The sequence below is a fragment of the Mustela erminea genome, chromosome 7 (genome assembly GCF_009829155.1).
Source record: "Mustela erminea isolate mMusErm1 chromosome 7, mMusErm1.Pri, whole genome shotgun sequence".
NCBI classification, from domain to species: domain Eukaryota; kingdom Metazoa; phylum Chordata; class Mammalia; order Carnivora; family Mustelidae; genus Mustela; species Mustela erminea.
In genome coordinates, this window is record NC_045620.1 from 117,747,495 (window position 1) to 117,816,482 (window position 68,988).

The 68,988-nt window shown below is 45.9% G+C and overlaps 3 protein-coding genes across 3 annotated transcripts in view; 2 read left to right on the forward strand and 1 right to left on the reverse strand.

The window, feature by feature from the left end:
• Nucleotides 1–5,813, forward strand: part of LOC116596410 (glucokinase regulatory protein-like) — a 14,435-nt gene extending 8,622 nt beyond the window's left edge. Inside the window, 4 exon segments of the mRNA XM_032353711.1 lie at nt 2,509–2,658; nt 4,923–5,005; nt 5,007–5,067; nt 5,532–5,813. Coding sequence (XP_032209602.1) covers nt 2,509–2,658; nt 4,923–5,005; nt 5,007–5,067; nt 5,532–5,702 — 465 coding nt within the window. The 3' untranslated portion in view covers nt 5,703–5,813.
• A 19,751-nt stretch (nt 5,814–25,564) lies between these two features.
• Nucleotides 25,565–48,176, reverse strand: LOC116596411 (intraflagellar transport protein 172 homolog). The gene is given in 35 exon segments (XM_032353712.1): nt 25,565–27,272; nt 28,145–28,287; nt 28,605–28,721; nt 28,806–28,941; nt 29,069–29,166; nt 29,754–29,843; nt 30,386–30,442; nt 30,445–30,493; nt 30,495–30,521; nt 30,696–30,816; nt 31,011–31,089; nt 31,270–31,518; nt 31,741–31,818; nt 32,052–32,235; nt 33,621–33,728; nt 33,895–34,004; nt 34,007–34,039; nt 36,877–37,044; nt 37,878–37,909; nt 37,912–37,989; nt 41,076–41,161; nt 41,337–41,440; nt 41,657–41,711; nt 42,077–42,237; nt 43,560–43,653; nt 44,049–44,114; nt 45,007–45,221; nt 46,278–46,365; nt 46,567–46,646; nt 46,858–46,926; nt 47,224–47,263; nt 47,699–47,769; nt 47,771–47,812; nt 48,034–48,083; nt 48,086–48,176. Coding segments are annotated over 35 exon segments (3,402 nt in total). The 5' UTR covers nt 48,153–48,176; the 3' UTR covers nt 25,565–27,115.
• A 2,455-nt stretch (nt 48,177–50,631) lies between these two features.
• Nucleotides 50,632–60,376, forward strand: LOC116596412 (glucokinase regulatory protein-like). Its single transcript, XM_032353713.1, is given in 18 exon segments — nt 50,632–50,697; nt 50,918–51,211; nt 52,923–53,078; nt 53,246–53,314; nt 54,143–54,211; nt 54,583–54,623; nt 54,625–54,654; nt 55,008–55,074; nt 55,258–55,311; nt 56,270–56,364; nt 57,369–57,399; nt 58,130–58,344; nt 58,581–58,678; nt 59,230–59,306; nt 59,692–59,788; nt 59,971–60,068; nt 60,166–60,187; nt 60,190–60,376. Coding segments are annotated over 18 exon segments (1,671 nt in total). The 3' UTR covers nt 60,282–60,376.
• The last annotated feature ends 8,612 nt before the right edge of the window (nt 60,377–68,988 follow it).

Below are 68,988 nucleotides of genomic sequence, written 5' to 3' on the forward strand. Positions count from 1 at the left end.
GTGCAGCCTCTATCAGATACTTAGTTCGCATGTGCACTGGTTTATTTCTGGACTTTCTGTTCTGTTCTACCAGTCTGTCTCTTGATGTGATGATGCCACTCAGTTTAAATACAGAGGCTTATTGTGGGCTTAATATTTGAAAGGTTAATGCTTCTCTCACTCTTCTTTTTAAGGATTTTTCTAAGTACAGTTGCTGCCTTTTTTCTATGTGGACTTTAAAATGAATGTGTCTGGATTCAGATTATGTACACTTGAAAATATTTTTGTGTTAATGATAGTTGATGGTACAAATGGTTATTTGATGGTCAGTGACATAAATGATAAAACCCAGATTTGACTGATCTCTTTCCCACAGGGCAGTCTGTGTACTGCATACTAGCTAGCTTCATTCCGATTGGTCAGATTTCTGCGTGCACTCCTTTTTTTTTTTTTTGGACAAATGAGCCTCAATATATTTTTCTTGTTTTTTTTTTTTCTGTTTTTATCTAAATTCCTGTGTAATTTAATTCCATACAGTAATGTATGGAATTAAATCCAATGTAATGTAATTCCATACAGTGTAATGTTAGTTTCAGGTGTATAGTATCATGATTCAACACTTTCATACAACACCCGGTGCCCATCACAAGCGCACTCCCACTCCTTAATCCCCATCACCTGCTTCACCCACCCCCGCCCCCACCTGCCTCCCCTCTGATAACCGTTGCTCTGTAGCTAACAGTCTGTTTCCTGGTTTGCCTCTCTCTCTCTCTCTCTCATTTCCCCCTTTGTTTTGTTTCTTAAATTCCACACACGAGTGAAATCCTACGGTGTGCATCTTCCTCAGACTGACTTAGTTCACTTATCCTCATAGTCTCTAGCTCCAGCCACATCCTTGCAAATGTTCCTATTCAGTACTCATGTCCTTGTTAATCGCTTGTTAAGTATTTTCAATATACTCTCTGCAAGGGATGTGTATGACCTGCTCCTTCTAGAATGCCAGAATAAGGAGGCAGAAGTAGTGGTAGCTTGTTCCCTAGCCTAGCAAGGACCCAGTAATGAATCCCCTCAGTTTGTTTTCTGGACTCTTGTTACAGTAATAGATGCAAAGTGCAGTAATAGAAAGTTATATAAGGGCAAGAGATGAGAGCCAAGGACAGGTGGGCTTTCACTCACAGTACTGTGTGTTTGCACAGTGTCTTAGTATTCAGTGTGCTTTCATATACATTATCTTACTCCCCCCCAAGGAGATGATTGTGGCCAAGTAGGGAATGCCTTCATCACAGATCAGAAGACCTGGATTTAGGTCCTGATTCTACATGTCACTATCATATAAACTTATTCAAGTGGCTTCTTTTTTTTTTTTTTAAAAGATTTTATTTATTTGTTAGACAGAGAGAGACATAGCGAGAGAGGGAACACAAGCAGGGGAGTGGGAGAAGGAGAAGCAGACTCCCCACCGAGCAGGGAGCAGGGTGCAGGGCTTGATCCCAGGACCCTGGGATCATGACCTGAGCTGAAATGAAGGCAGACGCTTAACGAATGAGCCACCACGGGCCCCTCAAGTTACTTCTTTTTATTTTTTAAGATTTATTTATTTATTTGAGAGAGAAAGAGAGAGTACAAGCGGTGGGAGGGGCAGAGGGAGAAGGAGAGAAAGAATCTCCCGTGGGATCCCAAAGCAGGGCTCCATCTCCTGACCCTGAGATCGTGATCTGAGCCAAACTCAAGAGTTGACTTAACTGACTGAGCCACCCAGGTGCCCCTCAAGTTACTTTACTTTTGACCTCTAGTTTCCACAGATGTAGAAATGGGGATAAAAAAGCCTAGTTCAGGGGCGCCTGGGTGGCTCAGTGGGTTAAGCCGCTGCCTTCGGCTCAGGTCATGATCTCAGGGTCCTGGGATCAAGTCCCGCATCGGGCTCTCTGCTCGGCAGGGAGCCTGCTTCCCTCTGTCTCTCTCTGTCTGCCTCTCCATCTACTTGTGATTTCTCTCTGTCAAATAAATAAATAAAATCTTTAAAAAAAAAAAAGCCTAGTTCATTGGGTTGTTATAGGGGTTAAATTAAACTAATTTTCAACAAATGTGTATTGATCAATAACCATGTATCAGCCATTATCAAAAAGATTGGGGCTCTGGAACAGAGTAAGACACCACCTCTGCTCCAGGAGCCTTTGGTTTAGTGGAATGAGTCCCAGGACCTTCACTCCTCCCCTGTCGGGCTCCTGGGGGGCAAAAGGAACGTTCTGATAAGTGCAAAACCCTTCTGTACAAGAACTCAGAGAAGAGATGTGTGTCCTGGGGGGTCAAAACCACAAATGTGTGACAGCAGCAGTTTTGCCAGGGACAGTCCTGGTTTACAACTACCGTCCTAACATATAAACTCGGGGCTGGTCAAACAAATTCCATCTGTATTGAGGTCCCTGGTTTTTGATCCCTGGGTTCCTGTCTGACAATAGGGCCCTCTGCACCCTGTTGCTCTCCCATCCTCTCATTTCCCAGACCCCCGTGTGTGTGCGCCCTGTTCAGAAGTTCCAGCATGAGCTAAGCACCAAGTGGGTGCTGAATACCGTGAGTACGGGGACCCACGTGCTTCTTGGGAAGATCCTCCAAAACCACATGTTAGACCTGCGCATTCGCAACTCCAAGCTCTTCTGGAGGGCGCTGGCCATGCTGCAGGTAGGCGGCGATGGGACGTGGCTGGCTGGGGCCTGGCCTCCTGCCTGGGCTGCCGCAGAGCTATGGACATGGGTGGGGCTAAGGGCAAACTTTCCTCCTGCTGTTGTCTTATTGGGCTCATCCTCCCCTCTAGGGAACGCATGTGCATGCTTGGGGCATGCCTGTGAGATTATAACTATCAGACAGTTCTTTCAGTTACAAGTATGGGACAGACACCTAGTTCATTCTGGTTTAAGCTAAACAAGGCACATGACTAGTTCACGTAACTGGGGTCCCAGGATAGCCAGATCCCAGTACTCTAAACAATGTACTCCAGAATGTCAGCCTTGAACTTTCTTCTATGTTGCTCTCCTTCTCAGGCAGCTTTTCTCCAACAGGTGGCAAACGGGGCCCCAGCAGTGCCGGCCCTGCATCCTACCAATGTAGCAACCCGGATGGACGGAGAGTTTATCTGTGCCCGTGATTCCCATGCATGCCTGGGAGGAAGGTGGCTTGTCTTGGGTCACATGCCATCCCTGAGCTGGTCACCGTTCTCCAGGGGAAAGCCGCCCTCTGCCCAGGCCTGGCTCATGTGCTCTCCCTGTGGGATGGCCCTGGAGCAAAGAGTGGGAAGTGAGTCTCAGTCAAACAGCCTGGCCTGAGGACGGAGGGACGATAGTTTTCTGAGGAAGGTCAAGGCGCTGGTACTAGGAGGAGGAGGAGTTGCTGCTGAGCACATAGCGCAACCGCTGGTCATGAAAGGAGGGGTGCTAGGTTTAGGAAATAGAAATACAGGACACATTTGAATTTCAGATACATAAAGGTTTGGGGGGGTATAAGTGTATTTCATACAATATTTGAGGCATACTTATAGTATTCTTTTCATTATTCACTTGAAATTCCTATTCCTGGGTATCCTGTATTTTTATTTGCTAAATCTGACAACCCTGTGGAAAGGGAATCAATCAAAGAGCTTTAGTGAGGACACACCAGGTCCCTAAAACCTTCTCAAATCAATAGAAACAACCAACCAGAAAAAGAAAAGTGCATTATGCTCTTTAAGATCCTGGGGTTGGGCTGGGTAGGGGGAATCAGAGATCTGTCTGATCCAGGCCTCGCCATAGCAGAGTGGCCCATCTGAGGATTACGTGGAAGACTGAAAGCCAGACCAGAATTCGAGCTTGCCAAATCTAGCTAGACCCAAGTCATCCAGAATGGCAGCAACCACCCATATGTGGCTGCTGAGCCCTTGAAATGTGGCTAGTGTGTCCGAGGAGCTGAACTTGAAGTTTTGCTTAAAAACTGAATCAGGGTAGGGGCGCCTGGATGGCTCAGTGGGTTAAGCCTCTGCCTTCAGCTCAGATCATGATCCCAGGGTCCTGGGATCGAGCTCCGCATCGGGCTCTCTGCTCAGGAGGAAGCCTGCTTCCTCCTCTCTGCCTGCCTCTCTGCCTACTTGTGATCTCTCTCTCTCTCTGTTAAATAAACAAATAAAATCTTAAAAAAAAAAAAAACTGAAGCAGGTAATTTTCTTCGTTAAATGCAACTTTATTGTTTTGGTAGAACTACATTTTACTTTTACATAGAAATTCAGTACCTGAACTGAGATGAGCTTGGATTATAAACTAGACACTGGATTTCAAAGACATGATACAAAAATATTGTAGAATATCCTACCGATAATTTTTAATATTATTTACATGTTGAAATAATATTTTAGATATATTGGATGAGATAAAACATATTTAAAATTAATTTTCTGTTTCTTTTGCATTAATTTTTGCATTAATTTTTCTGTTTCTTTTTTAATGGAGTACTAGGAAATCCTAAATTACATTTGTGGCTCGCATTATATTACTCTTGGGCAGTGCTGAGCTAGCGGAGGGGAGGGGAGGGTGACAAAAAGGAACAGCTTTGCCAATGAGCCACCTTGGCAGGGTATAAAAGAAGGATAGGGTTAAGGAGGAAACCGGAAGAGTGAGTTGAGTTTAAGATACCAGCCTATGGGGTTGGAGGCACACGGCTGAAAGTGTGACCAGTTTGCCATTAATCCTCCAGTTTAACCCAGCCAATCAAAGCCCACCACTAACCCTTTTTCTTCACACCTGGGGATTGTGAGTTTGGGACTACCTATGGGGACCACTTCTCTGCAGCCTCTGTGGCCAGCCTTCAGGATCTCAGGCGCCTGCCTGCAACTCTCCCACTTCTTTCTCCTCCTCCAGCCCCCACCCCCCGCCCCTGCCTTTGCCTTCTAGCGGACACTGACCTTACTGCTTCTTCCACAGCGGTTCTCTGGACAGCTCAAGGCTCGATGCCCCAAGGCTCCATGCATCGAGACCCTCCTGCAGGTGATCCACTTCCCCCAGCCTGTCGGATGACATTCGGGCTGCTCCCATCTTCCACATCCAGCTCGCACACGAGAAGGAGCAGGTATCCTGCCGGCAGCGAGTCAGTCAGCAAACATTTACTGAGTCCTCAGGACTCAGTGTATCAGGAATCTTGCTTGGTACTGGGTTTACAAAGTTAGAGATGTTCTGCCAATGAGCTCCCTGTTCCTCGGGGCGTTGCGATCCTGACAAGGAGGCACAGAGGTGCAGAAAGGCTGCTGCAGGGGTGCAGAAAAGGGGTCTGTTGAGGAGGGGAGCCAGAAAAGAGGGGGAAGAGCCTTTGAACTGGGTCTTAAAGGATGAATGAGAGTTTTCTGGGCCTGGGGGAAGGCGTCTTTCTGTTCTTAACACACCTGACTACAATTTCTGGTCTTGATAACTTCCTTCTGTGCTTGCATCTAATCTAGTGGCTTCTGACTCCCACACCAAATGCTCTGGCTCTTCCGGGGCTCTTCGCAGATGGCCTCACTCTCTCTGGCTTTAGTTCTCCCTGCCTCTTCCCCACAGGTGATCCCAGCAGCCCTGCAGAACCTCCTATGTCGGTGCTCCATCCCTGAGGCGCAGGCGCGGCTGGCTGCCGCTCCGTCCGTCTGTGAGGCTGTCCGGAGCGCCCTCTCTGCGCCAGGTCGGAAGCGCAGCGCGGACCCCCTGGAAGCCCCAGAGCCTACCCCGCTGTGAACTGGTATTTCTAGGCGGGTGAAGCCCTTAGAGGCATGGTGGGCTCACAGCACGGGAGTAAGAGGAGAGGCCCAGTTCCCGGGGCCACCCGCAGCGGAGGGTGGGGGGGGAAAGAGGCTCGGTACTTTGGTGGTGGTGGTGGTGGTCGTGGTGGTGGTGGTGGTGGTCGTGGTGGTGGTGGTGGTGGTGGTGGTGGTGTGGGTGGTTCTTGCCCATGACCCACTGGCATATTCTAATTTCAGAAATAAAATGAAATGCCTTGTTTTGAAAAGTTAACCTTCCGATCTCATAGATCAGAGTCAATAAATTAAAGGTGGGACAAGACGGGTGGCATGGGTTGGTCCCAACAACCGGTTTATTTCTTTACATCCGCCCTGCCCCTCAAACCCATTTCGTTGTCCACTGATCCAGACCTTATCCCAGCACCTCTGTATCCCTCAGCTCCAACATGTGGATTTGTGTGTGCACGCACCTGCACATACCTTTGGCTCCTGCACGGACTCACACACACGCAGGGAGAAGCGGGAACCTAGGTGATTCCAGAGGAAGGGGAAAAGTTGTATCCCCAACATAAGACTCCCAGAGAAAGGATCCCAATTAGGCAGGACAGCAGGCTCCTCATCCCTAGAATTGAAAGCTGCATCCACAGAGTAGACCCTGAAGTGAGAGCTGCTTCCCCTGCCCTAGTTTGTAAGGGGGACATCCAGAACTCTGGGGGTGTTGAACAGCCTCTGGTGGTGGGGTGCGGCGAACACTAGAACCCGGGTCCGTCCATTTTAGACCTCAGCTTCGACTGTTTGGACATGGGGAAGGCAAAGCAGACCCATTCCAGACCTCCAGTGCCTAGGGCGTAGGACTCTGATAAAAGAGCGCTGGCTCCCCCTTGTGCCCGAGAAGTACACAGGGAAAAGCTCTGGAGCTCCCTGGAACCTTCAGGCAGTAGGGTGAGCGCTAAGGAGCCAAAGAGATTTTGGTTTTATGAGGTAGAGTCACCAGCCTTGTAAAGTCAGTCGTAAGTGCCCCTAAAATGCCTGGGGGCCTCCAGCCTCGATCGGAGCACTCCTTCCCTGTCATATATTGGCACTGACGTCATACATTGGCACTGACCTGAGATCCTTTACCAGGGCCAGTTTCTCCAACCACCACTCCCCTGACTTTTCAGTTTCATCCCTTTGGTTTTCATCCTCCACAAATGCATTCCCTAACTCCATAGCTCAAGATGGGTAAAGTGAGGAAAGGGTCCTGCAAAAGATTTCTGCTTCTCTTTACCTAGAACTCTCCTGCTTGTTTTCATTGGGTCAGTTCCTCTTTCTTCTAGGCATCGTGAGCAGGGTCGTCAGAAGAGGTACCCAGCTCTCTAGCAAGGGAGAGGGCAGAGTACCCCGTTGATGCTGTTGATGATGCCGGCCTGCAGTAGCCTCGCTCCCAGATGTGGGATGGATATGGTTCAGGGTCCGATTTCCCCAGTGCTGGATGCAGGAGGACTCTAGAAGTCCAGAGGGTGTTTTGTTGTGTTCTGTTGCCAAGTACTTGGATGGTGTAGTAGTACCAAGTCAGTTCAAGTCTGGTTCAGTTGTGTGTGATGTTCAGGTATAATGAACTTGATGGAGTCGCAGCTGGAGGAGACAAAGATGGCTAAGGTCTGATCCCCACCCCCTAGGAATTCACAAGCACAAAAGAACAATTCCAATACATGACAGAGAGAGTTGAGATAGATTTAAAAAGCAGGCTTATTTGGGGAGATTACGGGGAAGACCAAGATTCAAGGAAAATTTTGGAAGAGAGGAGGTTGGGGGTGCCTGGGTGGCTCAGTTGGTTAAGCGACTGCCTTCAGCTCAGGACTTGATCCTGGATTCCCAGGATCGAGTCCCACATTGGGCTCTTTGCTCAGTGGGGAGTCTGCTTCTCCCCCTGACTCTATTCCCTCTCATGCTCTCTCTCATTTTCTCTCCCAAATAGATAAATAAAATCTTAAAAAAAAAAAAAAAAAAGAAAAGAAAACAAAGAAAGGAGGTTGGGTGGGGTGAGGGAACATCCAAAGAAAACCTGGGAATGTTTGGACACTTGTACTGATGTGTGGTTCTAATATCAGAGAGTCAGGTCATTGTCAATGGAACCTGTCCTCTGGGCAGAGCTAAAGAGGTTCAAAGACTTTTTAGAATTATCCAGAGACAAATGGTAGGGTGACAAGATTTACCATTATTTTGAATAAAGCAAACTTCTGAGGTTGAGAAAGCTGTAATCTATTATCAACACAAGGCAGTAATTCTGCGGGAGCGGTGAAAGGCTTTATCCCAGAAGATTGGGTTGGATTGTGGAAAATGAAGGAAACAATTTCCTGCTCTATTCATTTGCTCAATCAAAAGTAAGAGGTGAGGGTAGGAGATATTTAGATACTGCATATACTTCAAACTTAATATATTAAAAACTGGAGCCCAGGATCTGTCCTCTCAATCAGTCATTCTTTTCATAACATGGGTGGTCTTGAATATTAGGCTAGGGTCAGGCACATGGGACAGTAAGGCTGAAAGAAGACATTGGGACCAGGTAGGAGATCATGGGGCCTCGATACGATTCCAGTGATGGACCCTAAAGCACAGCAAAATGTCTAAGATCCAATCCAAATTCAGCTACGGTTTGGACAGGGAGGGGGTCAAATCCTAGGCACTGAATCTAGGAGGTGTGAAATGCTTCCATCCTGGAGGAGAGAAGATTTGGGCTCACCTATAAACTAGAGGCTGGTGTGCTCTGTCATGGGAGGAAGAGACAGAAAGGGGAGCCAGGAGCATCTTGTAATGCCAGAAAGTAAAGAAGCGCCCATAAAAACAAAAGAATCAGATCATATCAAAGGGACATAGGAATCAACCTGAGAGAGCTCCCAGTGGCCAACGTTGGAACAATTTGAGCAACAAACAAAATAATGTTGGACTGGACTATAACACAGAGTTCAAAATAAGTATGCATAAGTTCATACTGATATAACAAAATAATTGAATGAATAAATTAGAGGAGGAAATAAATCTTCCCTACACAAGAATTCCAAATAATATAGGTAGATATACCCCACTGCAAGAGATGGAGCTTAACAACCCCTTTCTCCTTCCAACGTAGGCTATACATAGGGGCTCGCTTCCAAAGAACAGAGTACGGAAAGAGAAAAATGATAGCTTCACTGGGGAGAAACCTGGCAGGCACTCACTACCTTGGCCAAGTAATGAAGATTCAAAACACCAGCTGCTATCAGGTACTCCCTGAGATGATGTAATGAGAAGGTCATGTCGCCTCTGTGGTATTTTTCCCAAAGTGCATAACCTCGGTCTAAGCCTCTAGAAAACAGAGAAACCCAAATGTAAGAACCTGCCTGCCAGTACTCCTATAAACTGTCAAGGTCAGAGAAACTGTCACAGACCAGAGGTGACTAGAGAAGCATGACAGCTACATCCAGTGTGGGCCCTAGGTTGGATACTGGACAGGAAAAGGACTTTAGTGGAAAACCTGGTGAAATCGGAATGAAGTTTGGCACTCAGTTAAAAGTAAATGTGCCAGTGTTAATCACGTGTACCAAAGTCTATAAGAGGTTACCATTGGGTGAAACTGGGTGAAGGGCGTATGGGAACTCACTGGGCTCCCTCTGCAACTTTTCTGTAAATCTGAAATTATTCCAAAATAGAGTTTATTAAGAAAATAAAATTCCTGATCATAGTAACCTATATGTGGAAAGGGGTAAATATAATTAAAATATTCAGAGGGCCTTGACAGAGGTTTTAATTTAAGAATTTGAAACGTTAAATGTGTATATTGCATTTTAAAGGGGTTGCATTAAAAAAATAGGGTTGGCGGGGCACCTGGGTGGCTCAGTGGGTTAAAGCCTCTGCCTTCGACTCAGGTCATGATCCCAGGGTCCTGGGATCGAGCCCCACATTGGGTTCTCTGCTCAGAGGGGAGTCTGCTTTCCCCTCTCTCTCTGCCTGCCTCTCTGCCTACTTGTGATCTCTGTCAAATAAATAAACAAAATCTTTTTAAAAATGGGGTTGGCTAGATAGTAAAGATTTTAGTCATTGCAGACCCCCTATGGTTGTCATTGTAACTGCTTGCTGTTGTAGCAGAGCAGAGACAGTAAGTAAAATGAGTGTGGCTGGGTCCCAGTAAATCTTTATTTACAAAAACAGGCATCAGGCTAGCCTTGACCCACAGAACAGTTTGTCAACCCTTGTACCGAAAGAACAAAAACAGAATTGAACTTCCACATAGTAAAGGAACAAATTGAGTAATTAATTAAAAATACTTTGTTATCCAACTAAAAGGCAAGAAATGAGAGAAAAAGAAATACAAAACAGGATGAAATAGAAAGTGCCTCGTAAAAGGGTAGTTTTGATCCTAAAGTTTTAGTAACTGCGTTAAATAGAATGGGATGTGTAACGGAACTGGAAATGGAGGGCGTGCCGTTTGGGGTGGGACAGTCTGTGCTGTGTGAGGGGAGGTCTTGGCTCTTGGATTCCCCACGAAAGATTTCCGTGCGGATCCGTGCTCTCATAAAGACAGCTGGGGTTGGGGCGGGGGGATGGGCATTAAGGAGGACAGTGATATAATGAGCGCTGGGTGTTATATGGGACTGATGATTCACTAAACTCTACCCTGAAATTAATAATACAGTGTATGTTAACTAACTTGAATTTAAATAAGGAGAGAAGAAAGCAGCAAGCACAAAGCAGTTTATTGAGGACGGTACACTCTCAAGGTGGGGAGAAAGGGGAAGGCTCAGAGAAGGCAACTGCCCTGAGGCTTCAGGAGTCTTGTGTGTGTGTGTGTGTGTGTGTGTGTGTGTGTGTTGGGTGGGGGGTGGAGGGGGTCTTGCGTCATACATTGGTCAGCCTCTAATGGAGGCTGCGTCCAATCCTTTGAGCGAGTCTTCCCACAGGTTGAGAGAGGTTAGGTTTTTGTTTGTTTGTTTGTTTTTTAAGATTTTTATTTATTGATTTGACAGAGAGAAAGAGCACAAGTAGGCAGAGAGGCAGGCAGAGAGAGAGAGGGGGAAGCAGGCTCCCTGCTGAGCAGAGAGATGTGGGGCTTCATCCCAGGACCCTGGGATCATGACCTGAGCTGAAGGCAGAGGCTTTAACCCACGGAGTCACCCAGGCTCCCCGGGAGGTTAGTTTTTGATCCTACAAAGTTTATCCCTGAACCATCAGGGCAGGTTTCCCCCATGAGGAGTGGGGGGCTAAAACCCCATCACAAATATATTGTAATGAGTCTAGGGGTTACCCTGGGGCAGAGCTGGAAGAGGAGAGTGGCTTGTTCTGCATCTGTGGCTCTTGGTCTGTTAGGCCAGGGGACTTGGAAGCCACAAAGTCAGGGTGTCGTGCCCCCAGGCTTCTAATGTGTAACCTACTTACCACCATCCCTGCCTCCAGCCCCTGTCCAGCTCATTGCCTACTCTTGTCAGTGCTCCAATAAAATCTGTTTGTTTTAGACGTGTCTCTTGCCAATAGCATATATTTAGATTTTTTAATTTATCCAATATTAAAAAGGTATAGAAAGGTTGAAAGAATGGGAAAAGATACACTATACAAGTACCAATCAAAAGAAAATCGCTATAGCAATACTAGTATCAGACAAAAGAACTAAAGGCCAGAAGTATTGTTAGAGATAAAGAGGGTCTTCATAGTGGTACCAGACTTAATTCACCAGGAATAAATAAAACTTACAAATACATAAAGCAAATATTCTCGCTATTCAAAGGAGAAATAAGCAAATCCACAATCATGATGAGAAATTTTACATACTTGTCTTAGTAATTGGTGGACAAAAAGCAGACAAAAGTTTAGGAATAGTATAGATTTGAACATGGAGATGAACAGAATTGACCAAATGGTCATAGAGACATCCCCCCAACCCCAGGCAGAAGGGGAAACTCTGAACAGACTTTTTTTTTTTTTTAAGTTTTATTTCCTTGAGAGAGGAGAGAGAGAGAGAGAGAGAGAGAGAGAGAGCGTGCACGCACACACACGCATGTGCAGGGGGAGGGGCAGAAGCAAAGGGAGAGACTCCCAAGCGGACTCCCCACCCAGGACCCTGAGATCCTGACCTGAGCCAAAATCGGAGTCCAGCGCTTAACCGACTGATCCACCAGCTGCCCCCTGATACCTGCAGAATTTTTAAGCACATAGAGAATTTTTTTTAACTGACCATAAATGGGGAATAAAGTCTTAGAACAACTTAAAGGAGTGAAATTAAAGTATATATTCTGGCCACAGCCCAACTTTGTTAGATAACTGAAAAATCCCCATATGTCTAGAAACTTAAAATGAATTACTGAATAATGCATGGATCAAAGAAATCACCATAGAAATTAGAAAATAGTTGGAACAGAATGATAAAAATTCTATGTGTCTTAACTTACAGAACAAAACTAAAGTAGTATTTAGGAGAAAATTTATACTCCCAAATGCCTATATTAGGGAAAAAGGATTAAAAGTGAATGATCTCGGCATTAATCTCAAGAAGTTAGGAAAAAAAACCCAGCCAAATAAATCCAAAGAAAGTAGAATTGTCGATTATATCTCAATAAAACGGGGGCAAAAGAGAAAGGAGAAGTGAGGAAATAATAAAGACGAAGGGAGAAATGGTTGAAATTGAAAGCAAACATACAGAAAGTTGGCTTTTTGAAATTATTAATTAAAATCGACAAAACATGGGGCGCCTGGGTGGTTCCGTTGATTAAACACATGCCTCAGGCTCAGGTCCTGATCCTGGGGTCCAGGGGTGGAGCCCCACAGCGGGGAATCTCTGCTCAGCAGGGAGTCTGCTTCTTTCTCTCCCTAAGCCCCTCTCCCGCCATACTCACTCTTTCTCTCAAATAAATACAATCCTTAAAAAAATAAAATCAAATCAACAAATCTCTAACAAGATCAAAGATAACAGAAAAAAGAAGACTCAAATAACCAATCTCATAAAAACAAGAAGACAGTACTGCATTTGAATAATTCTATGTTAATATATTTGCAAATGTAGATTAAACAGAAAAAATTACTAGGAAATATAACTCACCAAAGAAGATTCAAAACAATTTACAAACTCTTGGGATGCCTGAGTGGCTCAGCTGGTTAAGCTGCTGTCTTCCGCTCAGGTCATGATCTCAGGGTCCTGGGATCGAGTCCCACATGGGCCTCCTTGCTCAGTGGGGAGCCTGCTTCTCCTTCTGCCTGCAGCTCCCCTGCTTGTGATCACTCTCTCTCTGATTTAAAAATAAATAATAAAGTATTTAAAAATATGTATAAATTCTCGATAACACTATAACCTTCAAATAAATGAAATCTTTGGTCAAAAATCTTCACTCGGGGTGCCTGGGTGATTCAGTGGGTTAAGGCCTCTGCCTTCAGCTGGGGTCATGGTCCCGGGGTCCTGAGATCGAGCCCCGCATCAGGCTCTCTGCTCAGCAGGGAGCCTGCTTCTCCCTTTCTTTCTCTGTCTGCCTCTCTGCCTACTTGTGATCTCTGTCAGTAAATAAATAAAATCTTTTAAAAAAAATTGTCACTCAAAACTCCAAGCTTTGTTGACAAATTGTACCAAATGTTGAAGAATCAAATAGTTTCAATCTTTTATTTTTTAAAGATTTTATTTATTTATTTGACAGACAGAGATCCCAAGTGGGCAGAGAGGCAGGCAGAGAGAGAGGGGGAGGGAGGCTCCCTGCCAAGCAGAGAGCCTGATGTGGGGCTCGATCCCAGGACCTGAGATCATGACCTGAGCCGAAGGCTTTAACCCACTGAGTCACCTAGGCGCCCCTCAAATAGTTTCAATCTTGTGCAAACTTTTTCAGGCATTAAAAACAAGAGGAAATATTCCCCAACTCAGGAGTCTAGCCTGACCTTGATACCAAAAGCCTGACAAAGACAGAACAAGAGAGAACAATCACAGGATGGCCTCATTCAAGAAAGTAGGGAACAAAAATCCTAAACAAAATATTAGCAGCTGGAATGCAGCAATTAACTCATGAAATGAGTTAATGCCCAATGAGAAAAATGCCCAATTAACTCATGAAAATGTGTTCACAAGTTAGTAATTATTAGTAACCGGAGAGATTTAAGTTAAGCAATGGAATACTGTTACCACATACACCAGATTGGCTAAACGGAAATAGCCTGCCGAAACCACACGTTGGCAGGAAAATGGAGCAGGAAGAACTGCCATTCACCACTGGGGGAGCTCTTGACACGGCCACTCCGGAGAAAGCAGGTCGGCACTGTCTCCTAAAGCTTAAGTTACACATACTCTAGAACCCAACCATTCCACTCCTTGGTTGATACTATAGAGCAGGGGTCCTTAAAGTGTGGTCCTTGGTCCAACAGTACCAGCAACAGCTAGAAACATCTTAGAAATGCCAAATTCCTGCGCTTTACTGCAAACTCAATCCATCAGCAACTCTAGGGGTAGGGTCCAGCAGTCTGTGTTTTTACAAACTGTCCAGGTGATTCTGATGTATGTTAAAGCTTAAGAGCCATGGCCATAGAGAAACAAGAATATATATCCATGAAGATACAAGGACATGGATGTTTTTAATATCATTGTTTATAACAGCCAAACATGGAAAACAAATGTCCATCAATATCGTAATAGATAAATGAGTTATGCAATGACTGATAAACACTACATCTGAAACTTTTGATGTACTATATGTTGGCTAATTGAGTTTAAATCGAAAAAGAAAAAAGTGAGTTATGCAATGGTTATACTATGCAATGAAGTAATAAAAATGAATCCCCGAGGTACAGAGTAGCGTGGATAACTCAAACATAATGGTGAGTGAATATTCAAGACACGAAGAATACATTTTTTAAAAGATTTTATTTATTTGGCAGAAATCGCAAGTAGGCAGAGAGGGGTAGGGAAGCAGGCTCCCCAGTGAGCAGAGAGACCAACGTGGGGCTCGATCCACGGACCCTGAGATCATGACCTGAGCTGAAGGCAGAGGCTTAATCCACTGAGCCACCCAGATACCCCCAAAGAATACATTTTTAAACACATAGAGAAAACAGTGGGGCGCCTGGGTGGCTCAGTTGCTTAAGCGTCTGACTTTGGCTCAGGTCACCATCCTGGAATCCTGGGATTAAGCCCTGTCTGGCTCTCTGCTCAGTGGGAAGCCTGCTTTTCCCTCTCCCTTTGCCCCTCCCCCTGCTCAGAGACTCCTCCCTCTCTCACTCTCTCTCAAATAAATAAATAAAATCCTTTTTAAAAAGTGTTTGTCAAATTGTACACACATGTCCTAAGAACCAAAACTGTACCTCCACCCCTAACCTTAGAACTCCAGGCTGGCATATACTAGTAACCTGCCACAGAAGGTGTGCTCAGCCTATCAAGTATCATTCTTTATAATCTTTATAGTGACTGCAAAGTCTTTCATAATATGGACATATCATGTGTTTTTTAACCACTTCCTTGATGATGGGCTTACTGAGAATATTACTTTGGCTGCCCCAGTGGGTTGAAAATTCTGTAAGGTAAGATACCATCATTGTCTTTTTCAAAAACAGTGCCTGCTATTCAATAGTTATTTAACTGAATTGATCTTCCAAATTAACATTCCTACAAGAGAAAAAATACCCTGGCCAGTTTTATTCATCTTTAGTGTAGCATAAGTTGATTCTTTGTAAATGTTGTTTACAGGGAATTAACCATAGAGAATCCAGTTAATTCTGGGTGTAATGACATAATAAATCTTCTAGAAAATGATACTATGGATTTTGGAGTTGAGTGATCCTCTAAGATCATTTAATCTCCCTAAGTGACATCTCTTCTCTGTTTCAATGCTATAGCAACTAAGAAATGTGTCAAACTTTGTGGAGTTAGGAAACCATATATAATCACATTTCCTGAGAGTATCTGTGCTTAAGATAGCCTAGCTTTCCTAAATGTACTTGCCTCAGTATTCTAATTCGTGATTGGGAACATATGACAGCTATGGGAGTGAATGGTTCCAGAGAAGATGCTTATAGGATAAGACAAGCCCTTTGGAGGGGCTGCTCCTTTGAAATCTTGCCTCCATACTCTCTATGCCAACTTGTCCAACCCAATCCTAGTAGAATGCTAAAAGAGGTCTTCCCTGAGCATTGGCTGCCAAGGCAGAGTCCATGGGCAGCGGCAGAAAGGGGCCTCTGATGGACACATCTTCAAGAAGAGACCCAAGCAGCTCGCACAATGGCTGGGCCCTGCCAGGTTGACCTTGCAATGACCATTGTGATGTCATATGGAGTCACAACCCTGAGGGGTAATATTATTTGGCTGAGAGGGACATGGGGTTGAGAAATGGCACCGATTTAGGGGCTGGCCATATCGCCTCCGTCATGTGTCAGCCTTCTACTACTATGTGGTTTCCTCATTTGGAGGCTTTGGCTGCTCTTCTCTGGGAGACAGAGCAGGGAGCAGGTGGCAGCCAAGAGAGCCTCAGAGGTATGTGATGCAACCTTCCCTGGAAATCCACTGCTCCCCGTCCCTGCCTCTGAAGCACTGGAAACGCCTACCTCTTGGGCCAGGGGAGGAACTGGGTGGGGGAAGAGGGGAGTTGAGACAGCGCCTATGGATGTCTTCCTAGAAGTGTCAATCATGCTCAGTCCTGTTCCTTTCAGTTTATTTCAGCAAACCTTGAGCTCCTATTATGTATGGTGGCGCACTAGACATTGAGGAAAAATAAAACCCCAACCCCACCCTCTAGGAGCTCTAGGTGAACCTGGGGAGAGAGATGGATATATATATATAATGAAAGAGAAATTGATAAGAGTTAGTAGAAGTACAAATATTGCTGAAGAGGTTGGAGGCAGTCTTTTGGAGCAGGGGGATCTAGAAAATGTCTCCGGGGGAGCTCAGGATTGACTTGTGCTTCAGAAGAAGGGAAGGGCTTTGGACATGGATAGGGTGGATGGAAGACAGTAGGGACGACTTTCCAGTTGGAAGGAATGGACTGGGGAAAAGCAGGGGAAACTGAAGAGTGTTGGATATGTTTGAAGGGAGGACACCTATGTGGTTGGAATGTAGAAGTATAGGGAGGTCAGTGAGAGAAAAATCTGGAAAATTGACAGAGGTGACATTGTAGAGGACTTTCAATGCCAGGCGAAGAGTTCATATCTATACATATATATATACACACATATGTGTGTATATATATCCATTCTATATGCAATGGAAAGATGTCAAGGGGCGCCTGGGTGGCTCAGTTGTCTGTGACTCTTGATTTAGGCTCAGGTCATAATCTCAGGATTGTGAGATCAAGCCCTGTGTCCTGCCTTGCGCTCAGCAGGGAGTCTGGCTCTCTCCCTTCCTCCTTTCTCCCTCCCCTCCCCCTGCTCCACGCTCTCTCTCTCTCTCAAATAAATAAGTAAATCTTAAAAAAAAAAAAAAAAAAGATGTCTAAGGTCTTTTTTTTTTTTTAAGATTTTATTTATTTTTTTGACAGAGATCACAAGCAGGCAAAGAGGCAGGCAGAGATAGAGGGGGAAGCAGGTTCCCTGCTGAGCAGAGAGCCCAATGTGGGGCTCTATCCCACGACCCTGAGATCATGACTTGAGCTGAAGGCAGAGGTTTTAACCCACTGAGCCACACAGGTGCCCCGTCACATTTTTTTTTTTAATGGAAGGAAATTTTTATATTATTTTATTATTTTAAAATGTTAATTGCAGTAGAGTTAACATACAGTGTTATATTAGTTGCAGGTGTACAATATAGTAATTCAACAATTCTATACATCACTCAGTGCTTATGAAAGTAAGTGTACTCTTAATCCCGTTCACCCATCCCCCACCCCCCACCTCTGGTAACCATGTTTGTTCTCTGTAGTTAAGAGTCTATCTTTTGGTTTCTGTCTTTATTTTTCCTTTCTTCATTTGTTTTGCTTCTTAAATTCCACATGTGAGTGAAATCACGAGGAATTTGTCTTCCTCTGACCAGCTTATTTCACCTCGCGTTATATTCTCTAGATCCATGCAAGTTGTTGCAAATGACAAGGTTTCATTCATTTTTTTCAAGATTTCATTTATTTTTATGACTGAATAATATTCCATTGTGTGTGTGTATGTATGTGTATATGTTTCTATATATATATATGTACATATATATGTGTATATATATACATGTATATATATATACCACATATTCTTTATTTATTCATCTATCAATGGAGTGCTTCCATAATTTGGCTATTGTAAATAATGCTACTCTAGGGACACCTGGATGGCTTAGTTGGTTAAGTGTCTGCCTTCAGCTCAGGTTATGAATCTGGGGTCCTGGATCAAGCCTGGCAGGCTCACTGCTCAGGGGGAGCCTGCTTCTCTCTCTCCCTCTGTCCCTCCGCCTCACTCATGCATGCTCTCTCCCTCAAGTGAATAAATAAAATCTTTTAAAAAAAATAATGCTGCTATATATATAGTGGTACATATATCCTTTTAAATTGGTGTTTTCTAAGTTTCTGGGTAAATACCTAATAATGCAACTACTGGATAATATAATTCTATTTTAAATTTTTAAGAAGATTTTATTCATTTGAGAGAGAGAGAGAACATGAGTGTGGCGGAGGGGCAGAAGGAGAGGGAGAGAATCTCAAGCAGACTCAGCCCTGAGTGTGGAGCCCAGCGTGGGGTTTGATCTCATGACTCTGAGATCACAACCTGAGCTAAAATAAAAGAGTTGGGACACTTAGCTGACTGAGCCACCAGGCACCTCTCTTCTGCCCATTTCTAATTGGATTATTTGGTCTTTGGGGTGATGAATTATGTAATTTCTCTGTATATTTTGGATACTAACCCTTTATCGGATATGTCATTTGCAAATATCTTCTCCCATTCAGTAAGTTGCTGTTTAGTTTTGTTGGTTGCTTCCTGTGCTGTGCAGAAGCTTTTTGTTTTGGTGTAGTCCTAACAGTTTATTTCTGCTTTGCTTTCCCTTGCCTCAGGAGACATATCTAGAAAAATGTTGCTGTGGCCAATGTCAGAGATCTTACTCCCTACGCTCTCTTCCAGGATTTTTACGGGTTCATGTCTCCATAAAGGTCCTTTACCCATTTTGTGTTTATTTTTGTGTATGTTGTAAGAAAATGGTCCAATCTCATCCTTTTGCATGTAGCTATTCAGTTTTCTCAACACCATTTGTTGAAGAGACTTTTCCCCATCACATATTCTTTCCTCCTTTGTCAAAGATTAACTGACCATATCATCATGGGTTTATTTCTGAACTTTCTATTCTGTTCCATTGACCTGTGTGCCTGTTTTTGTGCCAGTACCATACTCTTTTGATTGTTATAGCTTTGTAGTAGTATACCTTGAAATCTGGGATTGTGACACCTCCAGATGTGTTTTTTTCCTCCCCCAAGATTGTTTCAGCAGTTTGGGGTCTTTTGTGGTTCTGTACAAATTTTATGATTGTTCTACTTCTGTGAAAAATGCCGATGATTTTTTTGGAAGGGATCACATTAAATCTGTAGATTGCTTTGGGTAACATGAGTATTTTAACAATATTTGTTGTTCCAAGCCAGGAGCAAGGACTATCTTTCCATTTGTGCCATCTTCAGTTTTTTTCATCAGTCTTTTCTAGTTTTCTGAGTACAGGTCTTCTACCTCCTTGTTTACTCCTAGGTTAAGTTTATTTCTAGGTCTTTTATTATATTTGACGAAGTTGTAAATGGAATTGTTTTCTTAATTTCTCTTTCTATGGCTTCATTATTAGTGTATAGAAATGCAATGAGTTTCTGTATATTGATTTTATATACTGTTACCTTACTGACCCAGGACCACAGTTTGAAAGTGAAACTTTAAAATCACTCCAGTACGTGTCTGTGGCAGTTGTCTGGGTAGCTAAGCCAGTTGGAGACTGTTAACGAGGTAGTGGGAAGGAGGGAAAGGGAATTAAAGCAGGATGGTAGGAGAGGCACGGATTCGGATTCGTTCCTCAGATGTTGACCAGCCGCCACCACCACCCTGTACAAGGCACTCCTTTAGGCTCTATGGATACAGCGGTAAATGGAAGGGACAAAAATCTTTGCCCTCAGGGGGCTATTGTGACAAAAGTTTGGATGTGAAAAGTAAAGCAGAAAGAGAGAAGGGACCGAGTCTGGTTTTTTCCCTGATCGAACCTCAAATACAAGAGTTCATTATAAATATTATCACTGTTTTCCTACAAGGACTATATTCATCTTTGTATTCCCTACGCCTAGTATCCTGTCTGGCATTTAGTAAGTGCTCCCTGGGTGTTTGTGAAATGAATAAATGACTTTTCAATTTTAAACCTGGACGACTGAAAAGATGATGGCATTTTGAACAACATAGGAAACATTAGGCAGAAGTTGTGGGGTCGGAGGCTGAAAATTAGCTATGTCATTTGAAGTGCTTGTAAAATCTATGCGGAGATGTTCACCTTGCCGCTCAAATTGTCTAGACCTGTGCTACCCAGTGTGGTATCCACTGGCCAGGTGGGGCCATTCAAATTTAAATTAATTAAAATTACATAAAATTTAAAATTCAGTTCCTTCATCGCATTGTGGACGTTTCAAGTATCACATGTGGCTAGAGGCTATCACACTGGACAGAGCAGATCTTGGATATTTCCATCATCATAGAAAATTCTATTGGACAGCTTTAGCCTATACTCTAGATCTTGGAGGTAGATCTAGTTAGCAATACATTTGGCCACAAAGTTCCTTTCAATGTTTTTTCTTCTCAGAAACATCTCTCAAACACAGCAATCCCACTGGAGTATTACTGTCCTCACTAGGACTTCATCTATTTATGGTATGCTGGCTGGTCTCCTACCAACTTTTTCCAGCCTAGAGTATAGAACACAGCCCTGGCTTTATGGAAGAGAAACCACACGCACAGAGCTTCCCACGGCTGACTGTGTCACTCCGCCAAAACTGACTGAACCAACAAACAAAATCTCTCAGCACCCCACCACCTGCAGCAGCTTTTCCCAGCCTGTTTGGACCCTGAAAACTTTCGTTGTCAAAATTTGTCAACCCCTTGGGAATTTATACATCGCTTTATCTCTTTTTCATAATACATGATAAGTGACATTAGGTATATAATATTTTCATTTTAAAGCAGCATGTTTTTTAAAGTTGCAAAGTTCGTTTTAACATCTTTAAGAGGAAAAGACAAATGCCCACTTTTCCCCATGTAACAGGTGAGGCATGAAAGTTAATTGACTTTAACAGGTGTGAATTGTTCCAGAACACTTAGGTATAAGAAAGGGCAAATATAGTTCCTTGTCTACATCGAGTATGATCTGCTTTAGGTTGTCTAAAAAGCCCAGGGTCAGTTTTTCCTCCCCCAACCTTTGTATTGTATGTGAATTCTGGAGCTTTTGAAGTTTATCCCAAATGGTGGAAGCTCAGGTCCTTTTTTTAAAAACAAAGATTTTATTTTTATTTATTTAGAGAGAGCGTGTGCACAAGCAGGGGGGAGGGGCAGTGAGGGGGAGAGAGAGAGAGAAACCTCAAGTCGGTTTCCCACTGAGCATGGAGCCCAATGTGGGGCTTGGTCCCATGACTCTCAGATCAGGACATGAGCCCAAGTCAAGAGACACTCAACCAACTGACCCACCCAGGTGCCCAGAGGGTTAGGTCCTTAAAACCATAGGAGTAACTGTTGCTTTTCATCTTTGCCATCTGAAGGCAAAAACTGTGGCTCAGGTCCAATGTGCCAAGCTTGGTCACAGAGACCTTTGTCAAGACTCCCAGTCTACTATCTCTGAGGTCCTAGGACCAGGAGGACCTAAATCCCACCAGGCTCAGGGTCTCATTATTCCAGTGTAGCTGCAGCTGCAGCACTGTTTCCGTACCAGGAAGCCGGCTGCCTGCTCTTCTCCACCCTGGAAACACCGAATACTAGGCCTCCGGCACAACTCAGCTTAAAATCCTCCACAGGTTTAGTCTTATATGAGGGGTGTCTTTTAGGCTCTTGCCAATTTTTTCAGCAGGCGAAATTTAACTCCTTGCTGTGGATTGGGAAAACTAAGTCCTTAAGAACAAAGACCTGGCTCCCCTCTTTGGGGAGGGCAAACGTTCGTTGCTTTCCCGGAAGGATATATAGTGTAAATTCCTCAATGTCACCTTGCTACATAATAAAATTTCTTAGTACATATATATGTAAAAATAGCTTTTTTGTCAAATACACTTTTCATTCAGGCATAACTATAAACAGCAAAATGCATAGATCTTAAATGTAAAGTTTGATGAGTTTTGATAAATTTATACACCTATTAACTAGCACCCCCAGTCAAGCTTATAATACTGCCATAGTCCTAGAGAGTTCCTTCATGATCCTTTCCAGTCTGTTCTCCTCCCGCCCAGAGGCAATCTCTATTCTGATGTCTACAGTCATGGATTAATTTTGCCTCGTTTGAGAGGAGAATTATAGAATTCTCCTGTATAATAGAATTATACATCCATTGGGAGATGAATGGGAAAAAAAATGATGTGATATACATCTCCAATGGAATATTATTCGGCCATAAAAAAGATTGAAATCTTGCCATTTGCAACAGCACAGGTGGATCAGGAGAGTATAATGCTAAGCAAAATAAGCCAGTCAGAGAATGACAAATTCCATTCGATTTCACTCATATGTGCCATTTAAGAAACAAAACTAAGGAACAAAAGAAAAAAATGAGAAAGACAAACCAAAATACAGACTCTTAGCTAGAGAAAACAGATGGTTACCAGAGGGGAGGAGGGTGGGAGGATGAATGAAATAGGTGAAGGAGATTAAGAGTATACTATTATCGCCCTCGCCCCGCAAGGACGACAAGAACCCTGGTTTGGATGCATCTTCTCTCTCTTTATTTCCGCAAGTCTACACACTTATATACGCTTACATGACCAATCAGTGAGCAGGGTACAGGAGGGAGCGAATCAGGCTGTGCACCTTAATGAACAACTTCGCTAGCAACCAATGCTGTTTACTTCCTCTTTGGGCGTTCCGCTTAGTCTCACGAGGCAATCCTAACCTGGCAACTAGCCAGGCGCCATCTTTTAATGGCGGAGGCCACCCTGGCCAGGGGCCTGCCTCCAACATACTATCTTTATTCTTTTAAAGATTATTTTTTTTTAAGATTTTATTTATTTATTTGACAGAGAGAGATCACAAGTAGGCAGAGAAGCAGGAAGAGAGAGAGGAGGAAGCTGGCTCTCTGCTGAGCAAAGAGCCCGATGCGGGGCTTGATCCCAGGACCCTGGGATCACGACCTGAGCCGAAGGCAGAGGCTTCAACCCACTGAGCCACCCAGGCGCCCCTGAAGATTATTTTTTTAAAGTAATCTTTATAGCCAACACGGCGGTCAAACCTATAATCCCAAGATCAAGTGTGGCACACTCTACCAACTGAGCCAGCCAGGCACCATAAGAGTATCTTGATGAGCTCCGAGTAATCTATAGAACTGTTGAGTCACTGTATTATATACCTGAAACTGAACATAACACTGTATGTTAACTATGCAGGAGTTAAAATTTAAGAAATTAAAAAAAATTTCCTTTTTGCATATTGCATTTCAAAAAGTCAGTTATTTTTTATAGTTAAAATGTATATAAAGTGTCTATAGAATGTAAGATAAAGTTTCAAGATGTTAATTGTAAATGATACATTGTTGATGTGGAACCCTGTTTCCATTGGAAATATGCCTGGCCATGTGCTACGTATGTTTAATTTTAGTAGATGATACCAAACATACTCTAAAGTAATTCTACCAATTCATACTTCCATTAGTAGAGTATGAGAATTCTAGTTTCTCCACATTCTTCTTAACACTTGACAATGACCATCTTTTTAATTTTAGCTACTCTAGGTAGTATGTTTGGCATTGCGTTGTGGTTTTTAATGTGCATTTCCATGTTTACTAATGATATTGAGAAACTTCTTATGTTTCTTGGTCATTTGAAAATCCTCTTTTGTGACCTTCCTGTTCAATGTTTGGGCCTATTTTTAACGGTTGCATTGTCAATCTTTTACTTACTAATTTGTAGGAACTCTTTGTGTGTGTGTGTGTGTGTGTGTGTGTAGGCACTCTTTAAATATTATGGACATGAATTGTGTGTCAGATATAGGTACTAAAAATAAATTTTCCCACTGTGGCTTATCTTTTCACTCACAGTGGTGTGCTAATGAACAGAAGTTCTTAATTTTAATGAAATCCAATGTATCAGTTTTTTCTTTTATGCTCAGGGCTTTTTTTGTCGTTTCTAATGTAAGAAAATTTTTCCTGCCCCCAGGCTGTGATAATAGTCTTCTATGTTTCTTCTAGAAGCCCACCCACCACCTTTTTTTTCGTTTACATTAAAGCCTTTGATCCATCTCAAATTACTTTTTTCTGTATGGTATAAGGTAGGGATCAAAGTTCTTTTTTCCTCCCATAGAATTATCCAATCCCTCCAGGAAGGCAGGGATTGGGTAAAATTAGAGAGCCATTCAACTTGGACACAAAATTTAAGGGGCATCAAAAAGCTTAGTAAACAAGGTAATATTTAATACAATATTATTTAAAATAAAATTAATGTGGAAAATATACGATGAAAAAAATACCAAAATCTTAAAGGAATTTTGAATTTTTGAGATGGCTCATCTCAAAGGGACTGTGATGGCTCTTTATGGAAGGACTTTGAAGGCTCCTCTCAGAAAGACGGTGATGGGTTTTAGGGAAGGACTTTGATGGCTCCTCTCAATGGGGCATTGATGGCTCTTTAGAGACGGACTTCAATGGCTCCCGTCAGAGGGACTGTGATGCCTCTTCTGAAGAAGGCTTTGGTGGCTCTTATCAGAGGACTCTGATGTCTCTTTGGAGGAAGACTTTGATGGCTCCTCTCAGAGTAACTGTGATGGTTCGTCTGAGAAAGACTTTGGTGGGTCCTCTCAGAGGGACCATGATGGCTCTTTAGAGAAGGACTTTGAAAGCTCCTCTCACAGTGACTGTGACGGCTCTTTAAGGAAGGAATTTGATGGCTCCTCTCAGAGGGACTGTGATGGATCTTTAGAGAAGGACTTTGATTGCTCCTTTCAGAGGGACTCTGATGGCTTTTTAGGGAAGGACTTCGAAGGGTCCTTTCAGAGAGACGGTAATGGCTTTTTAGGGAAGGACTTCAGTGGCTCCTCTCAGAGGGACTGTGAAGGCTCTTTAGGTAAGGATTTTGAAGGCTCCTCTCAGAGAGATGGTGATGGGTTTTTAGTGAAGGCCTTCAATGGCTCCACTGAGAGGGACTGTGATGGCTCTTTGGAGAAGGACTTTGATGGCTCCTCTCAGAGGGCCTGTCCTGTCTTCCCTCAAAAGGGCTATGTCCTCTCACCTCGAAAGGACTGTGATGAGTTTTCTGAAAGAGACTGCGACTGCTCCTCTCAAGGGGACTGCGACATCTCCTCTTAAAGGGACTGCGAAATATCCTATCAGAGGGAATGTGACTTCTCCTCTCACAGGGACTCTGACAGCTCCTTTCAGAGGGACTGTGATGGCTCCTCTGAGAAGCACTTCGATGGCTCCTCTCAGAGGGACTGTGATGTCTCTTCTGAAGAAGGGTTCAGTGGCTCTGCTTAGAGGGACTATGTTGTCTCTTCCAAGAAAGACTTTGATGGCTCCTCTCACAGGGACTCTGATGGCTCTTTGGAGAAGGACTTCATGGCTACTCTCAGATAGACTGTGATGGCTCTTCTGAGGAAGATTTTGGTGACACCTCTCAGAAGAACTGTAAGGGCTTTTCGGAAGAAGGCTTCGGTGGCTCCCCTTAGAGGGTCTGTGATGTCTCATCCGAGGAAGACTTCGATGGCTCCTCTCAGAAGGACTGTGATGGCTCTTGTGAAAAAGGCTTTGGTGGTTCCCCTTAAAGGGACTGTGATGTGTCTTCTGAAGTAGGCTTCGGTGGCTCCTCTTCAAGGGACTGTGATGTCTCTTCCGAGGAAGACTTCAATGACTCCTCTCAGAGGGACTGTTATGTCTTCTCTGAAGAAGGCTTCAGTGGCTCCTCTTCTAGGGACTGTGATATCTCCTCCGAGGAAGATTTCCATTGCTCCTCTCAGAGGGACTGTGATGGATCTTCTGAGAAAGACTTTGGTGGCTCCTCTCAGAGGGACTGTGATGTCTCTTCTGAAGAAGGCTTCGGTGGCTCTTCTTAGAGCAACTGTGAGGAAGACTTCAGTGGCTCCTCTCACAGAAACTCTGAAGGCTCTTTAAAGGACTTCGATGGCTCCTCTCAGAGGGATTGCGATGGCTCTTCTGAGGAACACTTCGGTGGCTCCGCTCAGAGAGACTGTGATGTCTCTTCTGAGAACGACGTCAGGGGCTCCTCTCAGAGGGACTCGGAGGACTCTTTAGAGAAGGACTTCGATGGCTACTCTCAGAGAGGCTGTGATGGCTCTTCTGTGAAAGGTTTTGGTGGCTCCTCTCAGAGGGACGGTGATGTCTCCTCTGAGGAAGGCTTCAATAGCTCCCCTTAGAGGGACTGTGATGTTTCTTCCAAGGAAGACTTCAATGGCTTCTCTCAGAGGGCCTGTGCTGTCTTCCCTCAAAAGGGCTATATCCTCTCACCTCGAAAGGACTGTGATGAGTTTCCTGAAAGAGACTGCGACTGCTCCTTTCAAGGGGACTGTGACATCTGCTCTCACAGGGCGTGTGACATCTCCTCTCACAAGGACTGCAACATCTCCTTTCACAGGGACTCTGACGGCTCCTTTCAGAGGGACTGTGATGGCTCCTCTAAGAAGCACTTTGATGGCTCCTCTCAGAGGGACTGTGGTGGCTCTTCTGAAGAAGGCTTCAGTGGCTCCTCTTAGAACGACTGTGATGTCTCTGCCGCAGAAGACTTCGATGGCTCCTCTCAGAGGGACTGTGATGGCTCTTCCGAGGAAGACTTCGATGGCTACACTCAGAGTTACTGTATGGCTCTTCCAAGGAAGACTTCGATGGCTCCTATCAGAGGGACTGTGATGGCTCTTCTGAAGAAGGCTTCATTGGTTCCGCTTAGAGGGCCTGAGATGTGTCATCCTAGGAAAAATTTAGTAGCTCCTCTCAGAGGGAAAGTGACGGCTCTCTGAAGGCAGCTTCGGTGGCTCTGCTTAGACAGACTGTGATGGCTCTTTAGAGATCAACTTCTAAGGCTCCTCTCAGAGGGACTGTGGTGGCTCCTTTCAGAGGAATTACAGGGGTTTCTCTCCCTTATGAAGTTATGGTGGTTTTGCTTCTGGGTGTGAGTTTCTCTTTAATGTGACTGTGTGAGGTTCTCTTAAGCAACCATTTAGATTTCCCCCTTGGCTTGAACTCTGGTTCCTATTTTGGAGCTCTTGGACTCCTGGCTAGAGATGTTTTTCTGTAGGAGTTTCTCTTACCTGCTATTGTCTTTTTGAACAATAACACAGGCTGTCTGACTGAAGTGGTTATGACAATAGCACTGCTTTAGGAAACTATGGGCTTGAGTAGTTGGGAATGTCTAAGTTGGAAAAAGCTAACTCTTTTGGGTTGTTGAGCTGATCTGTATTGCTGTATTTATATCGGAGATGAATCTTAGGGGTTTTGTGCTTGAGGGCCAGCCGGGAGAGTTCAAAAGCAAATTCAAATGAGCTGAAATGGAAGGTGTAGGTAAGGTCTGCCTACTCAGTACTTTCATTTTATAAGAGGGGGAACGGGGCAAGAGAAAACCAAAGGGTAGAGACAGGGCCAGGGGATGGAAAGGACAGATTGAGAAGACAATCCATGTGAAGTGATGCAGAAGCACACAGACATGTAAAGGAGGACGTGGGTCAGGGGACACTTGGAATAGCCTGTGCTTCCTGCGACCAGTGGGTATAAAGGAATGGGATGGGCGCGAGGCAGGGGACCGCAGTGAGCCTCACAGCACTACTCTGCCTCAGGAGTGAGGGCTCCTGGTTCTCCACCACTTCATCCTGAGCCACATTTATACTAGCAGAAAAACTGTCCCTCTAAAACAGTAAGACTATCCTCAGCCATCTGAGTCAATGCAGGATTACTACTGGTCTTTACAACATTTGCTTAAGAAAAGCTCTTTTTGCATTTAACAGAAGCCCACTTCCCTTACTCAGAAGTCAATTACTGGCTTAGTGCACCTTAGCTTTAAAAGCTCTTCTCTCTGGGACACCTGCCTGGCTCAGTCTGTAGAATGAATGACCCTTGATCTTGGGTTGAATTCAAGTCGCACACTGGGTATAGTAATTACTTAAAAGGTCTTTTTAAAAAAGAAGAAAAAAAGCTGATCACTTTCCATCTTCTTAGAACAGCTAAACACTGTTCTGAGCCCCCGGGGAACAGGGGCAGAGCTACTGATTCATTCCTTGCCTCTCCATCACGTTCTTCCAAGGATTTCTTCACTCCTGCCTCCGTTTTCAGAAACACTTCTCAGCTATACAGCCATTTTCCTTGTCTATGTAGAGTCTCTGTCTCGAAAGGGGCAGTGGAGAGAAGCTGTGGGGCCTCACCAGTTGTCGGCGGCGTGGTCCACGGCAGCTGCCTGGAGTCCGAGCTTAGTGAGCAGTCTCACTGCGGACGCTCCTCCCAGGCTCTTTGCCCACAGATAGGCCATGTGCTTGTGGGCATCAGCTCCTCCGTGAGCCTGGGCCACCTGTGAAGCAAAGCCATTTGGCAATCCTCCCACGCAGGGCCACAGGGCTGCTCCCTTCCCCCGCTGACCGGACTGCAGCTTTGACAAGGGTCAGGCCTTTCTACTAGAACAAGGAGAGGGCTCAGTTTTGGGGTCTGTTAGCCTGCTCAGGGTCCAAGGATGGACTTCAGGTAGTCCACAGACCCCTCCTACCGCATGTGAAATTTTGCCTGTTGGTATGGACATTTTTCAAAGAGACCCACGACCAGTTCAGAATGTGTCACTTGAGAGTGGGGAAGAGGCACGGGCATATCCCCAGAGTGACCTGGACTCCTTACCCGGTAGGCTTCCTCCCAAAGCCCATTGGACCGGTCCATGTTCACTGTTGCCTTCCACTCCTGAGCCTCGAGGTAGTGATACTCGGCCTCCTGCAGTCGGCCTTCAGCCTCCAGCTCCTGGGGAAAGGAGGGTCAGGATGGGGTGAGGGGGACGTGGGGCCTGTTCGGGGAAGAGATGGCCGAGACCGGAGAAGGGCTCACCTTGCCCAGGTGTAGGTGTGTGTCACTGAGGAGATCTGGGTGGTGCTTCCCTACCAGGCGGATCATATCATCATCCAGCTTGTGCTTTTTGAACATGGTGATGGCAAGATCAGGCTCTTCTACTGTCACGTAGAGCCTGGGGAGGGGAGAGACACCGGGGGTCTCCTCGACACAGATTCCAGCATCACTGCACTCTAGGCAGACGGCGCGCATCCTCAGACGTACCCCTCTCCCTGCACGCCTCCTCTGGGGTCATGGCTCACCTTTCCGCCTCCCGGTACTTGCCCTGCTTCTTCGTCTCCTGAGCCTGGCTGATGTACAGCACCGACATGTCTTCCGGCCTCATGCACTTCTTCGCCAGCTGTGCAGACACACAGAGCCCCAGTAGCCTCGGGCGCGCCTCCGAGGGAAGCAGGGGGGCTGCGGAGTGGCCAGGGAAGCGCGACTCGGGGGTGACCTGTGTTCCCAGCAACTCTGAACCTGCCCAACAACCACAGGGGTTTGTGTACGGATGCTTTCCTGGTCAGTCCCTGGAATTCCAAGACCATAAGGAGCAGAGTCAGGACTATATTCTGCTCAGGCAGAAAGGCCAGAGACGCCCTGTGCTGGGGCACGTGTTCCCACTCCCGTGCTCCCGCCGTACCCACCGGGTTCTGGGCGCAGGCAGGGAACAAAGTTGCCGCTGTGACTACAGCTTGGGGAGGGGCATTTGGGGCTCCCCAGCTCCCAAACCCTTTTGCTCGCTTCGGAATTACGGGTTTGGAACAAGGGCCTCTTCATCCTTGCCTTTCCCTGTGGCTAGGTATCCAAGCGCTCCAGTCTTTTCTATTTTGGTGCTCTTTCTCAGCTTTCAAGGAGGCCGGTGAAGAGGGGACATTAGAGCCCAAGGAAAGTGGGGATGGCCCCAGAGAGGTGGAGCCCTTGGACGAACCGCGCCCTGCTCTCTACCTTGTGGGCTTGCTCCCAGCTGCCGGCCCGAGTGCACATGTCTACTGCATCTTCTGTTTGGTCTCCCTTAACGTAGAGCTCCTCCGCAATCTGTGCTCGAGACAGCAGATACAAAAGGCCGGGAGCAAGAGCATTAGAGCAAGAGCGTTAGAGCGGCCTGCAGGGGGCAGAGCAAACCTCAGCTGGGGTGGCGGGGAGGGGACGGGTCCTTAGTCCACAACACAGAAGAAAAGAGGGCTATGGTGTCTCACACCCTCCACTGTTTTGAAAACAAAAACAAAAACAAAACAAACAAACAAAAAAAAAAAACCAGCCAAAACCAGAATGGGGACAATACAACAGGCAGTTTAAAAGGACGGAAAAGGACCCCGTACTTCTGCAACACAGGGCAATTCCACATTGGAACAGCTCCACAGGAAGAGAGCTGGAGACTCGCTTTATAGGTCTGGGAGAGGGCTCTATGTTATGTTGGAATGAAATAAGGGAAGTAAACTGCTTTCTTCTCGCTCAGGGTGGCTGGTGCTGCTGGACCCAGAAAGAAGGATTTGGTGAGGGGCCCCCACTTCCGGTTCCGGGTTCTCTTCTCATTCGGTACTACGTTGCCTCCAGCTCCAGCAAGGGACTTTCCTCACCTCATACTCCTGCAGAGACGCATAGTGTTGGGCCCCGCGGGGATAGTATGTGGTGGTCCGACAGTGTTCCGGTCCGGTAGATCTAATACATAAATGGCCTTCTTCCAGGGCAGCTTCAATTGCCTTAATGGAGCACCTGGCAGAACTGGGAAAGGCATCCGTGCGTATGAGGCAAGAGGAAGACAGGTAGAGGTAGGAGACACCTCAAGCCTACTCCAACCTACATGGTGCCATCTCTCTTGGAGCCTCGGTGCCCTTACTTGCCCCATCACTTTGGACCTCACACCCAGTCGCCTTTGCACCCCTCTACCTGGCTTCAATGTAGTGATTAATGGCTGCATCGAGCTGCTTCTGCTGCACCAAGGGATCCCCCCAGGCCTCTTCCAGTCTCACCACCTCCACTGGGAATGCCAACCGAGCCAGCTCCACCGCTGCCAGGGACAGAGAGGGCACTCAGCTAAGCCTTCCAGGGATGGGACTCCGGGAAATCGGGGTGTGGAAAATAGGTGACAAGTGGAGGGATGGGGAACTGAGCCGATCCACCAGAACAGGTGCACAAAATTGGTGCAGGGGGACTATTCGGGCAAGACTCTAACAGAGAAGGCTGGGTTGTCCGGGGCCACACCTTTCATGAATGCGCTGCCTTTACAGTAGCACTCCAGGGCCCGCTCTGGGTTTCGAATCTTCTCAAAGAGATCACCTGCCTGTTGACACATACCACGTGATTACAACAACAACCCTACTACACTAAGAATCAAGTAGCAGCCCCCAAAGGTGGAGACTCAGCCACCAGTTCTGGGGGGCTATGCACTCCAGGACTCTCCTGGGTAGGAGGGAGCACTGAGTCCTGGAGAGGAGGGACAGGAACGGGAAGCCAGCCATACCCTTTCATACAGCTCCCCCTTGATTAGGGCTGCAGTGATGTTTTTTACCAGCTCGGTGTTAGCTAGCAGTTCCTCCCGGGCCAGCACCAGTCGGGCAGCTTTGGCAGGGAGCCCGGCTTTGAGGTAGAGGCTGATGGCTGCTAGTCCATCCCCCTGGCTCTCCTGTAGCTCACTGGCTCGCTCCTCTTGCTATGTGTCCATCAGCCACTGGTAGTAACTCCGGCACAGCTTCTCCAGGGCTGGGTGGCCCTGGACATGCAAGAGAGGCAAGACAAGTCACCTCCCTCCTTCCTGTGCTGCTTCCCAAGCTTCTCTAATCCCACTGTAACAACAGAAAGCCTCCCGGTCACCAACGTGCCAACTCCCAGCCCAACCCTGTTCCAGCTCCTATAGCCTCGTTGGTAAGAAGAGGCTTCAGATATTGGTGGAACTGAGCTGCGAGCACCATGGAGAAGACAGAACTGCTAGTACCTTGGCCTGAGCCACAGCGATACACTCATCCCAACGGTGCAGCTCATGCTACATATCTATAGCCTCCTCAACGGCACTCTAGGGGAACCCGGGCAGAGGAGAGAGGGACACCAAGAAGTGAGAGAAGCATCAGGGATCGGCAGGCTGTCCTCAGCCCGGGTATGATGCCAGCCCTGGGGGACTGAAAGCCTCACCCTTGACCTATGCACAAGCAGTGGTTTTATCATGAAAGCAGAAGGAGGTTAAGCCCCAGGGCACCTTATTTGCATAGGCCCCTTCCAAGGCATTATTTCTTAAGGAGGGCACCTCACGGAGGTGCGCGAGCCATGGCTGGAAAGCCAGGGGTCGTGGGGCTGCGCATGAAGAGAAATCTCAGCTTGAGAGACTGAATAATTCAGGATAATACTTGCATATTCCCGAGACACTTGGTCTGCAATCTCACTGGTCTCATGCAGGAATCGAGCTTTTGCTCTATGGCCCAAAGCAGAAAAGCACCTACAGGGCGGAAGCAATCATAGTAACAGCAGCATCACTGAAGGATCAGTGTGGACACGCCGGCACGCCGGCCCAGCAGCCCAACACTGAGCCTCGGTGAAGTGCCGCGCGCCATTTCTGCCCCTAGAGACACAGGGGATAGGGCGGATGAGGGCCTCACTCTCAGGAAACTTACTTTCTGGGGGACACAAGTAGTTAGTACGCAAACAAAGATATTCCAGAGAAAGAAGAGTCAAATGGAATAGCGTGACAGTACATATAAACCGTAACGGAGGGGGCTAGTTCAGCTGGAACTCAGAGAAGGCCTATCTGAGGAGATGACATTTGTGCCAAGACCTAAGTACAAGAAAAAGTCAGTCGCGCAAGATGGGGAAAAATTATTCCAGGCAGAGGGAAGAGCACATGTAAGGTGCCATGGCAGGAATGAGTCTGAGATACTCAAAGGGCCCAAGGGGTGCCAGTGTGGCTGGAGACTAACGGGCAAGTGGGTACCTGGAAGATGAAGGGGGCAGAGGCCAAATATTGTAAGGAGTTAGGACATGCCATGGGCTGTGGATCTTATATTAAGTAGAACAGTAAGCTACTGGAGGGTTTGAGCAAAAAAGGGACACAATCTGATTTATGGTATAACACATGATTTCAGCTATTGTGGGATGAATGGATGGTAGGTGTGTAAGAACAGGATCCGTGAGACTAAGAGGCTTTTGTGACACTGCAGGTAGAGGTGTGGTCTGTTCTGGGCTGGACAGTAAGAGCTTCAGGATGTGTTCTGAAGATGCTGGGTCGGGCCCTAGGACAAACTGGTCGTCTAGCTGTAGGACCATGGGAAAGGAAGCACCCAAGAGGACTCCTGGCAAAACAGTAGCAGCTGACATTTACTGAGCACTGAGAATTCTCCTACTTTCTTCACTGCCCCTATGATTCTTCTTTACCACCCCAAGAGGTAAATGCTATCATTCCTCCCATTTACAGAGAGGAAATTGAGAAACCAAGGTTTGGAAAGGTTCACTTAACCCACGGTTATACAAGCTGTTAAATGGAGCCAGGAAACTCGAAAGAGTCTAAAATCCCAAGACTGTCCTACTAACTACACTCCTATGCTGCATTCGGAAATACACGTCAACACCTGGACTGGAGGGCATGGGTGTTAAAACTCTGAACGGGGACCTACATAGGGGAAGCAAAAGCAAAAAAAAATCTTATAAACTGGGATGGAAGAATGTTTGGAATAACTACCTGGAAGGTATTACTGGTTGTAAGGGCATGGGACTGGTGCCTCAGCACTGGGAGGAGTGTCTCACACACACACACACACCCCCCACCACCGAAAATGGCCTCTGGCCATCCTTCCTAGCTGCCCGCACCTCACTTCTGGTCTGCCTCACCTCTCCGCGATGTGGAGCTGCCTTGCCTCGAGTGCCAGTTTGCTCAAGGTTTTCCACATTGCCTCTGTTTCTGGGGTCATTTCCAGAGTCTCCAAGAAGGCTGTGGCCCTAAAGAGAGAAGGAAGGAAAGCAACAGTGCAGGCGCAGCAGGGCGCAGAGGAGTACTGGCGATGGGCAGGGGTGGCGGGGCCAGTTGTCTGGCCCATCCCAGCTCCTCCAGCCTCAGAACCAGCCTCTCCCACCACCTCCCGGGGCTGTCAGCCCAGCCCCTCACCAGGTGTAGTTGCCGTCATCAATGGCCGTTCCAAACTCGATCAGGCCCTCATCCAGCATGTAGGCAACAGTTGTCACACCTTCGGTCACCATCACCTCCGTCTTCCCCCTCTGCCCCTGCTCTGCTCCAGACCTACCCCATCACCCTGTAAAAATTTCAGTCTCCCCACCCCACCCGAATTCCAGGTTAGTGTCTCCACCGACTCCACTGCAGAACGGACCCGGCCTTACCCCACCCTAGCGCTTACACGCTGAGGGAATCCCAGTGGCCCTTGTCTGCCTGGTGTTTAGTTTCCTTCAAGCAGGTAAGAAGCCCTTCTCTACACGAATGCCCTCAGCTTCCTGGACACTCAGAGCTGTGCCCGCACTAATGCCTGCAGGTAAACTGACAAAGTGGGCAACCACTTCTGCTTCCAGCTTGAGTCCTGTTAAAATACAACTTTAACCTGGGCCGTACTTTTGCATACCTTCGTTGCTTAGGTCACCTGAAGAAATCACTAGGCTTGCTTCCTAGTCTCCCACGGGGAGGAAAGGAAAGGAAAAGCAGGAGGGAGGGAAGAAAAGGCAGTAAGGAGGGAAGGAAGGGAAGAAAAGGAAGGAAGGCAGAAGAGAAAGAAAAGGAGAAAAACAGAAAAGGGAAGGAAAACATAAAAAGGAAAAGGCCGGTAAGCTAAAACCCGAGCAGGAAAAAACAGGGGAGCAAGCGGAAAGGGTACAGTTGCCCTGATGCAAACACAACAGCGGGTGAATAAAGCAGGGGTCCTCCAGCAGGATGAGGGGGCGATTCTGAGAATGTGTTAGTCATGAAATCTGGGATCCTCTCTTCAGGAAAGGGAACAAAAGTCATTAGTATGCCCGATTCCTGCAAAAGCAAACACTGATCATCTCTAGAGGAAAACATGCCCATGTTAGGCCCTTGAGATTCTAAAAATTATATCCAATGTAACGTCAGCCCCCCAATAAAAAAAGGTACCAAAATAGAAGTTAACCACCATAAAGGAGTAAACAATAACAAGAACTACAGCATTTGTGGCCCTCCAAGGATTTCCAATATTAAAAATAACAATTACGGAAGAAACCAGTTATGGAATATGAAAGAAATGTAAAATGTTTAAAGACCTAAGAGATGGAATGAAAAATTAAGCAAGAGACAAGAGACTATAAAAAATGGCCAGGTTGTGTTCACTTCAGCAGCAAATATACTAGAAAAAATGACCAGGCAGACTAGAGAAAGAACCAAATAAAACCGTATGAAAAATTCAATATTTGAAGTAAGAAAACTCAGTTGGTGATTTCAATAGCAGATGAGACAATGGTGAAAGTAAACCCCTGACTTGTAAGATGTTTCTTTTTTTTTCAATAATTTTTTAAAAATTGTATTTATTTATTTGACAGAGAGAGACAGAAACAGGCAAGGGGATGGGAGAGTGGGAGAGGGAGAAGCAGGCTTCCTGCTGAGCAAGGAGCCCCATGCAGGGGCTCGATCCCAGGACCCCAGGATCATGACCTGAGCCAAAGGCAGATACTTAAGGACCAAGCCACCCAGGCACGCCTTGCAAGATGTTTCTTAAGGAATTATCCAGAATGTAGCACAGAGCGAGAAGGAGGAAGGAAGAATAAGAGGTTATAGAGGCACAAAGGACAAGAAAGGGAACACATACTAATTAGAGTTCTGAGGATGAGAAAGAGAGTTTGAAGGGCGCCTGGGTGGCTCAATAGGTTAAAGCCTCTGCCTTCGGCTCAGGTCATGATCTCAGGGTCCTGGAATCCAGCCCCACATCAGACTCTCTGCTCAGCAGGGAGCCTGCTTCCTCCTCTCTCTCTGCCTGCCTCTCTGCCTACTTGTGATCTCTCTCTGTCAAATAAATAAAAATCTTAAAAAAAAAAAAAAGAAACAAGACAACACAAGGAGCTGTGAATAAACTTCTCAGAACTAAGAGGGTCAGTCAATGGGACGACAGTATTTGCAAAAGACTAAGAAAAACTGTCAAACTGTTCTTTCAAGAACACACCAAATAAAAACATTTCCAGATCATTCCATTTCGGTAATTTTCAGAAACGGAGTGTTCATCTTCGAAACACTTTCTCTCAAGGAGGAAACTCCAGAGCAAAGGTCAGCAATGCAAAAAGAGTGAGCAGAGAAACTGGCACCAGGATGGCAAATGTAACCATATTCCAGCTGTGTAAAAGAATAACGTCTCACTTTGGGGATAAAAAAATACTGGGCAATAATGGCATAGGGGAGGTAATCAAAGTTCAGGTCCTTGTATCACTTGCCAGGGGTCAGATGCTAAATAAGTTGAAACTATTCAGAATAATTTAAGGGTATGGTAAACTTCCAAGGGAAACCACTATAGGAGTCAAATGTATGACCTCCAAAGCAAAAATGTGAAAAATGTGTTTAAAAAAGGAAAAACAACCCCCAAGCGCCAAACTTAATTAGTCTAAAATGAGGAAAGAAAGGAGGGAAAGAAGAGATATAGAAAAAAGGCAAAAAGAACTATCACATGCTCGCTCTGTACCCACACCAGTCATCCTAGCCTAGCACAGGGGCCTCTCTTGTTTTCCCTCCCAGATTCTGGAAGGTCACTGAAATGTACGTGATGCTGGTGGGACAGGTGACTGATCTTCAGTCTGATTTAAAAAAAAGGGCTCTGAACAGCTTACAACAGAGAATCCTCACCCAGGAACTGACAGAACTGCCTCCACTATGGGGGCTCTTCCAGCCCAAGAGAACTCATTATGACCTGGTGAATTCCCAGGGCCACTGTAATAGAGAGGACAGGACACAATGTCAGGAATCTGAACAAGGACGGTTCTGGGTCCTCGCGCACTGTAGGGAAGGATGTAAGCTTTACTTGCAGACTCTAACACAGAGATGATGTGTGGTGAGCCAGAGAAAACCAAATAACCTTTGGACCTTCCTCAGGGCCCTAACTGAGTGGTGGGACACTATGTCTCAGGTCCCCTGGCACCAACGTACCCTAAGAGAGGATGTGGTGACCCTCTCGGGTGCCTCAATGTTGTACCACACACACAGGCTGTTTCGGTTCTGAGCCACCAGCACATCACCTCCTGGGACCCACTGCACGCAGGAGCAGAAGTTGAGGATCATCGTCTTAGAGCAGCTTTCGATATCGTATAGATGCAACTGCGGAAGGAAGAGGTGGACAGCACAATCAGAAGGGGCTATGGGGTGGCTTCTGATATCAACCATTTCTCTAACGAAATGTGGTGAGCTGACCCACCAGTCAGGCAGATGCTGAATTTCAAAGCTCACCAGCCTGCAATGCTCTATGTTTATGCTGACTTGGTACATCCTGACTCTGGCCTTAAGAGATGACCAAGTGAACCCAGAGCTACACCCAGAAATTTAAGTTAGCTGAAGGTCAGACTTTCGTTCTTAGAGCTTAACTCTGGGCCAGAGTTGCCAGACTGGATCACAAAAGTAAGGCCACCACGCACATTAAATGGTCTGGAAATCAGCGATGTGGCTTTCACATCCAATGAATATGAAATGAAAAATCACCAGTCTCTTTGCCCTTGAGGTGGAGCTCTTTGGTGATACCATATTGAGATCAGAGTCAATAGAGTTTGGGGGAGACTGTCGAGCCAGCCGTAATGCTGTGGGGTACGTGTAGCTGACGAATGCTGCAACAGGTGTGGGTAAAGGTCAGCCAGGCAAGCAGGGGTGAGGCAGTCTCACGAGGGCACAGATTTGTGAACAGTAAAAGAGAAACCAGCTCCCAAATTTCCCTCTTGGCTTTGGTGCCATCACAATACCATCTTCTTAAGGTATGGGCTACAGTAACAGAAGGGCTGTGATTATCAGACACAATGTTGATTCTTCTGTGCCTTTTGCTATGTTAATGGCATACTGAACCAAGAAATTATGCCCATCCTGCCCCCGCAATCCCTGGCAGCAGGTAGTACCAGATCCTCTAGGGACTACTCAATTGCTAAGGCCTTAGTAACTCTTCTTACACGAAGTTTCCAGTCCCTGAAGAGAAGCTTGGCCCCGTTTCATTAAGTTCCAGCCAATCCACACGGCTCTTGTGGCTGATGGTGCCAGTGTTGTAGCCATCAGTCAGATCCATGACAGAGTAAAGAAGACAGGGTTAAGAGGACAGATTCCATATAATCATATACAGAACACAAGGAAGCCTGCAAAAGTCTTGTCTTTGATGATTATGTTGGGCTTTAAGAATATTATTACATCAGTGTCGAGTATGAGGAATATGACATAATTTTGCTAAGATGCTTACAATACTATATCTCTACTAAAATTGTAGAGATTTTGTTTAACTCTGTAGCTAACTCAAAAGGTCCAGATCCATCAAAAAATGAGATTCCTCTCTGGGATCTTGGGAGTTGTCTCATAGCAGATCAGAACACATCAGAGCAACGGGCATCAGTTTCTCAAGAAATCCTCTGGAAGGCAGCACTGAGCACTTTAAGGAAGAGCCCCAGTTCCAGCACAACCGCGAAGAGAAAGCTGATGGATGAAATGACCTCGATCAACATGCAAGGAGTTCCCTGCACTTTGAGTGTCAATGCTGTAAGAGCCCTGAGGGGCAAACAGTGGAGAAGGCACAAAGACAAAACAGAAGGAACCTCTGATTAAAGTCAGGCTGAGAGTACTGAGGATAAGTCTTTTAGTTTGGTGTGAATTTTGCAGACAATGTAAGACAGGATCACACTTAAGAACTGGCTAGGATGCTTTCAGGGAGTCTCCTGAACACGGCGCATTCACAGCTCTTATTTGTATATGTTACCGATGCGCAACATCCCGCCGTGATCCGTGCTGAAGCTCAAGACCAAATGCCAGCTGATATCTACAACTGGGAAGACCAACTTAAAAATAAAACTTCCTTTAATTAAAAGCCAACTTGATAAAGCCATGTTTCAATGTCTCAATTTATAAGTAGAATCACAGAATACTAGAGCTGTGGGACCCTATCTCTGTGGACACCTTGAAATTATATACAAAATTATATGTTTATGTATATTCTTCTGGGAAAGGATCTATGATTTTTTATAAAAGATTTTATTTATTTATTTGAGAAGAAGAGAGAGAGAGACAGAGCATGAGAGGGGGGAGGGTCAGAGGGAGAAGGAGACTCCCTGCCAGGCAGGTAGCCCAAAGTGGGACTCGAGTATCACAACCGGAGTTGAAGGCAGTTGCCTAACCAACTGAGCAACCCAGGTGTCCCAGGATCTATCATTTTAATTAGATACTCAAAGGGGTCACTAACGAAAAAAGGTTAAGAGAAGAACTCTGTCATTTTTTATACTATTGAAGATGAGCCCTGTGTAGTGGGATGACTTGTCCAAAGTCTCACAGCTCATTACTGCCGCTGGAACATGGGCCGCCACACTACACCATTTCCATTACAACTCAACAATCGGTTGTGAAACGTATAAATATCTTAAGAACAGACCCATATGTATTTGGAAACTTGATTTATAAGATGTGACATTATGAATCAGTGAGTACAGAACGAATTTCCAATAAACAGTTAAACATGGAAAAAGTAAAATATGAGCCACAACCACATAATGCACAAAAATTAATTCAGGTGACAAGCAAAATCTAAAAATATTAAAATATTGGAGGGAGTAGGAAACTTTTTCTTTTTAAAAAATTTTCTTTCTTTCTTTCTTTAACTACACCCAGCTTGGAGCTCACACTCATGATCCTGAGATCAAGAGTCACATGCTCCTCTGGCTCAGTCATTCAGGTGTCCCAGGGAAACTTTTTTTTTAAAAAGATTTTATTTTTTTATTTATTTGACAGACAGAGATCACAAGTAGGCAGAGAGGCAGGCAGAGAGAGAGGGGGAAGCAGGCCCCCTGCTGAACAGAGAGCCCGATGCGGGGCTTGATCCCAGGACCCTGGGACCATGACCGGAGCCGAAGGCAGAGGCTTTAACCCACTGAGCCACCCAGGCGCCCCACCCCAGGGAAACTTCTTAACGAGACCTCAAAAATCACAAACTAGGGGCATCTGGGTGGCTCAGTGGGTTAAAGCCTCTGCCTTCGGCTCAGGTCATGATCTCAGGGTCCTGAGATCAAGCCCTGCATCGGGCTCTCTGTTCAGCGGGGAACCTGCTTCCTCCTCTCTCTGCCTACCTTTCTGCCTACTTGTGATCTCTGTCTGTCAAATAAATGAATAAAATCTTAAAAAAAAAAAACTAGGTATGTGTATACAAGTAAAAATAACATTATTAATAGCTAACATTTATTAAGTGCTTATTATTTGCCAGACATTAGTCTAAGTGCTTTTCATATAAGGTAGGTACGATTTTTATCCCCATTTTGTGGATGAGGAAATTGAGATACAGAAAGGTTAAGAAACTGACCTAAGATCGCACAGGTATAATTGCAGAAGTGAGGAAGTTTGACTCTAGACCCTTGTTCTTAATGACGCTATATGGATATGTTATTCTCTATACATCATAGGGAATACTGTGCTGCTCTAAATACATTTTTCTATGCTTGAAACATTTCATGATACAGTTAATTTTTTTTAAAGATTTTACTTATTTATTTGTCAGAGAGAGTGAGTGCACAAGCAGGAAGAGCAGAAAGCAGAGGGACAAGCAGGCTCCCTGCTGAGCAAGAAGCCTGATGTGGGACTTGATCCCAGGACTCTGGGATCATGACCTGAGCCGGAGGCAGGCTCTTAACTGACTGAGCCACCCAGATGTCCCCAGAGTTACTTATTAATATGTAAAATAAGATGTATTTATTTATGTGAACACCTGTGAAATTCAAATAAATTTTGTCATCAGTGGCTACCAATGTCAAACTCTACAGAAAATAAGTCCCCTTCCGGTTCGAACAGTCCATTATCCTATGTCCTAAGTCTAAACAGGAAAATTCATAAATTTACTAATGGTTCTGCTCTACAGTTCACAATTCCTAGCTCTAAGATACATGCCTAAAGAACATGAATAATTACAAGGACAAGCTGATATGCGTAACAGTATATCTGTATCTCTACAGCTAGATGCAGACTCACACACGTGGATTAGAACACTTCCCACATCCTCTGTGAGAGCACGGCCATACATTTACCTGGTGTCTCTCAGATTCCTGCATTCTCCAGTCTAGGCACCCCTGTGATATGGAAGCATACTATAAACATCTGTTTTGTTATCAGAATTATAAGAGGCTTACCGATAGCAATAGTCTTAACATCGACAAGATAAGCCAATTTCTTATTGTCTTCCATCCCTCGTTGACGCCGCTCATTAATACGGACACTGAAACACGAAGGGTGAGGTAAGGCAGAATGGATTTGGGTCATCGGGATGTTGAGCAAGGGCCCAAAGTACCATAGGGGATGAAGTTTTTAGATTAATCTTGAGGATACAGGAGTTAGAGGTTAGAAGGGACTTCTTTTGGGTTTCAAAAATTTAGAGAACCTTGTGGGGTTACCTGATGAGGTGGGGGTTCATGAATTCAGTACGCACAGAACCCAGGGTATCATGACGCCCATATTCCACCGGGGTTAGCTCTCCAGCATTGAAGATCATGCACACCTGGGGATGAAGTGACTGTCACGTGGTGGGAAGTTTGCATGAGGAAGTCTGCACGGTCAACAGTAGTAGAGGGAGATGTCTCGTCAGTGCAAAGTGACCCCCACTTTTCTCTTTATTCTGTTCCTCTGCCTATCTCGCCCTCCTTTCTTTCTCTGCTCTCTCTTAGCTAGGAGGTTTACTGAGATGGTGATGGTCAGTCAATCAAGCTCTACTCACATTTTCATTTTCAAAGAAATACTTCTCATTGCCACCAGATCCCTGCCAAGCCACCCGTAAAAGAGGGAGAGGACATAAGAACAATGTGGGTAAGTATCCAAGACAACGCTGACAGAAGGGCGGGGTAGGGGGCAGGGAGAAGGAGTGTAGGAAGGCCCTGATGTTCCACAAGTGGGGTGCTGTGTCACATTCTGCCCTAGGCTTCTAGGCTTCTGAGAGATGCTGTAAAAACAGTCCAACAGTGGGAATTCCCATTCCAGGATTCTAAATCTCCAGGGTCTCACTCCCAGGTCCACCAGGTCCCCAACGCCAGCATCTTAGAGCTTTTCCTTAGAGATCTTCACCCTTAGGGACCCGGGCTCCCCGGAAGTAGCAGTTCACGATGCTCCATTCCCTGCCCTTTTGCCTGGGGTTCCTACCTCACTATGGCGATTAGTGTTCAGGTCCCCCAGTAGCAGCGTGTCTGACATGTGGGCCACCAGGTAACGTTCCTTTCCGAGGATTTTCACCTCTTCCACCTCGTAGCCATAGTATGACTTGAGTACCACCCGGGTCCCCGATGACAGGTTCTTCACAATCACCTTGGTAAGGTACAAGTCTGAGCTCCCTGAGGCTTCCCTCAACCCCAAAGAGGGGTGAACCTTCCATGCCCACCTCTACAGGGTTAAACAAAGGTAGTCTCTTGTTTCCTCACCTAGCCTAGGCTATTGTTGGTAAAAATGACACCTCCCATTCACACAGTGCTTTACGATATACAAAATGTTTGCAGAGATTATCTCCTTCAATGCTAATATATAATACATACGGGGTAAAACTAATCACTCTCCTTACCTTCCAGTACCTCTTGTGAAAATCAATCGTTGTGTATACTGATCATACTGTCATTTCATATACCTCTTTGCTAAAATCCTGATTAAGGAACAACAGAATACAGACAATTATCTTTGTATTCTCGGTCCTAACAGTGCTCATGTATAGAGAATGGACAGAAAATGAAAGAACTGGGGTGCCTGGCATGCTCAGTCAGAGGAGCATGCAACTCTTGATCTCAGTTGTGGGTTTGAGCCCCATGTGGGGTGTACAGTTATTTAAAAATAAAATCTTAAAAAAAAAAAGAGGGGGCGCCTGGGTAGCTCCGCTGATTAAGCATCTGCCTTCGGTTCATGATCTTGGTGTCTTGGGATCAGGCCCCATATTCAGCCCCACGTCCGAGTGCTCCCTCTCCCTCTGGCGTTCCCCTGCTTCTGTGCGGACACTCTGTCAAATAAGTGAACAAATTTTTAAAAAGAGGAAAAGAATGAAGGAACCAATGAATAATAAATGGAAGGAAAAGAGGACAGAGGGAGAGAAAACAGAAAAGTGGGCTCAGGAACTAAGAAATTACCTTGCAATGTCATACACGGTGAGTTCAGAGGTCCTAAAGCAATGTCATGCACCTGCGTAATCCTAAACTCCCCAGTTAACAACATACAGGTAATAAAGCTTTTTCTGTTTTGTTTTGTTTTAGAGAGGGATGGAGACACGGGTGGGGCAGAGGGAGCGGGAAAGAGAGAATCTTCAACAGACTCCATACCCAGCGTGGAGCCCCTCGGGGTGCTTGATCTCACAAGCCTGAGATCATGACATGAGCTGAAATCAAGAGTCCGACACTTAAGACTGAGCTATCCCGGCGCCCCAGGTAGTAAAGTTTTAAATCAGGAAGATGGAAGTGGCGATCTCTGTACCCCTTCAATTTGGTGTTTAAATCTTTTCTTACAATAAGCTGGAAGGGCTATAGCAGGAAAGTTGCCAAAGAGTTGCCTGATACACTCTGTTCTCCAGAACAGCTCTGCCAGGGGTTAAATTTGGCACTGTGGCAGTGTCCAGAAGGAGATTTTGGTGCAGTAGGCTATCAGCTGCTTACCTGGCTAGGTTCCACATACGTCAACTCAAACTTATTCTTGTAAATGCTTCTCCGGAGGCAGCAGTCAAACTGTTTCACTCCACCAGAGTGTGCCCTAGAAGGGAAAGCGACAACATAAAAGGTAACAGGCTTCGGAAGGATATCTGGAGACACCCTTGAAACCCAAGTTCTAGAATCTAGGAAAGAGTTGGCAGTAAAAGGGCTGGCAGTTTTGGGAAGTACCAGATGGAAAGAGGTGGCACTCACAGGACGCCAGGATAGTGATGGGAGGAAAGGGAGAAATCAGCCCCGCCTACAGAATTCTTTGTCTCTTTTGGCTTCCCATAAAGTGTGAATTTCTCTTTCCTGCCGTTAATGTCACATTTTTAGGTTGGAGTCAAAAGGGAAGAGGAGAGTCTCTAGTTTCAGGGAGAGTGCTTTAGGCTAAGGCCAGATTTTTCCTAGTTTGGAGAATGTCACCCAGGCGGAAAGGGATTACTAGTAAAACGCACTGCACAGAGTCGAGAGCCATCCCGTTTCCAGGCCAAGTCAGTACTCCAGTTGAGTACCCGAAGTCTGAAATTAAGGAGGTGGATTTCAGAAGAGATGGAGACTGAGCAAAAGGGTGGAAATGGGTGCGTAACAGAAGGCAATGAGTCTCGCTGTAGTAGAGAAGAGAGGAAGTGAGAGAGAACACACATGCTAGGGAATCTCATAGGAGAGGACACAAAGGTTCAAAGGAAGGAAGGTGGGAAAATCAAGCCAAAAGTAAAATGGGGTGAGAGCAATAGGAGTGGAGAAAACAAAAGGAGATCATGCCTGGTGAGAAAAATGAGCTGTTAGCAAGGGAGAAAGAAGGAAAAAGAAACAGAAAACGGAAGGAAGAGACCCAGATGACATCGAAGGGGATAAAAGGACAGGACTAATAAAGCTGATGTGAGGGGACCGGGGCCATTTATTTATTTTATTTATTAATTCACCCTTCCATCATCCATCCCTTCCTTCCTTCCTTCCTTCACCAAACACTTAAGCATACATTATGTACTGGATGCTAATTTAGCCACTGGAGATTTCAAAAAAAAAAAACCAAAAATGAATAGGCCTTCTTCTCATGGGCATTTCAGTTTAGCCAGTTAACTATAAACACCAAAGTGTAATATCATGCGACAAACACTGAGCCAGTGGTCTGAAAAGAGGCAATGGTAATACAAAGAGAGTGGAAAGGAATTCCACTGTGGAGTCCCAGGCAGAGGCACAGAGACACAAAATCCTGGTGTACTGTGGAACTGCCAGAGTCCCAACAGATGGTGGGAGCAGGAAAAGGGAAGTGAGTGAATTAAAACCTGAGGATCTCTTTCAACCTACACATGCTTTCCAACTGTTCTCCCACTCTGGTTGAAAATAAGTGGGCTAGAGCAAGGTGTACACAGGGAAAGTAGGCAGAAGATGCACATGGAAAGGGACCCACCTGTCATAACGTCCCAACACAACAGACTGGCCCCCAGGGCTTGCAGCAGCTGTGGTGAACTCCCGCTCCTGAGGGTCACGGCTGTAATCAAAAGTTTGTAGCACGTGGCCTTCCTATCCATAGGCTACAATTCTGCGATCACAGCCTGCAGCCACGATGCTGTTGGTTGCCCAAGCCAAGGCATAGGGCGGGCATGGGTGGCTAACCTACTTCCCCTAAGACAGAAGTAAAGGGTTCCAATCGCTCTGACTCTGACAGCCTCAGCCAGAGGTTCTTCCTTTCTAGGAAAAATTTATACCCTATATAAATCTTCCAACATTTTCCCACCCCAACACATCCTAATCTAGAGAACTTCACAAACTGTCTTTGGGTTTTATACTCTTACACACGTATGTATGACATACACACACACGTCTGACATTGTCCGCAAGAGGAAACCTCAAAAGGCTTGTATGTTGAGGTCTTTAGTAAAGACCTATAAGGCCCCCAAAGGGACATATCCTACATTATCTAACACTGGGTAGGTCCACATGGAGCATACAACTCTTTCTTTACAGAAGAAATAAATTTAATTATTACATGAGTAATTTTTTTTCTTAATCTCTTTTGGCTTCCAATAAAGTACGAATTTCTCTTTCCTGCCTTTAATGTCATATTTTTAGGTTGGAGTCAAAAGGGAAGAAGAGATTCTCTAGTTTCAGGAGGAGTGCTTTAGGCTAAGGCCGGATTTTTCCTAGTTTGGAGAAAGTCATCCAGGCAGAAAGGGGTTTCTTTCTTTCTTTCTTTCTTTCTTTTTTTTTAAATTTTAGTTATTTAAGGCATCTCTACACCTAATATGGTACTCAAACTGACAACCCTGAGATCATGAGTCACATGATCCACCAACTGAGCCAGCCAGGCACCCCTCTAAGAGTAATTCTTAAGGAAAGTTATTCAAACAATAGAGAATTACATAAAGTAAAACATAAACATTCCTTTTATCCCCCACTCTTTCCCTTTTCATTCTTGAGAATGACTTTTTTAAATGATTTATACACATAAATACACTTTTTACATAGATAATAATTTTCACTTTCCCTTACTCTCAGAATCCTATCCCCTCGATTCCTCATTGCCCACAAATATTAAGCTGTGGCCTCCCGAATAAAAATCTTCTCTGTGGCTGCATCTAAATGTGCCCCCCGCCAACCACCTCAATCTTAATGTTCAACCTCCCCTAGGAGGGATCTTGGGTTCCTTTACCCCCATCTCACAGCATCCTTTAGTCCTACCCGAGACTCTCCAGAGCCTTCATCTTCGAAGAAATACCTAACAATGGTGCCATCTGCATGACCAGAGAGAATTCCTTTCCCAGAGGAACTAAAAAGGGAGTGAATTAAAAGGAAGAGGAAGAGGAAGAAAGAGATTACTCTGTCTCACCAAGAAATCACACTTCTATGTCAAACCTGGGCTCCCTGCTACCAGTCCTCCCCATCTTCCATATTATAGTCTCCCAGTCCCGACATCCCCATCGCTTCTTCCTACGTCTCTAAGCTTGGGATGCTGCTCTTCCTTACTCACTTTGTTGTCAGTGATACCACGTAAGAATCTGTCCCATAGATGGGAGATGATTTATTAGTTTTAGTGTTTGCTAAAGAAACCTGAAAATGGGAAAATGGATACAAGTCTGCTTCGGTTCCTTTCAATCCCACCCAGATCCTAAGGAAAGAAAAAGAAATAACAAAAAACCGGTCCTTCCATTTTCTCCCCCAATATATAACTTGACCCTAAGGGAGACATTTAACTGTATTTCTCTCTCCAGAACCATTATCCCCAACCACAACCTCTCCTGTGTTTCTCTTCCTCCTTTACCTTCCCTTCAGCCAGTCCAAAAACAATGATGTGCCGCTCTGCTGGCCACTGCAGACAGGTGACAGCACTCTGCAAGGAGGAAATCATGAAAAGGATAACCCTGTCCATGTCGCCCAGCGCATTTATAACAAACTGAACCCCCGCCACATGCCACCGCCCCAGTCGCCTACAGCAGAGAAGAGGACACAGCCGGGCTCACGGAGGAAAGCAAGGAGGAGGGGCAGCCACGCAGCACCATCCTCCATCCTCTCAGCTGGAAAGGTCAGATGGACAAGTTAAAAATGCAACTTCCGGTTACATTTACAGGTAGCTATATTGATATATGTTTGCTCATCCAAATCTCTCCAAGACAGGTCTGAACTTTACCGTCTGGATGAATTTCTTACAGATGACTTTCTTGTCACCCCTGCCAAATAAAAGGAGGCAAAACACATTAAAAACACTTTCATAAAGAAAGTGCCACACGTGATGCTGGGGGAAGGGAAGAAAGACCAGATACGTTCCCTGCTCCCCCTAATGTTGCCTACCCTTCCATAAGAGCCTTGAAAGGAGGCATAAAATGGAGCCCGAGCAGTTTTAGAACAGGAACAAAGATGCTGTGTCACCAAGGGCTCCCATCACAGGACCTCATGCTGACCTTAGGCTGATTCCCCCAGGGATGGGATCTCACAACACGAGGCAGGCACAGATAGGGAAGCAGCAACAGACTCGGGAAGGCCTTTGCTCTCCACGTCCCAGCCTGGACCATCATCTTCTCTACTCTCCTTTCCCCAGTGAGACATTTCTTCCTGCCTTCCCCTTCTTTTCCAGGTCACCCCTACCTCCCAGTCTCTATCCTCACCAATCTTCGCCAATCTTGTACACAGAGATGATGCTGTCGGTCTGTCCTATGGCAATTTTAGTGGAATCGGGAGGAAAAAGCCATGCCCTTCACCATATAGCTCTTCCTGCCATACTAAGAGATAAAAAAGGAAAAGAAAAAAAAAGTCATGAGCACACATGGGAGAGAAAAGAGAAGAAAAGGTGTTTGTGTGACTGTATTGAGCGTGAGGGATTTATCCTGAGAAAAGATGGGGCAGGCCATTTCCTAGGCAGATGGCTGGGGAAGTTAGTTAGGAAGTTTTCCAGATTCCTAAGACCCCATGAACAGGTTGACACACAGAGTACTCCCTTCACCTTCAAATTAGCTGGTTTGGTGGAGAATTTCTCTCTCCGCTCCCCATGTCATCGTATAGCAACACCACTCGGTCTACTGTGCAGACCGCAAACTTGGCATTGTTCTGGGACCAAGCCATGCAGGTCACCTTTGCAGCTCCATCCTGCAGAGGCAGAGGGGGCAAAAATAAGCCCAGCTGTTTGTCTAGAGTGACAAAAGCATTTTAGTTCCTTTAGCTCTACTGTGACTTTGGTCAATTCTCCACATCATAGTCCTTAAAACAAAAGATGCATCCTGGTCTCCAAGGCTATAAAACTCTGGCCCAGGAGAACAAGGTGCTTTAGAAACCCATAATGCAAATACACTTGGAGGTGACATGCAGAATCAAGTGTACCGATGTGCCCTTGCAATGGCCTTGCTCCCTCATAGCTCAACTGAAATAAAATCAATTGGTCTGATAAGTTTGTTTTTTTTTAATAGGTTCTGGTCTTCGGCCATTCATTCAATATATACATTTTTTTTCATTCAATATTATTTTTAAAAGGTTTTATTTATTTATTTGACAGAGAGACAGCGAGAAAGGGAACACAAGCAGGGGGAGGGGGAGAGGGAGAAGCAGGCTTCCCAGTCAGCAGGGAGCCCAATGTGGGACTCAATCCCATGACCCTAGATCATGACCTAGCTGAAGACACTTCATGAGTTAGCCACCCAGGCACTCCTCATTCAATATTTTTTGAATACCACACTGAGAAAGGAATGTAGTCAGGGGCTGAGAGGACAACAAAGAGCAAAATACGGTCCCTGGCCCCAGGCTAATAACATGTGCAAACAGGAAAAATCCCATTAGAGAGGCCTGTACAAAGCATGATGATAGTTTGGAGAAGCCTGAAATCTGAAATCGTTTTATGTTTAAATGACCAACTTTAAGGTTTGAAGAATTGGATGTAGTTAAATGGGGGAAGTTATCTGAAGTAGAAGGAATGATAGGAGCAAAGGCAAATCTCATTAAGAGACAGTAATTTAATATAGCTGAAACTATCTTGCACATAGAACAGAAGAAGTAAGGCAGGAAAAACAGGGAGGCCAGTGCAAAAATACTTTGAAATTTGGCCAAGGGGTTTAGGCTTATTTGGTAGCAAAAAGATAGTGAAAGTTCTGGAATGGGGAGTAAAACAATCAGAGTTGAGATTTAAGATGAAATTGCCACCAGCTTATTTTTTTTTTTAAATCATCTCCCCCAAACTACGCACTGCTCAGAAGTCCAATTTTGAAGTGATCATCTCCCAGTCAATTATTCTCTTCCACGTCTGTCCACCACCTGGTCCTCAACGGTTCTTCCCTAGGGACTTCCCTCCTTGAAATAAAACATTTAGCCTCGGCTCCAGTTGTGTGATTAATTACTTGGGCTCCAGAGCTCTGGTTTGAAACTTTGTTACTTGTCACTCCTAACCCAGGTACCTCCAAAGTCCCAGGTTTAAAAGGCCTTTTTTTCCCCATCCCCTCCATCAAAGTCCTCAGAGTCAGAAAACAGCCTCACCACCACCTTTACCCCCCCCACCCATCCACCGCTTGATTAAATTAGGTTTGAAGGGCTGAGGGTTCCTCGTTTTCCTTGCTCATCATCTTCCTGCATCATTTTGCCAATCCTGGGCCTTTGCCCTACCCTGCATCATGACATCTTATTTTGAAAGACTGAAGGGGATTTTCACTTCCAATTATTCCATTAGGGTAAAGGAATTTTTAAATTACAATTTCGGGGGCAGTTTCCTGAGCAATGAGTACTTCTCTCTTTTGTTCTAATTTCCCTCTTTTCTCCTAATACCACATTCGCTGTGAAGCCTTCCTCATTCCTCACAGCACTGCCTGAGGATTCAATGGGGACCGGGAGTAGAATAATAACTAACCTTTAACAAGATCTTTCCATAGACTAGGCAGTTTGATAGATGCTCAATATGCATTGTCCTTTTACTTCATAACGCTGAGACAGAGATGATTATGCATATTTTACAGATGGGGAACCTGAGGTTCAGAAAAGTTAAGTAATTGGCTCAAATTTACATACACAGTTCGTAAGGGTTGGAACCAAGATTTATATCCCCGTATGTCTGACTCCACAAACCACAATCCTAACTCTTTAAATTATGCCGTCTGGCTGCATAGCAAACATTCACTAATGGCAGATACTATCATAAGCTTTGTCTGAGTCTATCCTTTGAATTTTGGATGTTCTCTCTCGTCTATCAGATCCTACAGGGCTTTTTAGTTCGCGAAGGCTTTTGCGAACTCTTCCCCCAAACCCCCTCAGGTTGCTATTATTGTTACTCCCATTTTCCAAATGAAGCCGCTGGGTGGGCGCTCAGAGACTGTGTGCCGAGGGCTTCGGGTCAGCGGGATTGGACCATTTACTGAAAGTGCAGCTGGCACTAGGACTTGAGTGCTGGTCTCCTGGCTCCAAAACCCAGCCTCTCTTCAGCATGGTTCTCTCCCGGTGCCCAGCCTTTTCCGAATCTGAGATCTTCATCATCAGAACGAACGTGGGAGGTTTTCCGCACTCCGTCTTGGGGGCTTTTACCTAAAGCGCTCGTTTATCCGGGCGCAGACTTAGGTTCGCTGTTTCCATGTGCGCCCAGCACGGGGCCTCGTACACAACTGATGTCAAACGAAACGGAACGAAAGCTAACGCGGTTAGCGGTCCGTCCTGCTACTGCACACTACCGACCGAGCAGAGATTCCGCATACAGTAGGCGCTCACCATCGTGAGATTTCAGTTCCCCCACTTCTCTGGGAACGTTAAGGCTGGCGGGGGAGGGAAGAGGCACGCAACTCCACACCTGAGGGCTCAGCAGGGTCCTCAGGTGCTTCAACTGCCAGACGAACACCTGTCTCTCTGATGCCACCAATCAGCGACAACTCCCGTCGTTACCTGGACAACCCGCCACGACTGCCGCTGACGCGCTGTCGCTGACGCTCACGCTGACGCGTGTACAGCGAGACACACTTCGCAAATTCACCACAGACCTTCGCTGTGAAGCAGAGAGAAAGTGCGCAGGCGCATTGAGGTCTAGGGCGGGACCGAGAGGACCTGAATCCTCTCTTCAACCAATCCTGTCGTCGCTTGCAAACTCAAGCTCAGGCCACGCCCACGAGCCCTCCGCAAAATCGAGGTCCTATGGCATCGCGGTCTTCCTCCCGCCTGGATTGTGAGTGAAGTGTGGCTGAATACTTCTTTTAATCCTTACAACCCTGGAGGAAGGCAGGGCGGTTGCTTTCATACGTTTTGCAGCAGCCCGGGTTAAACCCAGATAGGCTCTATGATGTGCACGGGGTATCACAAGGCTAGTAATGATAGCTAACCGAATACTCAGGATGCGTCTGCCAGCTACCGTGCAAAAGGTTGTAGATGCATTATCTCATTTAATCTCAAAGACAGCTTTTGAAGGGGATGGCATTATAGTTCCATTTCACATGCCAGGAGACTCGGGATTAGAGGCGTCCCTTAACAAATGAACAGTAAAAGATGTAACTGGGAATCAACCCTGAGCTGATGCATTGAAACAGCCTTTATATTCTGAACTCGTAGCTCCCTATATCTATGCCATGCTTCTATACCCCGTGCCACTTCCATCCCAAGAGATGAGGTGTCCAGAGTCCGAGATGTGAGTGTTTCCGCGCCAGTGACCAGTGAGAGGTACTACTGCAGAACTGGGTAGCAGTGGATCAAAGACTGCTGCCCAGATCTGGATGCTTTTGTGGTTGAAGGCAGAGGGCAAATGAGAACTGGGCTTATCTGATAGGATGAAGTTAAGTCTTGTGATACCTGGGGTTGGAGCTTGGTGAGGTAGAAAGGATGATGACTTCTTGATCTGTTTGGATTGGGGTCCCTTTCAGAATTACTGGACTAAATTCTTGAAATATGCCGGAGAGACTGAGATGCAAAAAAGGAGCGTTCATACACCTACTCTGGAAAGATCCAAAGTTGAGAAGACCTGTAATTCTCCAGAGAGTATAGCATATGATGTCCAGATTCTGGGTTCTGCAGCTTTTCCCCCCACAGTGGTTTTTCTCTCACTGGCACCATCCCCCCACCCTTGGAATTAGGAAACAGTAGAGGAAAGCCTCTACTTTCACAGGAAGGAAGTAGCCCCAGAGCCCAAAGTATAAGTCTTTTGACAGGGGAGTTCCAACCCTTCAGTTTTATTTCCATCATCCTCCTCTGGATATAGTGGCAGAGAGTGAAAATAAAGTCATTTACACTTTACAGTTATTATTGACTTTGACTGAATCAGCAGAGACAGAGGCAGACAGAAACAAAAGGAAAAGTGAGTGTAGGGAAGACTAGGAGTACAGGAGTGCACAGGATAGGAGCACGTGGCACTGAAGGATCCATTAGCGGAGCTTCTCCTTCATTTGTCTCCAAACACCGTTCAGTCCCTTTCTGGAAATTAACTCGAGGTTGATGGAGGAGTCAGAGGAATCAATGGTGAAAAGCTTGGGTGTCAATGTGGACAGTGAAGTTAAAAAGGTTACCGGCCCCTCTTATGTGGTATGACCTTCGTTTCCACGGATGCAGGAGAATTTATATACCTCCCCTTCTTTTCCTTCTCCCCCGTTCTCACTGAACAAAACAAAAGGAACTAGGGCTCTAGTTCTAGGCACTGATTCCTAGAATCATTTCTCTTCTGGACTTCCCTCCACCCTGGGTTTCTGTTTTCCCTCTCCTCCTTCCCATCTTCCTTTTTGACCTTCCCCTATTTAGGCCCAGAGTACCAAGTTCAGGCTAAATCCTTGGATGATGTGTGTGTGTGTCTGTCCCCAAACCTTGTGCCTGCTGCCGCTCCCACCTTCAGATCCAGAGGCGTGAGTGAGGCCTGGGCTTCCTGTCTGCATCCTTGTGCCCTCTTCCCTTTAGTTGTCTGGGTATGAGGCAGCCCTGCCAATCACAGAGGAGTCAAACCCACTGACCCAGGACCTCGACAAAGCAGATGCCGAGCAAATTGTTCGATTGCTGGGACAATGTGATGCTGAGATCTTCCAGGAGGAGGGGCAAGTCATGCCCACAGACTAGGTAACCCAGACCCATCCCCTGGACACTGAAAATAAAGATGCCAGCTCCATGCCAATGGTGCTTCGTGTTTGAGACCTGAGAGCCCCTCCACCACACCATTCATTCCTCCCCCTCCCCGAAATCCACTGTCCTTTTCTTGGCTTCTGATTCCCACCTGCTCCCTACAGAGACTGTATAGTGAATCAGTTCTGACCACCATGGTCCAAGTGGCTGGCAAAGTGCAGGAAGTGCTGAAGGTACAGTCTCTCTGTCTCCTCCCCTCCTAACTCCTCTCCCTCCCCCGTTTCTCTTTTCTTGGCTTCCACTTCTCATTTGACTCCATCTCCATTCTCCTTTCTCCCAGTCCTCCCTCTGGCCTCTTAATTGTCATCTTATTAATCAACAGTAATTATGATAACTATTATCTACATCATACTCTGTAATTGACATTGTGCTTTCACACTCATGACCTTTGCAAAAACCTGTGAAATGAGTGTGATTGTCTCCATTTTTTTTTTTCAGATAGGAAAACAAAGGACAATCACAGTAGCTTGCCCAAATATATCCAGCTAATAATTGCTGGGTATCGCTGCTTTTTATTTATTTATTTATTTATTTATTTTTAAAGGTTTTATTTATTTATTTGACAGAGAGAAATCACAAGTAGATGGAGAGGCACGCAGAGAGAGAGAGAGAGGGAAGCAGGCTCTCTGCTGAACAGAGAGCCCGATGTGGGACTCGATCCCAGGACTCTGAGATCATGACCTTAGCCGAAGGCAGCAGCTTAACCCACTGAGCCACCCAGGCACCCCAGCGCTGCTTTTTATTGAGTGATTGGTGGATGACAAAGCTGCTCTCGGTCCTTTCTGGAATGAGTAAGGTTGGAGTAAGTAGCTCAGCCAGAGTTGGGAGTCAGACTGAAGTTTCGTTCTCAAATCCAGGCATCTTTCTGTTCCCTTTTGTGGTTAAGGAGGGTTAAGGAGTCTCCCCAGGAGTTCTTCTGCTGCTGACAAAGAAGGAATGTGCTTCCCCCAAGCTGAGCTAGGAGCTAGGCCCTGGCGACACTGGGAATTTTTCTTTCTCAGGAACCTGAGTGGGAGCTGGTGGTGCTGAGTGGAGGGGGCAACTCTGGCAGGATGGCGTTTCTCATGTCGGTGAGTACCCTGATCCCCGATTTTCCTTCCTCTGCCTTCTCGGGGTAACCCTCAGGACCATAAAGCTCATCATAGCTAAGCTCCTAGGTGGCCCTCTTGAGGCCTGGCTCCCTCTCTTCTCAAAGTTAGACCTCACCACGGAACCCCGTATCTTCGGAACCCATCTGGGCCCCACTCCGTCTATTGCATGTGTCTCTACATCCCATGCACCCCAAGCCGTCATGTGCAGTAGCTTTCGAAGTGCCAGATCCCAAGCAGGACTGGCTTAAGCACTGGCCTGAGGGAATCCTCACACTAGTTGTCAAAATCCAAGGTTACCGCTCCCTTCACTTTGATCACGATCTCGATCTCGTGTCCTTCCCCGCTGACAGGTCTCCTTCAACCAGCTGATGAAAGGTCTAGGACAGAAACCTCTACACCTACCTCATTGCAAGCAGTGACAGGTAAGCCACGTTGGCCTGTGAATATTTTCTTTGGCCTGGATAGTGTTTTCTAGAAATAGAATTTTAAGGCTTTCAGGTGGAGATCATGCCCAGTTTGCTTTGGTCGCCATTATTTCTTATTGCCTTATCCTCGGCCCACTTCACATACTTATGTCACCTGACTGGCCCTTGTAGGAATTGAAGTGTCCAGCCCTAGAAAGCGTCTATTGTGGTGTTCAGCAAATAGTAGGTGTTTCAGTCAATGATATCTTTCCCATCATTCCCTCCTCTTAAAGCATTCCCTTTTCTTCCCTAGTATACCATGATCTTCTGCTTTCCAACCAGTGCCACTGACTTTGAGTCTGTCCTCTTAGGTCTGTGGTGGCATCTAGGGAGGGGACAGAAGATAGTGCCCTGCACGGGATTGAAGAACTGAAGAAGGTCTGTGTTTTCCCCTGATAGTCAACCAGACGTCTCTGTCTGTTCCTTCTCACGAGGACACAAAAGTCCCCATCCCGCCAAAGCCCGTTCTCTTCCCCAGTCCTGACCCTGACATCTCCATGCAATAGGTTTGTATCCTAGAATCCTCCTGGTGGCACTGTCTCACCCACCCTCCTCTCCTAGGTGGTCGCTGGGAAGAAGAGGGTGATTGTCATTGGCATTTCGGTGGGACTCTCTGTGAGTGTGAAGACAGCCTGGGGGAATCCATTCTATAGGGAGGAAAGGGGTGGGGGCAGAACAGCATGGAAAATAGATTGAGGAAGTGGGTACTAGAAAACAGAAAGGGTTCGCACAAGGAATTTTGATTTTACTCTCACTAACTGAGACCCAGCTGCATGAATGTGGAATGACAGGGAAAGGATCCTATTCCAGAATACCTGTGTATCAGTCCATTCAACAAGCAAGGTAGATGGACTAGTCCCAGGGTCAGCAAACCACAGTGGCCAATCATGCTGCTGCCTGTTTATGTAAATAAAGTTTTATTGAGACACAGCCGTTTGTGTTTACATAAGATCTATGGCCACTTCATGCTACAATGATAGGGTTAAGTATTGCATAGAGTTCACAGGGGCCCCAAAGCCTAAAATATTTACTCTCTTGCTCTTTATGTAAGAAGCTGACCCCTGGACCTGTCCTTTGCTACTTAAGCATGGTCCTTGCTTAGCAACATCAGTATCTCCAAAGATTTGCTAGTAATGTAGAATCTGGCCCCCCACCAAGACCTACTGAGTCTGAATCTGCATTTTAACAAGATTCCAAGCACTGGATTTGGTGACCCCAATTTTCTCTCACCACTGCAGTGTACTGATTCTAACAATTCACTAAGAGAAACAGGTCGAGCAATGCTAGATGCAGAAGGAGACACACAAGTAGGGCAGGACACCGACCTTAAGGTGCATACAATTTAGTTCAGTAGTTTTGAAACTTTACCATGCAGAGGATTTCTTTGGGGGACCATGTTAAAAATACAGGCCTGGAGCTTTCCCCTTCCAAGGCAGATCCAGTAAATCTTCCCTGGGGCTGGAACTCTGCATTTCTAACAAGGACTGCGGGGATTCTGATGCTCCTGGGCCTCAGGAAACACTAGAGTAACCCCTCCGCTCTCATCATACCCTTTTTCACCCCCTGCCATCAGGCTCCCTTTGTGGCAGGCCAGGTGGACTCCGGCATGGACAGCCCAGGCACCTTCTTACCAGTCCTGGTTGGTTTCAGCCCCGTGAACATGGCCAGGTGAGCCCACTGTAATGAAAGGCAGTGACAGGCCAGGCCCCTGGGGGAGGCTGAGAGGAAACCTGTCAATATCTACAGTACAGGGGCCCCTGGGTGGCTCGCTCAGTGGGTTAAAGCCTCTGCCTTTGGCTCAGGTCATGATCCCAGGGTCCTCGGATCAAACCCCGCATCGGGCTCTCTGCTCTGCTTCCCCTCTCTCTACCTGCCTCTCTGCCTGCTTGTGATCTCTGTCTGTCAAATAAATAAATAAAAATATTTAAAACAAAACAAAACAAACAAACAAACAAACAAAACCAAAATCTACATTACAGCCACGAAGAGGAGGGAGGGCATGGTGGCTATGGTCTTACTCACCACATCTCAGAACATTAGAGTAAATACAGACTGTCCCTGAGCTTATGAGGATTTTGTTTTTGGTGGGTTTTTGTTTGTTTTGTTTTGTTTCTGTTTTTGTTTTGTTTTTTTGGTCCACTGGTTGATGTAGTCTCTTGTTTCGGGAAGGATTGAAGGCAGCTTACAGAGGCCACATAAAATACCAGAAAACAGACATTCAAAACAGGAATGGAGAGACAAGGAAAACAAGGGCCAGGAGATAGAATAGGGTCGGGACGATGTGGACCCCAAAGAGAAGCATCTGTTCAAAGGAGCCCTGGGTGCTGAGTGGCCTCTGATTCCCCTTTGCCCAGCTCCCTTATTGTAGCAACCATTCTCCTTTGTCATCCTAGGCTCCCCTTGGGTCCGGCTCTGGCTACTCAAACCCCACCCTGTCCCCCTTTCCTGAGGACTCTGTGCCACCCAATCACCTCCGCCTTATTCTTTATGTAGATGGCTGCTTTGATCCCAGAGGTCATCATGTGAAGCCGATAGTGCTCAGGTGTGGTTCCCTGGATGTCCAGCCTCAGGAGTTAAGTTAAAGCAAGAAGAAAGTAGATTCGTAGGCACTTGTGCGAGAGCTCGGATTTTGTCGCTTTGGGGTGAGGCCCTGAAATACCTTATTTTTTGAGACCACCCCTGGAGATGCTGGTGCCCGGCCAGGTGCGGGAAGCTCTGCTGACTTCATCATTGGCGTGGGCCTCTTGATGAAGCTGAAGGCTTCTGTTGCTGGAATGTTCCAGAGAAGGCTTGTGGATTCCTCAAGAGCGGCTCTGCACATGCAGTGGTGGTCCTGGGGGGAGGGACGGCCGGGTGCTTTCTGAGGTCCTTTTCTCAACTCCCAGATTCCAGGCTTGTAGCGTAATTCAAGTGACGATATAAATGATTCTGAGATACTGTTAACCCTGCTCCTTTTAATGGAGGAGTCTCCTTCACCAAAAATGTATGTGCCGCAGTGGATGCTAATTTCAGGGCCAGTCCCACCGCCACCGCACCCTGGGCCGTGGGAAAAGAGCTGGCCTGGGTTTCTTAGCCCACAAAGTCTCACTTGTTTCCAGCAGACCCTGGGCTCCTCAGGTCCCACTGCTCTCTGTGCCCACCTGGGACACCTAATCCCTGAGCCCACCTGGGACACCGAAAGCTCACCTCGTTTCAGAGAGTCTTTGGCTTGGGGAGGGTCCAGGTCGTGCAGGAAGAACTCCTTCTGCGGGGGCCTGTGTCTCTGGCCTGGCTCCCAGAATCCCCGCTGACCTCCTCGTCCGCTCCGAGCCCGTCCTCCTCGCCCTGCTCTCTACATGTCCTTCGGCCTCTGTTGGGTCTTTGTGTTCTGCTCACGGAAGTCCTTTCTGTCCTCTGCCCTGCGTTCTGACAGGACTCCCCGCACCTCCGCTAGGGACCAGCAGAGCTTAGTTTTCAGGGAATTGTGCCTTCCCCTGGGCAGGGCTGGGTACCCATGCTGTCTAGAGGGGGCCCTGGGCCCACCCCGGGAGCTGGTGGCCTTTCTCCCAGGTGCCTTCTGGAAATCCTGCGGACATTAGAGCGGGCTCATCAGGTGACCTAGAGTCAAAGCCCGAAGATTGCTGCCCTGACGATGCAAGCCAGCACCAGGTGTGTGGAAACGTGTTAGGAGAGGGGAGGTTGCATGGATGGGGGACTGTCCTGAGAACAGTGGAGACCCTCAGGACTCCTTAACATGGTGAGGGGAGCAGGTCTGCGTGGTGGAGGGCGCGGTAACCTTTCTGTTGGTTTGCACCTGTGCTTGGCCGTGTGCATCTTTCTCTGATCCCTGATCTTTTCTCACTGCCGTATCTCCTCTCGTGTCCTGACCTCTGGCCCGTGCTCAGCCTGGAGAAAAAAGGCCGTGTGTACCTGGTTGGCTGGCAGACCCTGGGCATCATGGCCTTCATGGATGGAGTGGAGTGTATCTACACCTTTAGTGCCGGTGGAACCCCAGTTCAGACTTTCTTCCTGGCTCCTCCTGAATGCAAACCAATTTCCTACCCCCATCCCCAGCCCATGGGGGTTCCTCATTCGATGTCCAGACTGTCCTGTTTGAATAGGCATTTCAGGGCGCCTGGGTGGCTCAGTGGGTTAAGCCGCTGCCTTCGGCTAAGGTCATGATCTCAGGGTCCTGGGATCGAGTCCCGCATTGGGCTCTCTGCTCAGCGGGGAGTCCGCTTCCTCCTCTCTCTCTCTCTCTGCCTGTCTCTCTGCGTACTTGTGATCTCGCTCTGTCCAATAAATAAATAAAATCTTTAAAAAAAAAAAAAAAGAATAGGCATTTCAGTCAAATGCTCCTTGCTGTGAACCCCTACTTAGGCCTTGGTCCCTCAGCTCCCAGCCCCGCTTAGCTGTGGCCTCCCATGTGTGTGACACCTCACCCTACACCCCTCTTGGCACTTTCTTCCAAGACCATGAATGTTCCCCCAAGCCTAGATTCAGTCTTTCGTATAAAGCCCATGACACCTTTCTCCCTGTCCTTAAATGTTCCAGACTACCGAGATGTCTGCGGCTTTCTCACTGGTGATCACAGTGACATGTTTAACCAGAGGACGGAGCTCCTCCACCAGGTGGGGGGATGCCGGGACATGGGGCAGGTTGTGAAGGTGACAGGTGTGCAGGGAGTGGGAGGTGAGGGGCGCTGGGGACAGGTGGGGGAGGAGAGCAGGCAGACAGTCCAGGGAAGGGAATATGGGTTAGAGGTCGGGAGGCTTTGGGGAAGCACAGAGAGGGTGGAAGGTTCTGGATTCTCCCTCTAAAGCTGGCTCTAGTCCAGGGCTCTTCCCCTCAACTTGCTGCATCATCTTGGGCAAAACACTTGACCTCATTGAACCTCGGTTCTTCCATCTGTGTACAAACACGCTGTGTGAGAGGTCCTGTGAGGCTCTCTGTGGTCCCCAGGTCTGTGGGTGGGAGTTTTTCATGGGAGGGCCCCCCCCATCTTCTCGTGCCCAGGGTCCCCAGTTCTCCTTCTCCCAAGAGGACCTCCTGACGTGCATCTTGCCATCCCTCACAGAAATCGACACCGTGGTCTTCATTTTCACCCTGGATGGTGAGAGGGAAGGCAGGAGCGGTGGGGTGAGCAGAGGGAGGCAGGGGAGTGACTCAGGGGAGCTGCCATTTTTCTGGGTCTTAAAGCACCTGCTCCGAGGGAGGGAGAGGGGCGCGTGTCCTGACAGGACCGCAGGGAACAGGAAGAACAGCTTTCGTCTCTGGCGCCCTCCCCTCTCCTAGACAACCTCACGGAGGTGCAGGCGCTGGTGGAGCAGGTGAAGGAGAAGACGGCCCACATCCAGGCCCTGGCGCATAGCACCGTGGGGCAGACCCTGCTGGTGAGGGTCCAGCCTTGGGGACGGAACCTGGGGTGGCAGTTACAGCAAGGCCTTCCTGGGGATGCTGCTCTGGCTCATTCTCTCTCTGTTTCTCCAGACCCCTCTGAGGAAGCTCTTCCCTCCATCATCAGCATCACGTGGCCACTGCTTTTCTTCGAATACGAAGGGAACTTCATCCAGGTATGGGGAATGAGAGGGTGTTCTCTGTGCTGAGGGACTCAGAGGGGGAAGGGTTCCAGAAATTAGAAAACTCAAGGCTGGGGTGCCTGGGTGGCTCCGTGGGTTAAGCCTCTGCCTTTGGCTCAGGTCATGATCTTAGGCTCCTGGGATTGAGTTCTGTATCAGGCTCTCTCCTCAGCAGAGAGCCTGCTGCCCCCTACCGCTACCTACTTGTGATCTCTGTCTGGCATATAAATAAATAAAATCTAAAAACAAAACAAAACAACAACAACAAAATACAACCAAACAAACCTCAAGGCTGGAGGGTGGAAAGATTTGTTGGACTCCCAGAAAGCCAGCTGGGCAAGTTCTTGTGTTACCGGGTCACTGGTCAGTGTTTCCAAGGAAGTGGCTCAGTTCTCCCCATGAATATATGAAAAAGACAGGCCAGGCCACCAGTCACCTGACAGATACTCATTTGTCCCTTGTTTCAGGTTCATTGTTGATGTTATAGTCATCCTCACCATACAAAAGTCTTTAAGGTATATCCTTGCAAGGTCACTATGCTGAATTCACTGCAGACAAAATACAGATATTGTCTGTAATATAATGAAATGATAATTTCACTAGTTTTCACTAATTATAATTGATTATATTTGTAATTATAATTTTACTAATTATAATTTCACTACTGACGCACTGATAATGCTTTAGCAAGACATTATCAGTACAAGCACTGAAAATAATCATAGAAATAATTATCAATTTGGATATACTTTGCATTTTGGTCTGGAGAGGGCACTGGGACATCTGAATATTAGTTCAGCTGTGCTTTGTGGCCCAAGAAAGAAAGCAGTTTTGCATCTGTGTTTCCTCGGTTTTCTCACCTAACTCCTGCCCACCATCCACAGGGCACCGTCAGGGCCCTGAAGGGTTGCGCTGGAGAGATGTGGTCTCATCCATTATTCAGATCACCTCTTCCAGGAAGCTTCCTGACTTGACCAAACAGCTGCCATGCTTTCTTACCTGCACTCAGAACTCAAAGGAAGCCCTTCCCCCTGAGCCAGGGGGTCCATGCTCCTTCCAGTGCGTACCTTTGTCTTCCCTTCCAAATGGTGTTCATTGGTCACAGCTCTACTTTTTTGGCATACTTTCCACATTCGTTGTCTCCTTTGACATCTTGCATCTTCTGAGAAGTCTTCTCCGATGAAACCCACATTGTCTAGAACCCTCCTTGATGTGAGATGCCTCTTCCAGCTTCCACTGTGCCGTCATCATACCTAATACACACATAGGACTCTGTACTTTACAAACTATTTCATTTATAATATCATTTCTCATAATGGGTTCATAAGGGATGTAGGTTATTCCCCCCATCTCAGATAAAGAAGCTGAAACTAAGAGATTAAAGCATTGTAATCACAGCCACGTGGCTAAAGCAGGAGCCAGGACTCGAACCCTGGCCTGGTGACTCTACGTCCGCGGTTTATTTCACTTTACAGTACAAATTTCAACCATATCCATGAATTGAGCCAGATTCTTTTACTCATTCATTCATTATGTACCTCTCACGTGCCTGGTCCTGTTCCAGGGATAGGGGATATAGTAGGGAATGTTAACCAGTGATCTTTGAAAAAGATCTGTGTTTTTAAAGAAAATTATAATTATAGTAGCAATATTTTTATTGTAAACATTTTGGAAAATACAGAAATCAAAAGGAGAAAAGCATCCATAATAACCTTCTTCTAGGGGCATCTGGGTGGCTCAGTGGGCTCACTGAGCCCCAGTGTTTTCAGGAGACTAAAGGATCTAAGGGATTGCTTATATTCCTTAAATTCGACCTTGACTATGCCAAGGAAAAGAATAAATCTCAGATACAAATGCTTTTTTTTTTTTTTTTAGTGTTAAGAAAACAAAACACCCAGTTTCCCATTTTAAAAACATATCCTTAGAATGGGGTGCCTGGATGGCTGAGTGGGTTAAAGCCTCTGCCTTTGGCTCAGGTCATGATCTCAGGGTCCCGGGATAGAATCCCGCATCTGGCTCTCTGCTCCACAGGGAGCCTGCTTCCTCCTCTCTCTCTCTGCCTGCCTCGCTGCATACCTGTGATCTCTCTGTCAAATAAATAAATAAAATCTGTTTAAAACAAAAAACAAAAAAACCCACCCTTCTTCCAAAAAGCCACTTAGACAAATTTTGGAGAATGTCCCTCTAGGCTTTTTTATGCATGTGTAAGTGTGTAAATATACTTATACAAAATTAGGACCATCCTTGCCATGCTGTTTTTAACTTGCTTCTCTTCACTGAAAAATAAGAACACTTTTCAGTATAAGTATATCCATATCATCATTTTTTTAAAATATTTTATTTATTTATTTGACAGAGATCACAAAACTCAAACATAATGGTGAGTGAATATTCAAGACACAAGGAATATATTTTTTAAAAAGATTTTATTTCTTTATTTGAAAGAGATCACAAGTAGGCAGAGAAGCAGGGAGAGAGGGAGGGAAGCAGGCTCCCCAGTGAGCAGGGAGCTTGGTGCGGGGCTCGATCCCCGGACCCTGAGATCATGACCTGAACTGAAGGCAGAGGCTTAATCCACTGAGCCACCCAGATACCCTGTAAAAATACATATTTAAACACATAGAGAAAAAAGTGGGGCACCTGGGTGGCTCAGGTGCTTAAGCATCTGACTTTGACTCAGGTCACCATCCTGGGGTCCTGGGATTAAGCCCTGTGTCTGGCTCTCTGCTCAATGGGAAGCCTGCTTCTCCCTCTCCCTTTGCCCCTCCCCCTGCTTAGAGACTCCTCTCTCTCTCACTCTCTCAAATAAATAAATAAAATCCTTTTTATAAGTGTTTGTCAAATTGTACACACGTGTTCTAAGAACCAAAACTGTACCTCGACCCTAAACCTTAGAACATCAGGCTGGCATATACTAGTAATCTGCCACGGAAGGTGTGCTCAGCCTATCAAGTATCATTCTTTATAATCTTTATATGACTGCAAAGTCTTTCATAATATGGACACATCATGTGTTTTTTAACCACTTCCTTGATGATGGGCTTCCTGAGAATATTACTTTGGCTTCCCCAGTGGGTTGAAAATTCTGTGAGGTGAGATACCATCATTGTCTTTTTCAAAAACAATGCCTGCTATTCAAAAGCTATTTAATTGAATTGATCTTCCAATTAACATTCCTACAAGAAAAAAAAAAAAAACCTGGCCAGTTTTATAGTATAGCACAAGTTGATTCTTTGTAAATGTTGTTTACAGGGAATTAACCATAGAGAATCCAGTTAGCTCTGGGTGTAATGACATAATAAATCTTCTAGAAAATGAGACTATGGATTTTAGAGCTGAGTGATCCTCTAAGATCACTTAATTTCCCTAAGTGACATCTCATCTCTGTTTCAATACTATAGCAACTAAGAAATGTGTCAATCTTTGGAGTTAGGAAACCATGTATAATCACATTTCCTGAGAGTATCTGTACTTATGATAGCCTAGCTTTCCTAAATGTACTTGCCTCAGTATTCTAATTTGTGGTTGGGAACATAGGACAGCAGACCTGGACCTCTAGAGAGTGAAAGGTTCCAGAGAAGATGCTTATAGGACAAGATAAGCCCTTTGGAGGGGCTGCTCCTTTGAAATCTTCCCTCCATACTCTCTATGCCAACTTGGCCAACCCAATCCTAGTAGAATGCTAAAGGAGGTCTTCCCTGAGCATTGGCTGCCAAGGCAGAGCCCATGGGCAGCTGCAGGAAGGGGCCTCTGATGGACACATTTCAGAGAAGAGACCCAAGCAGCTCGCACATTGGCTGGGCCCTGTCAGGTTGACATTGCAATGACCATTGTGCTGTCATATGGGGTCACAGCCTTGAGGGGTAATATTGTTTGGCTGAGAGAGGCAGGGGTTGAGAAATGGCACCGATTTGGTGGTTGGCCATACCTCCTCCGTCATGTGTCAGCCTTCTACTACTACTTGGTTTATTTCTTTGGAGGCTTTGGCTGCTCTTCTCTGGGAGACAGAGCAGGGAGCAGGTGGCAGCCAAGAGAGCCTCAGAGGTATGTGATGCAACCTTCCCTGGAAATCCACTGCTCCCCGTCCCTGCCTCTGAAGCACTGGAAACGCCTACCTCTTGGGCCAGGGGAGGAACTGGGTGGGGGAAGAGGGGAGTTGAGACAGCGCCTATGGATGTCTTCCTATAAGTGTCAATCATGCTCAGTCCTGTTTCTTTCAGTTTATTTCAGCAAACCTTGAGCTCCTATTATGTATGGTGGCGCACTAGACATTGAGGAAAAATAAAACCCCAACCCCACCCTCTAGGAACTCTAGGCGAACCTGGGGAGACAGATGGATATATACATAATGAAAGAGAAAATGATAAGAGTTAGTAGAAGTATAAATATTGCTGAAGAGGTTGGAGGCAGTCTTTTGAAGCAGGGGAATCTAGAACATGCCTCTGGGGGAGCTCAGGATTGACTTGTGCTTCAGAAGAAGGGAAGGGCTTTGGACATGGATAGGGTGGATGGAAGACAGTAGGGACGACTTTCCAGTTGGAAGGAATGGATTGGGGAAAAGCAGGGGAAACTGAAGAGTGTTGGACATGTTTGAAGAGAGGACACCTATGTGGTTGGAATGTAGAAGTATAGGGAGGTCAGTGAGAGAAAAAATCTGGAAAATTGACAGAGGTGACATTGTAGAGGGCTTTCAATGCCAGGCTGAAGAGTTCATACATACATAAATATATGTATGTATATATACATATATATATATTCATTCTATATGCAATGGGAAGATGTCAGGGGGCTCCTGGGTGGCTCAGTTGGTCTGTGACTCTTGATTTAGGCTCAGGTCATAATCTCAGGATTGTGAGATCAAGCCCTGTGTCCTGCCTTGCGCTCAGCAGGGAGTCTGGCTCTCTCCCTTCCTCCTTTCTCCCTCCCTTCCCCCTGCTCCACGCTCGCTCTCTCTCAAATATAAATAAATCTTAAAAAAAAAAAAAAAAGATGTCCAAGGTGTTTTTTGGTTGTTGTTTTTTTTAAGATTTTATTTATTTATTTCACAGACAGAGATCACAAGCAGGCAGAGTGACAGGCAGAGATAGAGGGGGAAGCATGCTCCCTGCTGAGCAGAGAGCCCAATGCGGGGCTCGATCCACGGACCCTGAGATCATGACCTGAACTGAAGGCAGAGGCTTAATGCATTGAGCCACCCAGATACCCTGAAAGAATACATTTTTAAACACATAGAGTAAAAAGTGGGGCACCTGGGTGGCTCAGTTCCTTAAGCATCTGACTTTGATTCAGGTCACCATCCTGGGGTCCTGGGATTAAGCCCTGTCTGGCTCTCTGCTCAGTGGGAAGCCTGCTTCTCCCTCTCCCTTTGCCCCTCTCCCTGCTTAGAGACTCCTCTCTCTCTCACTCTGTCAATAAATAAATAAAATCCTTTTTATAAGTGTTTGTCAAATTGTACACACGTGTTCTAAGAACCAAAACTGTACCTCGACCCTTAACCTTAGAACTCCAGGCTGGCATATACTAGTAACGTGCCATGGAAGTTGTGCTCAGCCTATCAAGTATCATTCTTTATAATCTTTATATGACTGCAAAGTCTTTCATAATATGGACATATCATGTGTTTTTTAACCATTTCCTTGATGATGGGCTTCCTGAGAATATTACTTTGGCTTCCCCAGTGGGTTGAAAATTCTGTGAGGTGAGATACCATCATTGTCTTTTTCAAAAACAATGCCTGCTATTCAATAGCTATTTAATTGAATTGATCTTCCAATTAACATTCCTACAAGAAAAAAAAAAGCCTGGTCAATTTTATTAATCTTTACTATAGAATAATTTGATTCTTTGTAAATGTTGTTTACAGGGAATTAACCATAGAGAATCCAGTTAGCTCTGGGTGTAATGACATAATAAATCTTCTAGAAAATGAGACTATGGATTTTAGAGCTGAGTGATCCTCTAAGATCATTTAATTTCCCTAAGTGACATCTCATCTCTGTTTCAATACTATAGCAACTAAGAAATGTGTCAATCTTTGGAGTTAGGAAACCATGTATAATCACATTTCCTGAGAGTATCTGTACTTATGATAGCCTAGCTTTCCTAAATGTACTTGCCTCAGTATTCTAATTTGTGGTTGGGAACATAGGACAGCAAACCTGGACCTCTAGAGAGTGAAAGGTTCCAGAGAAGATGCATATAGGACAAGATAAGCCCTTTGGAGGGGCTGCTCCTTTGAAATCTTCCCTCCATACTCTCTATGCCAACTTGGCCAACCCAATCCTAATAGAATGCTAAAGGAGGTCTTCCCTGAGCATTGGCTGCCAAGGCAGAGCCCATGGGCAGCTGCAGGAAGGGGCCTCTGATGGACACATCTCAGAGAAGAGACCCAAGCAGCTCGCACATTGGCTGGGCCCTGTCAGGTTGACATTGCAATGACCATTGTGCTGTCATATGGAGTCACAGCCTTGAGGGGTAATATTGTTTGGCTGAGAGAGGCAGGGGTTGAGAAATGGCACCGATTTGGCGGCTGGCCATACCTCCTCCGTCATGTGTCAGCCTTCTACTACTACTTGGTTTATTTCTTTGGAGGCTTTGGCTGCTCTTCTCTGGGAGACAGAGCAGGGAGCAGGTGGCAGCCAAGAGAGCCTCAGAGGTATGTGATGCAACCTTCCCTGGAAATCCACTGCTCCCCGTCCCTGCCTCTGAAGCACTGGAAACGCCTACCTCTTGGGCCAGGGGAGGAACTGGGTGGGGGAAGAGGGGAGTTGAGACAGCGCCTATGGATGTCTTCCTATAAGTGTCAATCATGCTCAGTCCTGTTTCTTTCAGTTTATTTCAGCAAACCTTGAGCTCCTATTATGTATGGTGGCGCACTAGACATTGAGGAAAAATAAAACCCCAACCCCACCCTCTAGGAACTCTAGGCGAACCTGGGGAGACAGATGGATATATACATAATGAAAGAGAAAATGATAAGAGTTAGTAGAAGTATAAATATTGCTGAAGAGGTTGGAGGCAGTCTTTTGAAGCAGGGGGATCTAGAACATGCCTCTGGGGGAGCTCAGGATTGACTTGTGCTTCAGAAGAAGGGAAGGGCTTCGGACATGGATAGGGTGGATGGAAGACAGTAGGGACGACTTTCCAGATGGAAGGAATGGATTGGGGAAAAGCAGGGGAAACTAAAGAGTGTTGGATATGTTTGAAGAGAGGACACCTATGTGGTTGGAATGTAGAAGTATAGGGAGGTCAGTGACAGAAAAATCTGGAATATTGACAGAGGTGACATTGTAGAGGGCTTTCAATGCCAGGCTGAAGAGTTCATACATACATAAATATATGTATGTATATATACATATATATATATTCATTCTATATGCAATGGGAAGATGGGGCTCCTGGGTGGCTCAGTTGGTCTGTGACTCTTGATTTAGGCTCAGGTCATAATCTCAGGATTGTGAGATCAAGCCCGGTGACCTGCCTTGCGCTCAGCAGGGAGTCTGGATCTCTCCCTTCCTCCTTTCTCCCTCCCCTCCCCCTGCTCCACGCTCTCTCTCTCTCAAATATAAATAAATCTTAAAAAAAAAAAAAAGATGTCCGAGGTTTGTTTTTTTTTTTACGATTTTATTTATTTATTTGACAGACAGAGATCACAAGCAGGCAGAGAGGCAGGCAGAGATAGAGGAGGAATCATGCTCCCTGCTGAGCAGAGAGACCCATGCGGGGCTCGATCCCCTGACCCTGGGATCATGCCCTGAGCTGAAGGCAGAGGCTTTATCCCACTGAGCCACCCAGGTGCCCCGTCACATTTTATTTTTTTAAGAAAGGAAATTTTTATATTATTTTATTATTTTAAAATTTTAATTGCCATATAGTTAACATACAGTGTTATATTAGTTGCAGGTGTACAATATAGTAAGTCAACAATTCTATACATCACTCAGTGCTTATCCAGATAAGTGTACTCTTAATCCCGTTCACCCATCCCCCACCCCCCACCTCTGGGAACCATGTTTGTTCTCTGTACTTGAGTCTCTCTTTTGATTTCTCTCTTTATTTTTCCTTTGTTCATTTGTTTTGTTTCTTAAATTCCACATGTGAGTGAAATCACGAGGAATTTGTCTTCCTCTGACCAGCTTATTTCACCTCGCGTTATATTCTCTAGATCCATGCACGTTGTTGCAAATGACAAGGTTTCGTTCATTTTTTTCAAGATTTCATTCATTTTTATGAGTGAATAATATTCCATTCTGTGTGTGCGTGTGTGTGTGTGTGTATCACATATTCCTTATTTATTCATCTATCAGTGGACACTTGGAGTCCTTCCATAATTTAGCTATTGTAAATAATGCTACTCTGGGGACACCTGGGTGGCTTAGTTGGTTAAGTGTCTGCCTTCGGCTCAGATTATGAATCTGGGGTCCTGGATCAAGCCTGCTCAGGGGGAGCCTGCTTCTCTCTCTCCCTCTGTCCCTCCACCTCACTCATCCATGCTCTCTCTCTCAATTGAATAAATAAAATCTTTTAAAAAAATAATGCTGCTATATACATAGTGGTACTATATCCTTTTGAATTAGTGTTTTCAACGTTTCTGGGTAAATATCCAATAATGCAATTACTGGATAATATAATTCTATTTTAAATTTTTAAAAATATTTTACTTACTTATTTTAGAGAGAGAGAGAGAACACGAGTGTGGGGGATGGGCAGAAGGCGAGGGAGAGAATCTCAAGGA